This window comes from Apium graveolens, chromosome 10 (genome assembly GCF_009905375.1).
Source record: "Apium graveolens cultivar Ventura chromosome 10, ASM990537v1, whole genome shotgun sequence".
In the NCBI taxonomy this organism is placed as follows: domain Eukaryota; kingdom Viridiplantae; phylum Streptophyta; class Magnoliopsida; order Apiales; family Apiaceae; genus Apium; species Apium graveolens.
The window spans coordinates 148993294-149065382 of NC_133656.1; the positions used below are offsets into that span (position 1 = coordinate 148993294).

General features: G+C 34.8%; 1 protein-coding gene across 1 annotated transcript; it reads right to left on the minus strand.

Moving 5' to 3' along the window:
• Positions 1-37395: 37395 nt before the first annotated feature.
• Positions 37396-38968, minus strand: LOC141688958 (uncharacterized). Its single transcript, XM_074493107.1, has one exon. The coding sequence runs from the start codon at positions 38845-38847 to the stop codon at positions 37510-37512; it is 1338 nt and encodes a 445-aa protein (XP_074349208.1). The 5' UTR covers positions 38848-38968; the 3' UTR covers positions 37396-37509.
• Positions 38969-72089: the final 33121 nt, after the last annotated feature.

A 72089-nucleotide genomic window follows, 5' to 3' on the forward strand; every position in this document is an offset into this window, starting at 1 on the left:
CCATCAATCTTTTTATCATCAAACACAACATGTACAGATTCCATGACAATGTTGGTTCTTAGATTGTAGACCCTATATGATTTTCCAGCAGAATAACCAACAAATATTCCTTCATCAGCCTTTGCATCAAACTTCCCTTTGTGATCAGATTGATTCCTTAAGATGTAGCATTTGCAACCAAAGACATGTAGAAAGTTTAAAGTTGGTTTTCTTCTCTTGAATAATTGATAGGGAGTCATGCATTTTGCCTGATTGATTAGAGAAATATTCTGAGTGTAACATGCACAGTTGACAGCCTCAGCCCAAAAATAAGTTGGGAGTTTTGACTCTTCAAGCATTGTCCTTGCAGCTTCAATTAGTGATCTGTTCTTCCTTTCCACCACACCATTTTGTTGTGGAGTTCTTGGAGCTGAGAACTCATGCATGATCCCACTTTCTTCACAGAACAACTTCATGGTTGAATTCTTGAACTCAGTTCCATTGTCACTCCTAATATTCCTTACTTTGAAATCAGGATGATTGTTGACTTGCTTGATATGATTGATGATGATTTCACTAGCTTCATCCTTTGATTTAAGAAAATAAACCCATGAAAACTTTGAGAAATCATCTACAATCACTAGGCAGTATCTTTTCCTTGAAATTGACAATACATTGACTGGTCCAAAAAGATCCATGTGTAGAAGTTGTAGTGGTTCATCAATTGCAGATTCAAGCTTCTTACTGAATGATACTTTCTTTTGCTTTCCTTTCTGACAAGCATCACACAGCCCATCCCTTGTGAATTCCACTAGAGGCATTCCTCTAACTAAGTCCTTTTTGACTAGATCATTCATTGTCTTGAAATTCAAATGGGACAGCTTCTTGTGCCATAGCCAACTTTCAACTGGACTTGCTTTGCTGAGAAGACAAGTTATGGATTCTGCATCTGTAGAGTTGAAATCAGCTAAGTACACATTCCCTTTTCTAACTCCAGTTAGAACCACTTTATTGTCCTTTTTACTTGTGACAATACAGGCTTCAGAATTGAAGGAAACAGTATTCCCTCGGTCACATAGTTGACTGATGCTCAATAAATTGTGTTTGAGACCATCAACCAATGCAACTTCATCAATGATGACATTTTCTTTTGAAATCAAGCCATATCCCATAGTGAATCCTTTGTTGTCATCTCCAAAGGTTATGCTAGGGCCAGCTCTTTCCTTAAACTCTGTGAGTAGAGTGAAATCTCCTGTCATGTGTCTTGAACAACCACTGTCCAAGTACCATAGATTTCTTCTTTGTCCCTGCACACAACAAAATCAATCAAGTTGATTTTGGTACCCAAGTTTCCTTGGGTCCAGCCTTGTTAGTCTTTTCCTAGACTTCATTCCTCCTGCATCTTTTGACTTAGGTAACTTTGGGTCACCCTTGGTCTCAGATATGGTTGGTTGAAGTGTAGGGTTAGTCACAGAATCATTTAACACATTTGTTTGAATTTGATAAGGCATAGGTTGTGCAAACATGTTATTCCACATAGGCATATTGTATGGCATTTGAGGCATACTAAATGCAGTAAAATAAGGATTGTTAATATATGGCATGTTTGCAAAATGTGCATGGGGATTCTGGTGAGACATAACAGGCATAGCATGCAGAGGTGACATAGACATTTTAGGCATGGAGGGATTTGAAGGCATGGGAGCATTTTTAACAGATTTGCAATTATCAGATAGGTGATTAACACTTTTACAATGCACACAGCTTTTTCTAGGAGCATACCTATCAGGTGTGTAATTGTTATGTTTATTAATCCCTACCTTCCCATTTCTTTTAGATTTTCTTTTAGTTTCCTTCTTATCCTCAACCAACTTGAGCCTATCTTTTAGCTGATCTAAAGTCATGTGTCCTATATTCACCTTATTGACATCTCTGGATGTGCTAGCTCCTTCTTTGACAAAGTTCTTGAGAGTTGAATCATTCTTTTTATTGAGACTTTTATTTTTAAAAGAACTTGCCTATTTTAATTGATGAGCCTTCAACGGATGCTCCTTTTCTTCCTTCAACGGATAACTTTAATCATCCGTTGATTCCACATCCGTTGACAATCCATCAATTAATTCTAACTCCTTTTTGTTTTTCTTCCAGGCATCCTCACAGAATGATTCCATTCCCTGAACCTTTGCAATCTGAACACTAACATCCCTAGATGTTTTCCAGGCCTTGATTACCTCTTGCTCACTTTCTAACTGTGTAGAAAGAATTTCTACTTTCTTAACAGCTTCTGCTAGTTCACTCTCAACAGTCAAGCATTTAAGTTTTATCTTTTCAAGCTCAATTACCTGATCCTCTAACACAGCATTCCTATCACTTAAAAACACATTATTCTCCTTGATCCTAGTGTTTTCTTTTGCTAGTGATTTAAGGGAAACACGCAAATGATATAATTCATTGGTCATATCATTTATGGCTTCATTGCATTCATGTTTAGAAAGCTGAGAGAGATCAGTAGTAATTACCTGGTTGCTTGATGAACTAGTTTCATTTTCATCAGAATTAGCCATCAGGGCTAGGTTGACATATTCCACATCATCATCTTCATTTACCCCATCTGCTGCCCAATCATCTTGAGTGAAAAAAGCTCTTTCCTTTTGTTTGAGCAAATCAAAATACTTCTTTTTTGTAATCAACTTGCTCAAATTTCTTTTTCTCAGAATTTGGCTTCCTACACTCACTTGCAAAGTGTCCACTAATGCCACAATTGTAACATTTGAACTTTGATTTGTCCACCATGTTTTTGTTTGGCTTAGTGAACTTTGTGTTTTTCCTGAACTTCATTTTTGCAAACCTCCTGGACAGAAAGGCCAAATGTTCTTCAATATCATCAGATTCATCCTGACTAGAACTGTCTTCATCCTCAGCAACTTGCTTTTGACCCTTGCTTGATTCTGATTTGCTTGTACCAATTTTGAGACTTGGCATTGTCTTCTCCTCATTCCTGGCTTCCATCTTCTCACTGTCAGCTACAAGAGCAACTGTTCCTCCTTTTCTCTTTCCCTTTTCCAACAGCTCATCCTGCTCCATTTCAAGTTCATAAGTCTTCAGAATTCCATATAATCTTTCAAGTGTGAAGTTCTTATAATCTTGAGAATTTCTCAAAGAGACAGTCATGGGCTTCCACTCCTTTGGCAGAGACCTAAGAAATTTTAAGTTGGAATCCTTGACTTGGTACACTCTACCATACAGCTTCAATCCATTCAACAATTTCTGAAACCTGTTGAAGGTATCATTTAGTGATTCACCTTCTTCAAAGTGAAAATATTCATACTGTTGAATAAGAAGCTGCATCTTGTTTTCTCTGACCTGCTCAGTACCTTCACAGATGATTTGTACAGTATCACAAACTTCCTTTGCAGTTTGGCTATTGATGACATTGTCAAACATATCTTGATCTAAGCCATTAAACAAAATGTTCATGGCTCTCTTATCCTTGCGGATTTCTTCCATGTCTTCAATAGTCCATTCTGCTTTTTGCTTGGGAATGGACTGTCCAACAGCAACTATTGCAGTAGCAGCTGTGGCTACTTTGTGAGGGATGTGAGGACCATTTTCAATACAGTTGATGTAGCTTTCATCTTGAGAAAGAAGATGTAAATGCATCTTCACTTTCCAGTGATGATAATTATCTTTTTCCAGGACTGGGATCTTTACAACAATATCCTTCCTATTCATGATGTTAGTAGGAGGATTCTTCTGTGCACTCATGATGTTAGCAGAATAGATCTTTAAACTCTTTGTATGTTAAGAGCTTGCTCTGATACCAATTGTTATTCCCAGTGGACTAACAATGAGATTTACAGAAGGGGGGTTGAATGTAAATCTCAAAACTTTTTCAAGTTTTGAGCAGTTTCTAAGGCTAAGTGTTTGAGTGATCAAATGTGTGTGAATTGCTTGAAGCTGATGCAGACAAATATATATTCAAACACAAATGTAATGAACACAAAGAACTTTAAAAAAAAACTTTTCTGGTGGATTTGTTGTTCCACCAGAGATGTGTTATTTCAGAAAATCTGTGATTCAAAGAATTAAATCACAGCTGCTTCCTAGTACAAACTAGATGATTTTCTCTTTTGATATTTCTAAACAGCTCAAGGAAAATTCATATCTAATTACTAGCTGCTACTTGGTTTATATATCACCAAGTTTACAAGTGAAGACAAACTGTAAAATACAATTGAAAAGATTCTTCACATGTTTCTTCTTCATTTCTCTATCCAATGCAATCTAGAGTAATCTGTAAATCTTTGAATACTTCCTTGTTTGCATCAGAATGGAAATGCTGCATTTTCTTGATTCCTCCTAGAGGCTTCCACATTCCAGTATGTCTCTGTCAATCCATGTGCCTCTGTTAGCTTGTGAATTGTCACTATCAACTGCTAATGAACTAAGCATCCGTTGAAGCTTTCATCCGTTGATGCCTTATCCGTTGAGGCTTTATCCGTTGAAGCTTTATCCGTTGATGCATTATCAGTTGAAGTCTTTATCCGTTGAAGCACTTATCCGTTGATGGATATTATCCGTTGAAGCATTTATCCGTTGATGGATATTATCCGTTGAAGCATTGTTTCTTATCCGTTGAAGGTCTTCAATATCCGTTGACACTTCTTCACTTATATAAAATTACAAGGCATGAAATATTTACAATTAGCCCTCCTATTTTTACATCCATTAGTAGTCAACATGACTGATTATTTCCTAACAACATCTAAGAATTACAGCTTGATACCAGAGAGTGAAATGTGCTACAATACTAAACTTATTGCTAAGTAAAGCTACTCCTTCAACGGATAGCCAAGATGGTCTTATCGTTGAGGCTACAAACACTAGATTTCTACTTAAGTGTTTTGCTTAACTTATCATCAAACTAATACACATATTCCTAACAGATATATAAGTGTAAATTCAGCATTAAATTTCAGAATATTTCAAAAATTATGAAACTTACATTTTCTTAAATTTTGAATATTTTGAGAATTTTAAAATTTTTTGGAAATTTTTCGGCTAATATTTACCCGCACATTTATTCGTTAAATTGTAAAATGCGGGTCGGATGCACAATTCAAAAATGTTTTAAAAATTATGAAAATTTTATTTTATTAGTTTTTAAATATTTCGAGAATTTTAGAAGTATTTCGGTAATTTTTTGAGTTAGTTTCACCCGCACATTTGTTCGTTAAATCGTAAAATGCGAGTCTGATGTTAAATTCAAAAATATTTTAAAAATTATGAAAATTTTATTTTACTAGTTTTTAATTATTCTGGAATTTTTAAAATTATTTTGATAATTTGTGGTTATTTTTACACGCAAGTTGGTTCGTTAAACAACGTAATACGGAACAGAATTGGGGCTTGCAGATGAAAATAAGGATGCGTGTCATTATCGTTAGTACGTGTCAAAATTTTGTGCTTCCTGTCTATGCGTGGAAGCAGCTTATTTATTAAAAAAAATAAAAAAAGACAAAACGTATCTGATAATTAATCTACCCACCCCACCCCCTTACCCCGTCGCCCATTAGTGTTGGTCTGAATTATTGTTTAGGTGGCCGTGTTTTTCGTTTATGGCGTGTTTATACGTGCAAATATAAATTATTGTGTATTTTAAATATATTAATTTTATTAGAATATATTTCGATTGTATTATTTGGGATTGATTTTTAGGGGTTATGATCCCGGAAAAAGTCCGTTTTATAAAGACGTTTTTTCGAAAAAAAATTCTAAAATATTTATTTCAATTTCAAATTATTATCTTTTATTATTTTCTAAAATCATAAGTTGATTCAATTATTTATAATTTGTTTTGATTAATTATTTATTCATTTAATTAATTGATTAATCTATTTCATCAATTAATTTTATTTATAAATAGTTGAATGAACTGTAATTATTTATAATTGAGCAAAATAATATTCTAAAATTATTTTGACCTTTTAAAATTATATAGAGGTATTGTTATTGATTTATTCTCATTTTATTCATAATAAATAGACCGTTTGTCCGTTTAATACGAAACGAATGCGTCTACACTCAGAAAAATATTATGCTTTCATTAAAAATACTTTAAAAGCACGTATCCTTTTGTTTCGAAAGTTCTCTTGAATTGCAAGTCAGTTCTGAGTCGCGTATGTATTAAAAATTCGAATTTTGACTCAAATTCAGTCTTAAACATACCGAGTCGACTGTTTTGACGAACCGAGTCATGTGTGATATGAATTATGTGATACGTGAGTTATGTGTTTACGTGTAATATGAATTACGTGCGTACGTGGGTCAAAAGTCTTGTGTTTAGCTGTTTTCTTTATATGTGAGTTATCGTTTGGGTAGACGATAGAGTTTTAACGTGCAGTTTATCGATTAATTATCGTTTATACGATTAAGAGTGTATCTTTTAATTATAGATGCGGATCATTCGAGTTGATCAGGACCAAACATTGGAAAGAATGAAATGGAATGGTATTGCATATCGGGCTTCTAGCAATCGTAGGAGCAGCATATCAGTGAATTGTGGAAATAGAAAGACAACGATGTTATGAGACGTCAAAACAAAATAGTCGTGTTATTGCGAGAGTGCTTAACTGCTAAAAACCAAAGGCAAGTTCTCTACACTATTCTAATTCCAGAATAGTTCAATATCTTTCATATCCAACTGCTTATGATTATGCAAGTATTGTTTTTCTATTCTCAGTTCAGAATAGATAAATGTTTTACATATCGTTGAGTTAAATATTTATTATGCAATTACTCTTCTGCTATTCTAAGTTCAGAATAGTTAAAGTGTTTTTACTTATCCAAATACCGGATTTATGAATGTATTATACTTTGAGAATAAAATGGTTTTGTTACGAGTATTCCTGCCAAGAAAAAGGGGGAATAAAATTTATAAGGGTGTCGATTATTATGACCTCTTTCAATAAAAAGTTTTAAGATTGGATGGTTACTGGTTGCATAAGAGGCCGTGGTGACGGTCCAGTGTGAGCCATGTATTATACTTGATTATAATACCTCGCTAGGCCAATATGTGCCTTGGGTACCCCTTTTGTTTAGTTGGCTATGCTTCGACATACCGGTGTTGCTCTGCGGCTGATCACCGGCGGCAACACATCGTCGTTCGAGGATTCCAATCAAAATTATCATATTGCTTTTGATAATCATATAATAAATGATTTATCAAGTATTTTGGTTTTGGATAAAATGTGAAATACAGTTTTGATTCAGTGTCTGATTGATGTTGATATTTAGTTTGTTGTTAAATATTAAAGGTGGTACTGATATAAATGATTGATGTTGACTTTAGTATGAGATGTTGTGAGCATCAAAGTTCGTATTGATATATAATTTGACATGACATCAAAATAAGTATTAATATCAAGAGTTGGGTTTTGAATGAGTTTATGATTCAGTCCATAATCACTCTTTCATATTGTTGTTTACAATAGTTCTGTAAACACTGTTTTACGAGTTTTATTCTCGTCGAGATTCAAAGTATTGATTAAATATTTTCGCTCAAAAATATCAAAAGGATTTTAAATACATTTAAGGAACCAATTTTGGGGTTCCTTAACTAAAATTTTCAGATTCAGCAATTATGATTTTAAATGTTCTGCTCTAGTGCAGATGTCGGTTTTATATCAAAAAGACCATATATATGCTATAATGAACTTGCTGAGCATATCTTCCGCTCATACTTGCCTACTTTTTTTTATCGTAGTTAACCCGCAGCCGCTACCCTTCGGGTGCGTACTGGATAAACCCTACAGGCTCACGTAATAGCCTGCAAACCACGTGAACCAAGGTAAACCACATTTAAGGGACAAGGTCTGACTCAGGAGGCATAATCATAAATTCTCCTTCCGTGGGATTTGAACCTGTGACCAAGAGGATAGTTATCCCCTCTTTAACCAACTGAGCCAACCCTTGCGGGCGCCTGCTTTTAAATTTTACCTTCCAGTGAGGATTAACTTGCGCTTTTTAGCCGTGAAATTCAAGAAAGCAAAGAAGAAGCTTTTGGAAGGTGGTTGGTCCAGGGTTTGCGGACTAGTGTAAGTTTTATTATGTAAAGTTGGTTATATTATATTATATTATAGTTGTGTATTATATAATTGGGACTAGTATACTTCTTTTCGAAGTTATACTAGTGGGTTTAGTTTTGAGTTTGGGAATTTGTGAAAAGAGTTTGAAAAGAAAGTTAAAAAAAAATTATTTATGGAATTTGAAATTCTTGTTTCTAGAACTGTAACCTGAAAAGATCTTGGTGTAGTTTGGGGTCGTAAATGCTATATTTCAACTATTGGTATTTGATTATTGATTTAACAGATTAATTTGGATTGAGGTTTCATCGTGATGACCAAATCCTCTGACTGCGGATTTGGGGGCGTTACAGGTTGGTATCAGAGCTGAGGTTATATTAAACTAGAAACGAGAGTGTGTAGGAGTGCGTATAGTTATGTAAGAACGCTTGAGCTCATATCGAGTTCCTGTTGGACTATTGGATATAGTACCAATGAGTAAGCTAAGATAGGCGCATTCGTTTGAAATGGTTGTGTTGAGCTGGACAAAACTCCTGATAGTTGCAAAGTTCTATTGTGGAATCTTCCGAAGCTACTACGATTTGACGATGATGAAGATTATCGATATCCTTGGAACGTGAAGAAGCGTCTAGAATTCAATGATGAGTCAACAGAAGAGCTCAGATAGAAGATATGTATTAAGACCTTGGAAATACCTTCTCTTTCTGTAACTTCTTTTGACATCTCTCAAAAGAGGTATCTGTTAGAGTATATATTTCCGAACACCCGTTTTCAATCACCTAATGTGTCAGAGGCTGTCATGAAGCCTATTTTTCAGGCTTTGATAGCTTTATCTAGTTGTAAAATTGAAATTTCCACCTTTCTTATAAGGTGGATAGTTTATTGGTGATATGACACCACTAGGCCATTTTATGCGAAAATCTTATTTTTGGATTTCATTTTCTCCGGAAATATTAGCTTTGAAACCTTTTCAGTTTTTTCCGAGGATTACCCTAACAAGTCATTTATTAAAAATCCTTTATTATCCATTTGATTTTGAATTCATTTCATATTCTTTTATTCTGACTGAGATGAACAACCCTAACTATAGGGGACACAAGGTATATCTGTTTGTGTGATAGGAGTTGGATGGGACGCCATTACTTGTGTGTGTTGTGACTACAAGAAGGTTAGCAACCTTTAGTAGTTTCTTAATTTGGGCACGCAATACTAAGTTCATTTGATTATATTGATCTCTCAGTTATTCTTTCAATTCAACAATACTTTCTCTCAAATTCAGATTTTTAATAACCACAATGGTAGGACACCTGTTATGATATGAAATTCATTTCTCTTTGGAATTCCATGATTTTATCATCTCAAATATTCGAAGGTATGTCAATCAAGTTGGGTTGGGCTATCTTGGTCAAGTCAAAATAAGGTTATATGATGGGATTACCAATAGCAACCGTGGATTACAATGCGATTAAAATATCAGTGGCGTATAATGAAGTTAGTATGTTTCTTTATTTCCCTCTCTATTTTTCTCTGTCACTCTTTCTTATTCTTTCTCTTTATCTTCCACTCTATTCTTCTTTTTCACTATTAGTAAAAGTGATTCTATTGAGAAGTTCGTCAAATGGTATGTAAAAGAAACAATGTTGCAGAGTGAAGCTCCCGTGATAACTGTGTGGTATAAGGAATTTCAGTGTTATTTGAAATTTTGAGAAAAGTTACATATGTAGGATTGGAAAGTTGGCCAAAAGATTCCTAGTGCTCTCTTCTGCTGATTCCTAGGACGAAATCCTTATAAGGGGGTAGATTGTAATATCCCGTATTTTTAGAATTATTATAATTATTATTTGAATATATATATATATAAGTGCTTTTATGATTTAGAAGGAATAAAATGGTGGATATTTTATTCATGTTTGACGAGTTGGTGTTATTAAATGGTAATGTGCTAATTGTTAAGTGTTATATCGATCCTTGTTAATTTCTTAAAATATTTACTTAAATATATTATTTTCAAAAGTTCTTAGAAAGCTGGTCTTATTGATATCGGTAAATTAAAATTGTTTTGTAATATTTGGGAAATATCGTGTAATTATTTTTATCAATAAATAATTATTATGTGACTATTATGAAAATTTTGGTGAATTATCTGTTGATTGATATTATATTCGGGTGTTTATATGTGATAAAATGTAAGTATTTTGATTTTTAATATGTCCAAAATAAAGTATAAATAAGTATGGTATTTTTCTGGTAATTTTTGGATTGTTATATGATTTTATAAGGATTTATAGATTTAATAATTATTTTTAAGTAATTATAAAACTATTTTATAAAGTCAGGAATCATCCAACTTCAACCGTTTTTGCGTTTTTACAACCCGGAACTCTTCGGAAAACTTTTTGCTAACCTAATTTGATTATTCTGAACATTTTTCGTGTTTTGACTTTTTCGATCCGGAGTACGGTTTGACCCTTACGAGTCCCGACGTAAAATTTTCGATACGATAATCATTTCGGTAGATCAATAAAACCCGTATTCTCGAGAGACGAGATATTTTTATATTATTTTCTCATAGGGTGTTTTATAAGAATCCCGGTTTTGATAATTATCCAAATCTGTATTAAATTGTATCATTTTTATAGTTATTTAGCGGCTAAGTAATCTATTTTTGGATCCGATATATAAGTGTAAATTCAGTATTAAATTTCATAATATTTCAAAAATTATGAAATTCATATTTTCTTAAGTTTTGAATATTTTGAGAATTTTAAAAAAATTCGGAAATTTTTCAGGTAATATTTACCCGCATATTTGTTAGTTAAATTTTAAAATGCGGGCCGGATGCACAATTCGAAATTGTTTTAAAAATGAAAATTTTATTTTCTTAGTTTTTAAATATTCCGAGAATTTTAGAAGTATTTTGGTAATTTTTTGATTTGGTTTCACCCGCACATTTGTTTGTTAAATCGTAAAATGCGAGTCCGATGTTAAATTCAAAAATATTTTAAAATTTATAAAATTTTTATTTTTATTAGTTTTTAATTATTCTGGAATTTTTAAAATTATTTTGATAATTTGTGGGTTACTTTTACACGCAAGTTGGTTCGTTAAACAGCGCCATGCAGGGACAGAAATGAGACTTGCAGATGAAAATAATGATGCGTGGCATTATGGTTAGTACGTGTCAAAACTTTGTGCTTCCTGTCTATGCATGGCAGCAACTTATTTATTAAAAAAATCATTGATTAAGTCTCTAATCATCAATAGGTTCTGATTTGTTGGATCTTTTTCTAATGCAGACTTCAGATCCGTATTAAACAAAATATTTGATTCAATTTAAATCATTTGCTCTCTCTCGCAATTTTTCAACTTCATCCTGTATACACAATATATTTTAGGAGACATTGTATAAGATACGATACAAGTTATAATTAGTGATTAAAAAGCAAAAAATGTTGATAAAACCATCTAAGTATTAGTGATTTTATAACAGTGAATTAGTGATTAAAGTTCCAGAACTAGTGATTAAAATTTCAAATTTTAGTGATTATACATTTTCCTCATGTGTTTTTCCTTGATCATTTTGTGTAAGTTCCATTTGTTCTTCACCATCCTTGTCACCTGTATTTTTTTAATTGTTTGTAGTTTTTATATGTAAACAGTAATAAGAGCATTGATTTTTTAAAGTACTTGATTTATTTTTCGACAACATCATCTGTGTTTCGTCCATCCTGATTCTGTTTCCAACCGTCATTACCCGCTTACCATTTATCATATCCAGTATATTCATGGTCATTTAAGTTTTTTTCCTTGGAATTTAAACCATAAAGAATTAATCAGTTTAAGCAAGTATGAAAAAAATACATAGATGTTAATGATTGTAAATTATACCTTTTTGGTCATTTTTTCCTTTTGTGATTATTGTTTCAAATAATCCCTCAATGGTGGCATAACAACACCAACCCCAAAACTCCATTGAACACTTCAATTTCCTACCTTTATTTTAACAGTTCTCATGCCTACCTTTGTATGAAGAAAAAGTGTCTCTCTATAAAGTTGATTTTTCTGTGGCGTACTCGGTCTACATAGAATAGCTATATAACAACAGATTTTTATAAATACATTTATTTCTAAAAAAAATAATAATGTACATAACATAAATAAATACAATTATTGCCATTGATCCCCTGAAGAGGACAAAATTGTTTTTGTTCCAACTATCCGTTTCTTTGACCAGGTAGAAAATTAGGTATTATGCCCAGTTAAACTTGTACAAATCGTCAAGATCGCTATACAATTTAAGAAGTTGTTTGTCAATGTATGCATGTGTTGGTGTTCAAAACATGACATTTGACAAAATTATAAGAAAGTTCAGTTTGAAATTCCCAGTCAGCCCTTGGCCATTCATTAGTTCGACCACCATTCCAGTAGTAATTTGCTCCCTTTTGTCCGCAGGAAATTGTTCTAAATATTGTTCAGTCCTCTTTTGGTACTTGTCTCCTGATGCTAGCATGATAAGTTGTCCTCCATATTGGGCTTCCCAACACATCAAAAAATCTTCCTCAGTGATTTGTGTTGCCCAGTAAAGTAATTGTTTAAGGGGGTTGGATACAATTACTAAAAAAATTGATTTATCATAAAAGTAAAGTAAGCACAAATAAATCAAATAACAGTTTATATTGATCTTTAATAAACTGTTACAAAACTCTCTCAAGAACAGTATTCTTAAGAGCTGATAGGTTATAGAATGCTCGAATTGTGCTCACTACAAACTGATAACCTATTCTGTATTTATATACTACATAGCTACAATCAAACTATATCAATTATAGGATATGTTGCAGTAGAACTCATTTACTTTATATACATATCTAAATAAACTACGATCCAATAAATCAGCACATTCTGATTTATCTCGCAGCTCTGACTTGTCTCTCAAGACATCTTCAACGGATATATGTTAGAGCTTCAACAGATATTCATATGTAAGCACGTTATTCCCTAACAATACAACAAGAATTACAGGATGGGGGGTTGAATGTAATTCTGGCTTCTTTTTGAGATTTATGAAAAATGTTCTAACTCGATAATATATAAGTGTTTGATTTGTAAAGTGCGGAATGAAAGAATTACATATATCAAAACACAAGTAATAAAAACACAGGTCTTTAAAACTTTCTGGTGGATTTGAATATATCCACCAGAGATATATATATATATATATAGAGTAAAGTTCTATGGAGTCCACCTTTAATTGGAGTCCTCGGAGTCCATATATGTTCTGCAAGTAAAATATAGCTTAAAATATTGCAAAACATATTATTTTTCGACAAACATCACTATTCTATCAAAAATCTTGTAGATTGCATACATTTTACAAGCAGAACATTGCAAAAATATATATTCTACAAAACATGTTTAGTTTGCAGAACATAAATGTTCATGTTGCAGAACATATTGCAGAACATACATATTGTACCGTAAATATATGAGATTTGCATGATTTTGTTGAAGTTATGCTATTTGTGTAACATGTTTTGCAAAATAACACGTTTTACAATATATTTTATTTGCAGAACGTAGATGGACTCCAAGGACTCCGATAAAAAGGTGGACTCCATAGAACTCAGCCCTATATATATATATATATATATATATATATATATATCGAGAGAACCCTGTGAAGCTTGAATAGCTCACAGCTGCAGTTACAAATATGAACAACTAAACTTGCAGAGAAATGCTACATGATACAGCTTATAAATGGTTCTCTGAGAATGTATTTTTTTAGTCTAGTTGTTAGTTGTTCTACTTGCTACACTTGGTTTATATATCACCAAGTTTACATGGTAATAAGACAAGATAATAAGATAAAACCTATCAAGTCTAACTCCATGCTACTTCACTACTCTATTCCAGCATCTTTGAATATCTTCATAATAGCATGGAAATGGAAATGCTTCTTTGTTCTCAAAAACCCTGTTAAACAGGTTGCCACATTCCTTTTACAAATACTCAACGCATGTGACTGTGTGTCACTGTCAACAGATATTTGAATTGATCATCCGTCGGGTACATGCTTGTTATCCGTCGGGTAGCCTTGTTGATCATTCGTCGGGTAGCCTTGTTGATCATCCGTCGGGTAGCCATTTATCACTTGACTCCATTTTATTTGTGCATAATTACAAGACATCTTATATTTACATTTAATCAACCTATTCTGCACATCTACTAGCAGTCTACATGATTCATAAGCTACTACAGAATCTATATAAAGTTGTTTGCAGAAATGTGCTACAGTACTTATTGTTACATAAGCTACTCACCCGATGGATATCAGTTAGTCATCCGCCAGGACTATATTGAATCATCCGTCAGGACTATAATTGATCATCCGTCGGGTGCTACAAAATTCACTAAGTTAAATCTACTAAGGTATTTTGTTTAGCTTATCATCAAGTACACAACATATTCCTAACAATCTCCCCCAATTTATGTCTACTGGAATTGTAGCCATAAATTAAGAGAAACTTGATGATAACAAAACATCCTAAAGATACAGTTTGAAAAATAGTAGATAAAACTAATAAGTGCTGCAATTTTTACTGAAAATTGAACAAAGCAAAGTGTACAAAGAGTTCTCATAATCAATTTTCAAGGTGCTCCTCTAGTCTGAGCAGATAAGTCTATCTCCTTGAATGTCTGGATTTCTTCCCAAGTCTTCTGTTGTTTTCCTCTATTTGATTCTGGAGTTGTCTGTGGAATTCAAGTTCTTCAGCTTCTGAGAGATTTAGCATTTCTTACATTTCCAAAAGAGTCTCATTGCTAGAGATACTCAACTGGACCTCCAATATGAAGAATCTTCTAACTCCTTTGTTGTCCATGAATTCCATCAGCCAATAAGGCCTCATATGCACTCTCTTTCCTGTGAAGGGAATTGATAGAGTTTTTAAAAGTGCATCTTTGGCTCTATCACTCCTCAGCTCCTTAATCTTCTTAAGAACTATTCTCCTTATAGTCACATTATATCCAAAGTTCTTTTTGAAGGATGAGTAGAGTTTAATCAGAATAGACTAGCTTTTTTGGAGAATCCTGTGAAGAGGCCATGTTATCTCTTTCCCTCCCTTTTATTTAAATACCAGTCTTTCAGGAAGGTGTCTGTAAGCATCAATTCCTCTTACTTCTTCCGATTCATCCAAGTAGAGATTCAATTATGAAAACTCTTTAATATCACAAATGTACATGAGATCTCTCTTGTTGACTGTAGGTTGGGATTTGGTTAAGATCTTGGATTTGAGAAACACTGGTTTTACTTTCTTGATTGCTCTTGACTTTGTCTTCTTTTCCTTGAAGATAGGAAAGTTCAGCTCAGGAATTGGCAAACTATCCCAGTCTATTGGTTCATCCTTAGAAATTATGGGCTCACCATGAATATTCCTTGTTGGATCCACCACTTTGAATTCTTCAAATACCATAGAGAGTTTTGATGTTTGAGTTATAGTTGTAGGCTTTCTGGGAATATAGTCTTCCTTTTCCTCATCACTGAAGTCCAATTTTCTCTTGATTCTTTGCTTGTATCTTGGTTTCTTTGTCTGTTGAGGTTCAGCTTGCACTTTTAGATCTTGAGATTCAACAATTTTAGATGGTTGTGCAGAAGTTTCTGTTGTGGTTTTTACAGCTTGAAGCTTGGCCAAGATAGCAGCTTGCTCCTTCTTTTGTTTATGCTTCCTAGCATCCAAGGCAACTTGCTTCTTTTCTAGCCTGATTCTTTCTTTATCTTCCTTCTTAGCTTCCACAAACATTGGGTGTCCAACCACCACACAAATCTCCTTACTATTTCTGTAAATTTTAGCAATTCTCTTTTTAGGTGTTGAATCTGCTGGATCCTTGTAAAATGCAATTGACCTTGCCAACAGCTTCTTCTCATCTGGCCTAGGCGTCTCATACATAGTATCCATAGTATTCTTGTCTGAAAACTTTGGATAGTTTCTTTTAGGCTTCATGATTAAATTTGCTATTGGAGATTTGATTCAGGAAGTTTGACCCTTTTCCAGATAGTTCATACTTATGTCATTCACAGAGATTTTCATGACTTAAGAGTGATGACTAAAGACTTTATCTGGTTTCTGAATTGGCCCAAACTTTTGTTGAATGTCTGCATCTATCTTTCTCCACTTTTCTTTCAATTTCTTCTCAACTGTTGCTATATCAATCTTTAGCAGTTTGTCATCTATGTTCAGTTTTGCTGCTGCCAGATTTATGAAATCAATGCTGTCCAGGGCTGGTGGCTTTGTGAAAGCAATTGTTGGCACAATCACTTTGCTGACTTGTATGTTTAGCTATGGCTCCCTCTCACTTGCACCTTTCTCCCTCTTACTTGAGCTTTTCTCCCCCTTTTTGTTAGCATCAAGTTGTTGAGTGGAGGGGAGTTGAGCAACCACCAGCTGTTGGAGTAGAGCAGTTTGAGTTTCTTGATTGGTAAGTATCTTGGCCATTGACTTCTCTACATCAGATAATCTTGAGTCCATGGCTTCAACTTTTCTATTGAGATTAGTTTCCTTCCTTTGCTTATGAGCTATTTCGGTCATGGTAGTTCCAGGTATTCTAGAATCCAACCTTGCTATGAAATCCTGTTTTACTTCAGAAATTTCTTGTTTGATTTCATCTACACTCTGACTGTGATGAAGAGCTTGGATTTTGTATAGTTGAAGTGCTTCAAGTTGAGCTGTAAGTAGCTTCTTTGTGCTAGCATTATGATATGATTGAATTGTTGTTTGGGTGTCATGGATCAGCCTGAATAGTGTTGATTGGAGATGGGAGTAGGAACACTCTTTTGTTAGCATCCAGGCTAGAGTGTCTGCATCTCCCCCTATGCTCATGCTATCTTCCTCATCATCTTCTCCAAATGAATCTTCAGCCAATTCAAAATCACTGCCAGTATTGGAAGGCATATCAGTGATTGCATCTTTTACTCTTTGTAGAGATTGTATAGTGTGCACCAATTGTAACATCCTTTCAGCCTCCTCATTGCCCTGTACAGCTAGAGTTTGGTAAGTTATAGCAGGGTGAGTAAATGTCTCAGCATCTAGGGAAATAGGGAGCTTGATAGTCTTGCCGAAATAGTCTTTTCCTTTCTGCTTCATTGACACTCATTGACTCACTTGTAATGATTTCCATCCTTATCACTCCTGTACCTGCTTTTCTCTAATGATCTCTCTATTTTTGCATCAAGGGCTCCTCTTGGCTTCCCACCCTCACACCCTCACCTTCACCATCTAAGGTGGGACTCCTCTCACTCACTTTTTCCAGTCCTGAAGAAATGGACTACATTTGTTCACTCTTTTTCGCTCCTTTTTCCTGGGAGCAACCCAGACTCTCACTCAATTCACTCCCTTCCCTCATTCCTAAGAGTGATTGCACTACTACTAAGTCCTCTGCACTTGTAAGAATTTAATGAAATTTGAAGTTGTGTAGAGACACCCGACGGATGAGGAATATCCATCAGGTTAGCAGTTTGACTATCCGACGGATGACTGCTGTTAAGCTTATCTGTCGGGATACAATCACTACTCGACGGATGATGAATATCCATTGGGATAGTAGAAATGAAATAGTTTGGAGTGGATAATATTGTGGACTCTGTTTAGATTGATGAAAATTTTGGCACAGATGTCTCAACAGTCTCAGAAAGGAATGGTAAATGAGCCAACAAATCATTTAAAACATGATGCTCACTTACTTGGATTTTTGGCTTCTCCAAGAGAGTTAAATATGGAGAATTTGGAAGTGATGTATTGATCATGTCAACATCCAGTGAGTGTGTGGGAGAATTTGGTGTGTCAGGTGCTTCAATTATGAGAGATTTTGGTTATGACTCTACATTTATTGGAGCCACATCAACCTGACTTTGAGAAGGTGCAGTGACTATGTCTTTAGCACCAGTTTACACAGTGTGCGGGCCCTGTGTATCTCCAAGGGTTTTTTTGATCTTTTCTTTCTAGCATAAGTTTGTGGTGAGCTAGCGTCCCTACCCCTCTTGGCCTGTGCTCCTGGTTGGGAGCTTGTTTCAATGGTAACATCCATTTGGGAGGATGAAACCAGTGATGAGCTAATTTCCTTATTAACAACCACAGTTTGTTGAGAAACTGTGGTGTGGCTAGGTTTGGGTACACTTTTCTCACCAGCCTTATTCTTAGGGCTTCTTTGATTTTCACCCTGTCCCTCACCTTTCTTACCCTCCTTCACACTCCCCTCTTTAGGTTTAGTAGATTTTACAACTGATTTCTTTTGAAAGAAATCAGAGGGGGCTTTCTTAGATTTGGATTTAGAAACTTTTGTTGGTTTGATAGCTTGGGTAGGCATCTGTTTGGTCATTGGCACAAATATCATAGCTACAATAGAAGGCAAAGAAATATGTGAGGTTGGAAGAGTAGAGACAGTAGAATTTACCTGACTTACCTGAGGTCCCTCCATTACTGGAATATAGTACAGGGGCACCTCCTTGTGATGATTTGCTCTATTTAAATATGCAATAATCCTTTTCTTGAACCCAACAATTCAGCTTGTTGGTTGGGTTCTCAATCTCAATATTCTCAATAAGATGGTTAGCAAGCATCATAAAGAATCTAGCATAATCGACACTTTTACCTCTCTTATTGAGTTCTCCTAACTTAAAGCCTAACTCAAACAAAACCAAGTCACTGAAATTAAAATACCTATCAGTAACTAGCATGTAAAGCATGTTGAGCATGGATATATTGATAGAATCAAAGTTGCTGATCTTACCAGAAAACACTTTAGTTATCACATCACACAGATAACTACATTCTTTCCTAAGACCCAACCTCCTAATTTCACTTAACTTAGAGGTAGTGAGTGCATAGCCTATACAATTAAGCATGTTAACAATGTCAGTGTCTGTGTGTGGAGCAGTTTCAGTATTTTCAGTAATCCTATAGCATACTTTGATAATATCACTCTTTATGCAAAACTCCTTACCTTTTATAGTGAAAGTGATGGTCTTGCCTGTTGAGTTATATACTGCAGTTGTCCACATCTCCTCTACAATCTCACAGTAAATGGTGGGTGATTCCAGCATGGCATAGTTGAGTTTGCAGTTCTTCATAAAATCCATCATTTTGTGATAGTCACCAGATTGCTGAATCTCCTTTTTTACTAAAGCTGAGAAGTTGTTTTTCTCATAGATGTAACCGGTTTGAGACATGATTTTCACTACAGGTGCCATTGTTAGAGATTTGGATTGTGCAGAGAGAGAGTTTGCTTTTGAGAAGAAAGAAGTTAGAGCAATTGAATCTTAAGAATGATAAAAGAAAAGAATGAAAAATAATTTAGCTTTTATACTATCTCAGAGATAAACTGACAAAAATAATAAAGTGAAATAAAGGACCAATAAAAATTGCCCAAAATAGCCGTTTAAAAAAAATAAACTGTAAAAATTCTGTCACTTATCTGTCATGTCATGCTCACAAACTGTAAGTATACTCGATGGATAATGTTCAGAGAATTAACGGCTAGGATTGAGACAATTCGACGGATGAAGATAAAACAGTTATCCATCGAGTCATAAAATATTCGAGAAAAATAATTGATTTTTATAGACAAATTGTATTCCGACGGATGAGCAAACTCAATGGATAATGATCATCTGTCGGGATGTAAGTTTTGACTTAGCCAAAATTTCATCCAAAACAGAAAAATCAATTAAATTTCTGGCTGCATAACAACTTGCAAAATATCTGAAAATGATTCAAGAAAAATTGAACATACCTAATTCACTTACTAACCTTGAAAAGGTGGATTCATCAAGTGGCTTGGTAAATATACTGCAAGCTTCTTTTCACTTGGAACAAAATGCAGTTCCACAATACCATTCATCACATGTTCCCTTATGAAGTGGTACTTGATGTCTATGTGCTTTGTTGTATTGGATTTTCAGTGATGGCAATTGCACTTGTATTATCACAGAAAATAGGAAACATATCCACTTGTAGACCATAGTCCAACAATTGATTTTTCATCCACAAAATCTATGCACAGCAACTACCAGCAGCAATATATTCAGCTTCAGCTGTAGAAGTAGAAACTGAATTTTGCTTTTTTTTTTCTAGAACCAGGACACAAGCTTGTTTCCCAGAAATTGACAGGTTCCTTTTGTACTTTTTCTGTCTATTTTACAACCTGCATAATCTGCATCTGAATAACCAGTTAGATTAAAACCAGAATCTCTAGGGTACCAAATGCCAAGTTTTGGTGTTCCCTTGAGATATCTGAAAATTCTCTTAATAGCTACTAAATGAGATTCTCTAGGATCAGCCTGAAATCTAGCACAAAGACAAGTAGCAAACATTATATCTGGCCTACTAGCTGTTAAGTACAGAAGTGAATCAACCATGCCCCTATAACTTGAAATATCCACAGACTTTTCAGTAGTGTTTAATTCAAGCTTAGCTGTAGTGGCCATGAGAGTTTTTGCATATGTGCAATCCATTAGATCAAACTTCTTTAAAAGATCATGAATATATTTAGTTTGACTAATGAATATTCCATCACTAACTTACTTCACTTGCAAACCAAGAAAGTAAGTTAGTTCTCCCATCATGCTCATTTCATACTTACTTTGCATCAATTTGACATATTTTTTGCAAAGTTTTTCATCTGTAGAGCCAAATATAATATCATCTACATAAATTTGAACAAGTATACTAGAGCCATTAACATTTCTAAAGAATAAAGTTTTATCAACAGTACCTCTTATGAAGTGATTTTCCAAAAGAAACTTTGATAAAGTGTCATACCAGGCTCTAGGTGCTTGTTTTAGTCCATAAAGTGCTTTCAAAAGATAGTAGACATGATTTGGGAAATTTGGATCTTCAAAACAAGGAGGCTGACTAACATAGATTTCCTCCTCCAAATCTCCATTCAGAAATGTACTTTTGACATCCATTTGATAGACCTTGAAATTGGCATGAGTTGCATAGGCTAAGAAAATTCTGATGGCTTCAAGTCTTGCAACATGAGCAAAAGTTTTATCAAAATCTATTCCTTCTTGTTGACAATAGCCCTTAGAAACCAATCTAGCTTTGTTCCTGACCACTATGCCATTTTCATCCATCTTGTTTCTGAATACCCATTTGGTGTTAATTGGATTCTTTCCTTTAGGCTTGGGTACCAGCTTCCATACTTTATTCCTTTCAAACTGGTTTAGCTCCTCCTACATAGCTAAAATCCAATCAGGATCCAATAAAGCTTCTTCTACCTTCTTTGGTTCTTCCATAGATAGGAAGCTGCTATATAGACATTCTTCTTGAGTTACTCTCCTTGTTTAAACTCTAGAAGACACATCACCAATGATGAGCTCAAAGGGGTGATCTTTTGTCCATTTTCTTTGTTGAGGTAGATTAGCTCTAGATGAAGAGGCCTCATTGTTGTCTTGATGTGTAACTGAGTTTTGATTATTAGAAACTCCCCCTGAGTTTATGGATCTTTGATTTGAGAAAGGGGAACTTTCTATAAGTGATCTCTTCTAATTTTCAGCTTCTTTTGATGAGCCGAAGGATGGTGCATTTTGCAGCCAAAGACATGAAGAAAATTTAGAGTTGGTTTCTTGTTCTTGAACAATTGATATGGTGTCATGCACTTTGCTTGATTAACCAAAGAAATATTCTGAGTGTAGCAGGCAGTATTTACAGCTTCAGCCCAGAAATATGTTGGTAACTTTGATTCTTCAAGCATTGTCCTTGCAGTTTCAATAAGAGATCTGTTTTTTCTTTCTACCACTCCATTTTGTTGTGGAGTTCTTGCTGCAAAAAACTCATGCATTATCCCATTTTCTTCACAAAATGATCTTATCACAGAATTCTTGAACACAGTTCTATTGTCACTCCTGATTCTTCTTACTTTGATATCAGGATGATTATTGACTTGCCTTATTTGATTGATGATGATTTCACTGGCCTCATCTTTAGACTTTAGGAAATATGTCCAAGAGAACTTTGAGAAATCATCTACAATTACTAGGAAAAATCTTTTCCTTGAGATGGACAACACATTGACTGGTCCAAATAGATCCATGTGTAACAATTGTAAGGGTTCTTCAATTGTTGAATCAAGCTTCTTTCTGAATGATGCTTTGATCTGCTTCCCTTCTTGGCAGGCATCACACAGTCCATCCTTAGAAAACTCCACTTGAGGAATGCCTCTAACCAGTTCTTTCTTGACAAGCTCATTCATGGTCTTGAAGTTTAGATGGGATAGCTTCTTGTGCCACAGCCAACTTTCATCTTGACTTGCTTTACTGAGAAGGAAAGTAACAGATTCTATATTTGATGATTTGAAGTCAGCTAGATACACATTTCCTCTTCTCACACCAGTGAGAACCACTTTGTTGCTTCTTTTGTTAGACACAACACAGGTTTCTGAATTGAAGGTTACTGAATTGCCCTTATCACAAAGCTGGCTGATACTCAGCAAATTATGCTTGAGACCATCGACTAGGGCAACCTCCTCAATGATGAAATTGTCTTTTGAAATAAAGCCATATCCCACAGTATAACCCTTGCTGTCATCTCCAAAAGTAATACTTGGGCCAGCTCTCTCCTTGAACTCTGTGAGCAGGGTAGAATCTCCAGTCATGTGCCTTGAACAACCACTATCCAGGTACCAAATATTCTTTATGTTTCCCTACATACATCAAAACCAAATCAAGTTGATTTTGGTACCCAAGTTTCCTTGGGTCCTGCCTTGTTAGCTTTCTTCTTTTGTTTCTTAGGTTTGATCTCATTTGACTTGGGGATATCTGATTCATCCTTAGTCATCTGAGTTGGACCTTTGAAACCAGTCATTAAAACAAAATTATCATGCATAATTTAATTAACAGGAAAAGGCATTCTATTTGCAAACATGTTATTCCAGTAAGGCATGCTAAATGGCATTTGAGGCATACTAAATGCAGCATAATAAGGATTAAGTGAAAATGGCATATTAGCAAATTGTGCATTCATATTCTGAGCAGACATAGCATTCAAAGGCATAGAAGGCATGGCATTCATGTTGGGAAAAGAAGATAGTACATATATAGGAGTAGGCATGGCAAGTTTGCAATTAATGGACAAATGATTATACCACACTTAACACAGATTTTTATTGGAGCATACTTATCAGGTGTGTAGTTGTTATGTTTGTTAATCCCTACTTTCCCATTTCTATTGTTTTTCTTTTTAGTTTATGTTTTAACCTCAATCTTTTCTAATTTGTCATTCAATTGCTTGGACAAATGACCAACATTCACTTTCTTCTCCTTCTTCACTTGACTTGATTCTTCTGAAACAAAATTTTTGGAAATTGATCCATATTTTTCATTTAACTTAGCAAGTTTGGCTTTGCTCACAGGTTTGCTCACAGCCGACGGATGAGGATTTATGTCACTCGACGGATAATCCTTTTAATTATCCAACGGATGACTTTCATCATCCATCGAGTCTACATCTGTTAGCATCCTTCAACAAATTGGATTCCAGCTTTTCCTTACTCTTTTTCCAGGCTGCATCACAAAAGGACTCAATACCTTGAACTTTAGTGATTTGAGCATGAACATCTCTGGATGATTTCCATGCCTTAATCACCTCTTGTTCTCATTCAAGTTGCTTCTTTAAAATCTCTTCTTTCTTCAAGGACTTAGTTAATTCATCCTTAGCAATCTTACACTCAATTTATCAAATTCAATAAACTGAGATTCTAGCACATTGTTCCTTTCACTTAAAAACAAATTATTTTCTTTGATTTTAGCATTTTCCTTAGTGAGGGACTTAAGTGTAACACGCAAATGATATAATTCTGTAGACATGTCATTAATTGCATCATTACACTCAGCTTTAGATAAATGTGCTAGGTTAGTGGTGATTACCTGATTACCTGATTACTTGAAGAGCTTGTTTCTGTTTCATCAGACTTGGCCATTTGGGCTAGACTGACATACCTGACATCTTCATCCTCATCCAGTCTATCTGATGCCCAGTCATTTTCTTGTGTAATGAAAGCCCTTTCCTTTTACTTGAGCAACTCAAAATACTTCTGTTTATAATCCACAAGCTCAAACTTCTTTTTGCTAGAACCTGACTTTTACACTCACTGAAAAAATGCCCTGCCAAGCCATATTTGAAACATTTGAATTTTGATTTATCCACCATATTTCTACTTGGCTTAACTGCTCCAAAGTTCTTCTTGAACTTGAGCTTGGCAAATCTTCTGGAAAGAAATACAAGATGTTCATCAATATCATCCATATCATCTTGGCTCAAATGATCTTCAGTTTCAGCTACCAGCCCCTTGCCCTTGTTTTCATAGACCACTGAAGCAGACTTAACAGCTTCTACCTTCACCTCCTTCTCCTTTTCCAACTCAACTATCAGTGCTATGGACCCTCCTTTCTTCCTTCCTTTCTCCATCCTCTCATCTTGCTCTATTTCAAGTTCATAAGTTTTCAGGATGCCATACAGTCTCTCCAAGGTAAACTCCTTGTAATCCTGAGAATTTCTCAGTGAGACTGTCATTGGTTTCCACTCCTTTGGAAGAGATCTAAGGAACTTGAGATTGGAGTCTTTTGTCTGATAGACTCTTCCATGCAACTTCAGAGCATTTAGTAGTTTTTGAAATCTACTAAAAATATTAGTGAGAGACTCACTATCTTCACAATGAAAGTGCTCATATTGCTGAATTAGCAGCTGCATCTTATTCTCCCTTACTTGCTCAGTACCATCACAAATAATCTGAATTGTGTCCCAAACCTCCTTGGCTATTTTGCAGTTGATGATGTTATCAAACATATCACCATCAACTCCATTTAATAATATATTCATGGCCTTCTTGTCTTTCCTGACTTGCACAATATCAGGATCTGACCATTCATGCCTAGGCTTGGGAACAGATGGTTCATTGCCTGTTGCAGCTGTAATTGGCACATGAGGACCTCTCTCTATACAATCCACATAGGCTTCATCTTGAGAAAGAAGATGTAGGTGCATCTTCACCTTCCAGTGGTGATAATTGTCTTTGTCCATAAATAGAATTTTCACTCCAACATCCTTCTTGTTCATCTTGCTGTTTTGTTGTGATCTTTAAACTCTTTGTTCTTCAAGAGCTTGCTCTGATACCAATTGTTATTCCCTAACAATACAACAAGAATTATAGAAGGGGGGGGGGTTGAATGTAATTCTGGCTTCTTTTTGAGATTTATGAAAAATGTTCTAACTCGATATATATAAGTGTTTGATTTGTAAAGTGTGGAATGAAAGAATTATATATTTCAAAACACAAGTAACAAAAATACAGGTCTTTAAAACTTTTTGGTGGATTTGAATGTATCCACCAGAGATATATATATATATATATATATATATATATATATATATATATATATATCGAGAGAACCCTGTGAAGCTTGAATAGCTCACAGCTGCAGTTACAAATATGAACAACTAAACTTGCAGAGAAATGCTACATGATACAGCTTATAAATGGTTCTCTGAGAATGTATTTTTTTAGTCTATTTGTTAGTTGTTCTACTTGCTACACTTGGTTTATATATCACCAAGTTTACATGGTAATAAGACAAGATAATAAGACAAAACCTATCAAGTCTAACTCCATGCTGCTTCACTACACTATTCCAACATCTTTGAATATTTTCATAATAGCATGGAAATGGCAATGCTTCTTTGTTCTCAAAAACCCTGTTAAACAGGCTACCACATTCCTTTTATAAACACTCGATGCATGTGACTATGTTGTCACTATCAACATATATTTGAATTAATCATCTGTCGGGTACATGCTTGTTATCCGTCGGGTAGCCTTGTTGATCATCCGTCGGGTAGCCTTGTTGATCATCCGTCGGGTAGCCATATATCACTTGACTCCATTTCATTTGTGCAGAATTACAAGACGTCTTATATTTATATGTAATCAACCTATTATACACATCTACTAGCAGTCTACATGATTCATAAGCTACTACATAATCTATACAAAGTTGTTTGCAAAAATGTGCTACAGTACTTATTGTTACATAAGCTACTCACCCGATGGATATCAGTTAGTCATCCGTTGGGACTATATTGAATCATCCATCAGGACTATAATTGATCATCCATCGGGTGCTACAAAATTCACTAAGTTAAATCTACTAAGGTATTTTGTTTAGCTTATCATCAAGTACATAACATACTCCTAACAAAGCATCAACGGATGACTGAATAGATTGTCAATACATGATAATGAAGCTTTCAACGAATAATCATATCCTGATGGTTGATAATATCCTGATTGTCAGATAGATCCTGATTCTTGACAGCCAATTCCTAAAAATATCTCCCAATCTATGCTTTGCAGAATAAGCATAAATTCTAAGAGGATTGTCTAGTGCCAAAAACTAGAGAGATAAAATATAGAGTGTAAAACATACTTTGTTTCAAATTTTGATCTTCATATTTCTTGATGAACTCTGCAGTATCTATGAACAAAAGCTTTAACTCTAGCATCAATCTTTTTCAACAGAATCTCTTCTAGCTTGATCTTCAAATTCTTCTCATACTCAGTTTCAATATATAACTGATAGATAATAGCTCTTAGATTTCTGATTGGATTTCTTTCTATCATCATTTCTTCTAGTGACACATAACAAGTTCTTTTACCATCAAGATTCATGGTTATATACCTCCAAGTAAGAATATTTTCAATAACAACTTCTCCCTTCTTCATGTTGACTTCTTGCCCTTTAAAATTTATGTATGTAGGAATGTATGATCCCAAGTAATGTGGGCCATTATCAAGTATCCTTTTTATGATATTGGCAAGAATCATATTTGATCATTCTCTGGAAGTTTCATCTTCAACTCTTTGCAAATAATGAATATATTTCAGTTGCTTTGTTGACATGATCAATAGTTCAACATGTGAGAGAACTAGGACTTGATCATTTTGCAATAAGAGTAAGATCTTCTGCTTGGGTTCAGAACCATCATGTTTTTCAAGTATAATCTTCACAGCTTCAAGTCTGTCCAAGTGATCAGCAATAACTTCATGACCAGGACTATCACCAAGATTGAAGTTTAACAACTTTAAATTGACAAGTTAAGCTTCATGACGTCCTATTCTAGCTCTTGTAAATGGTTCAATCAACTTGAAATTCTTGGATTGTATTAACCAAGAATTTTTATCACCCATGGTATTAGAACCAGGTAAACCATCCACCCTTATACCTCCAGGAATAAAGCTCATTTCATCATTACAAATAAGATCATCAACTTTTCTCCATTTGTATTTGTTATTAATCTTTGAAAACATTTACACTTTCCTTTTTGCTCTTTCATATAACATCTTCATATCTGTACTCCTCAATCTATTCCTTTCAGATCTCGTAAGCATGTATCTGTATGCTTGATCTGTTCTGTCAACAACAATCCTAATTTTACCTTCCCGAGCCCTTTCTTCTCTGTCAAAAGCCATTTCTTCTTTCTTGAAGTTTTCAGCATTAACAGCTTCAACATATGCAGAAATAATCTGTAGATTCATCCGAAATAGAATTTCTTCTTCTTCAGTTTTAATAGAATCATGGATAATTATCACTCTGTCAGTATTAGGAACAGAATCAAAATTTGTATCTTTGTTGTCAGGAATTGAACTTAGAGTAACAAGAGCAACTTCTATATTATATCTATCCTTGGAGACTTGAGTTGATTATGTAGTTTGATTTTGAATTCCAGATCTAGTTGGAACTACCACAACATCAGAGGTCTTCTTTGCTTGCTTATCACCATCATCATCAGGATTGGCATTATTTCTCAATACTGATTCATGTTTATATTTTATCTTTGGTACTATCTCCCCCTTTTTGGCATCTAGACTTTGTAGAAGAGAGAGAATAACATCCAACTTAGAATTTGTAGCATTCTGACCAGCTTCCAGAGCTGTCAATTTTTTCAACATTTGATCCTGTTTAGCTTCCATGCTGAACATCCTCTTTATCAAGCCATTATGTTTATTTGTACCTTTAATAGTCATAGAAAGGTTAGCAAGCTCCTCTCTAAGATCAACATTATCTTACTTGAGTGCAGAGACAGAAGAATGCAGGCCTTTGACTAGTACTGTTGTGGTCTTGATAGAGGCCTTCATGTCAGGATTAGAAACCAAATGAACAGCGTGATCAGCTATTGACTGTGTAGCTTCCAAATAAATCATCTCACTTGGTAATCTCCAAGAATGATTCCATTCACGAGTTATGTGTGCATCAAGAATAGGATCATGACTAGATGATGAGCTAAAACTAGACAATTTAGATGCTTCTATTCCAGCTTTCAGAGTAAGATCATCAGGATTGTCATCATCATCAAAATCTCCAAACTCATCATCAGTATCAGAAAATTTATCAGGAACATCAGAAATAGGGTCAGGAACTTTGCCTTTGAGCTTTAAATCATGATTTGACTTAGAAGGCTTAGTCGCCTGTGATGAACCTTGAGTGTTAGAAGCCATTGATATTGCTTTGAGTGGTTATACCAAGATAGATGCAGTGCTGTCTTTAGAAGTGATCACTTGTCCTTAGAAGTGATCAGTACATCAGGATGTGTAGAGTCAGGAACAGCTTCATCAGGAATTGACCTTGTGTCAGAGATTTGCTGCTTGTCAGGAATGACCCCATGTCAGGATGTGATACTAAGTCTGCAATAGTACTTTGAATTGTTAGTTCTTGTGGGACTTGATGTGTAGAAGATTCTTCAATCCTTTAAACTGAAGGTTCTTGTGTGCTTCCCTCAAAATTAGGATCATTGACAATAGCATGCAATTTAGCAATGTGCTTCTGATGAGCCTTCCTTTCTTGTACTGTCTTCTGAATATCAGCATCCATAAATATATGACTCTCTTGAGCAATGTCAGGAATAGTCTGTTGAATTTCAGTTCTTGCACCCACACTTTGAGCAAATGGGGTTCTTGTATAGTAGGGGCATTAAAAGTTACATCTTCGCATTGAAAAGATGATTCTTGTGTACTGTACCCCTTTTGTGGAGACTGCTGCTTTGATTTCTTTATGACATACACTGTGGTGTCTGCAGCTTTTCTTTTTGTTTTATCAGGATTTGACTTTACTGGATCAGAAACTGATGAAAACTTGTTAGGATTTGCAGTTTCCTGACCAAGAGCAACTTGAGCTAATACTTCCAAGCCAGCTTTCTGTTGCTTAGCCTGTACTTGTCAGCTGCTTTAACTAGCCTTCTTTTCTTTTACACATGACTAGCTGCTACTGCTTCAACTCTTGCTTCTTCTGTTCTAGCACCAGTAACCTCCACTGGTCTAACATATAGTTTAAAAATAATTGGACCATCACTATTAGTATCAGTATCTGATGGCTCATCTACCAGCTGAACACAAGTTGTACTCTTCCTTTTCTTTCCACTTATACTCTCCTTGATGCTTGTTAGTGGTGGTACACTTTTCTTCCTTCCTCCACCTTGTTTCTCCATTGATTTAGGTGAGGGTGAACCAACCTTTGAACCTAATTGTCTCTGAGACACATGTAACGGCTAAGAAATTATGACTGTTTTGTAAGATATTAAGTGAGTATTCTGTGTTTTATTATATTATAAATAAGTGACGATCATAAAGTATTAGTTGTTATGTGTTGTATGTGTTTCGTGTGGTTCATGATATTTTTCGGGTATTTTATTACATGTTAAATGCTTTTATGTCAAAAGTTATACTGTCTAGGCTTAGTTTAAATAGTTGTTATTTCATATAGTGCAATTTGCATTATTTTGCCTAATATTGTGTATACCATATTGATTTTCTGAACATCCAGTTAATTTAGAAAATATTTTGTTTCGTGAAAAATAATTTTTCTGGGCCCCTACGGGTGCTCAAAACCCCACAAAAAATCATATTTTTATTTTTATAAAATCTCGGGACTTTCAAATATTTCGTATCTTTGCATTTTTGGATTATTCATAATTTTTTTGGAAATTTTGGCATATATTTTATAATTATATGAAATTAAAAATTTAGAATTTATTCCCCATAAATTATTAATTAAAGGCCAATTAATTTTATTAAGAGATATAATTAAGGACTAAATTATAATTAGGGTTATTATTTTGTAATTATAAATAATTTAATTTTTATTAATTAATTTTATTAAAATCATAAAAATTCAAGAAAAAAAATCAGAAAAAGTCTCTGAAATTCGGGTTGGGTTTTTGAATTCGGGTCAAAAATCAATCAGTGATTTTGGGAGATTCTGATCATCAAATCCTATCATGTAAGTACTCAAATTGAAGGTGTTCATTTGTTCTATCAGTTTATGGTATCAATTTCATGCTTAGATTAATATATTTTCAATTTTAATTTTTAAGGTTCTTGACTGAATTTGGGGTTTTTTGATTCTAGGGTTATTTGATTGATTTGATTGTTGGTATAGCTTTATAAGAGTATAAGCCAAAAGTATAAGTCAAAACTTAATACATACAAAAGTATAGCTTTATAAGAGTATAAGTCAAAACTTAATAGAAGCATAAGACATGTATAAGTATAAGCCCAAAGTTTTAGTAGAATTAAAATACATACAAAAGCAGAATTATAAGATATACATGAATGAATAAGTGAAAACAAAAGTTGGTGGTACCAAAATTTGGTGAAACCAAAATTAATACATGTGTACCACTTAAAAAGGGTTTCGCTTATTAATAAAGGTTATTAATGTCCCAGGTTCCTTCCACAACATCTGCTGCACTCCCTGACACTAACCAATCAAAAAAGCCTAGCTTTCTTTTGTAGATAGCTATATCTCGAAGGACCTCCTCCATGCTCCTTAGTCACCTACTCCCTGCTCCTTAGTCACCTACTCCCTGCAGCTTTGACACAACAATTGAAGATGGCCCATCAGATAGGTGCATGAACAAAGGATTTTGCAAATATGTGAACGATAGTTTAATTGTAGCCATGAGCTAGTCTAGTGAATAATTATGTATGAAAAAATCACAGAAAAATACAGACTTTGATGTAAACAGCTCGACCATAAAAAATATTTAAAACAGTGGTTAAACGTCTCACTACCAAAGTTAGTCTCACTATTCTAGTAATCCAATGCTAGCTCTGATACCATAAAGATTTGTATGAAAAGAAAATAATAACTATGTAGGAGAAGATAATGAGAGAATGTAAGTGATTCAAGATCCAGAAAATGCTGGTAACATTATATTGAGGACCACACTACTGTTGTGTCCATGTTTGTTCCCTAACAAACTAGGCAACGACTCGTAAACCCTTGACAATTCATACTAATCTGGACTAGACTAGGTAGCAATTCTACCAACATGTAAGAGGCCATAACTGCAGGTAACACTACCAAAAGACAAACGATCAATGCACCTGCATGGTACATTGATTACATTTATTCAAATACTAGTAAAGGCAACAATGTCAAGAGGTTTTACTAGTATAATGTGGTTTCGATGAAAGAATATGTCAAGGACTTGGAACAAGAATATTTCATAAATAAATGGAGTTTTATAGCATTTTTGGTTGCATCCGTTGTCATCGTTCTAGCCCTCGTGCAGACTTTCTGATGTTGTTCGCACGTACTATCCTCCGTGCCACTAAAACTGCCTATCATGTGGTTAAGTTGTTTTACTTGTGGCGCCCCAAAACCCGGGGTTAGGAGTCTCGGAAGCCACGTCATATAAACTCACACAACTCGCACTACAATATATAAATACCCACACTTCACGACCCCACACTTATCACACACACTTACAGGTTATTGTCTTGGAAATGAACCATCATAACTCGAGTAATTCTATTATAACCCAAATATCATTAGTCTTACCGGGGAGTGACCTTTAGGTAAGGTTAGTCCGCCGGCCAAATATACGTTTCTTGTTTCTTACCTTACATAAATCATACTTATAAATAAGCCGAACTATAAACAACTGAAAACTAATTTAGCTTATTCTGACTACCTGTGGTACGGCACCAAATAATCTACGAAACAGCTGGCCATTTCCTACCCGTTTCCTGGCTGTGGTTCTCATGGCAGGCATCTTGATTCACTGTTGTGTTATGTCAATTTATGAAAACAAGTGTGAGCTACAATGCCCAGCATAATAATGTACAGTATGGAAATGACTGTATGATAACATCATATATGATATTTATGTTTTATTTGAAAATAGTTTTCCTTGGTGATACACACCTGTTTATGAAAATAATTCATTAAGGGGGTGTTAATAACCTGCGAATACCTTAATTGTAATCCCAGCACCTAGGCTTGGGTTACGGTATTCCATCTCAATTCCAATTGGAAAAATAGGACATTCACTAGAGCCACCGCATACGATGATCAGTCGTACTACGGAAATAGTATCCTTTTCTACTAGTAGAAGGACGAAACCGTCATCTCTCGGGTATCACCCTTGCCGCATACGAGCTATGTGTCCATAATTCGGGTATACACACACTTCGCAGGTCCATAGGTACATATTGTACCGTCTCCTACGGTACCAGTTGCCTATCCAATACACGAAGTACTTGGATTTTACCCCTCCCTTGTCCTTTAGGAAATCCTATCATGCCTCGAGAACTCGAACCACATCGAAGTTCCTCCAAGCGTTTTGCTTGTTGATAGGCATAGCTTTACTGTATATATATGTATATATGTACTTCCGAAAGTTTCGGAGGAAGTACTAAGGATGGAGTTGACCGTTGTCAATAGATAATCAATAAGGGGGAAAAGTTTATCCTGGAAACTATATTCAAAATATTAATAAGTCGGGATAATTTTCACCGACGATCTGAAATTATTCGAATGATACTCCTAAATCAGAAAGTATGTTTTATATCAGGATCTATGATTTTTAAATCAATAATAAACCATTTAATAAATAATAATTAATTAAATAATAGTCTATAAATAATTAAATGATAATTGATATTAATCATACCTCGAATGAGTTTACTCTCTAAAAGATTTATTTAAAATAATATTCCTCAACTAGTTTGTGTCTACATAATTAATAATCTATAATGATTAATTGGGTTTGAAATAAATAAACGTTGGAGTATACTACTCCCATAATAAAGGAATACGTATATAATATTTATTATCCGAACAATAAAATATAGTTGAGGGAATATGACCGTTGGAAAATCGTTTTAATAAAAGTTCGAGGTGTTTTAATGTTTCGTAAATGGACGATGAGTCCCTTTAAAACGTACTACTATGGACTTATACCCGTCCTATAATATCTCCGGAATGATTCCCGGGTTTTATCTTAAATCCCAACCGATTCTCGGTCTTATATAATACGTCATGCTTAAAGCGAAATAAACATTTCACGATATATACTTACCGTACAACATTGCTACATTATGCGAAAATTCAACAACTACATATCATGGCAAACATGGTATTTAAGCGATGATAGTAAACCAATAATTTCACAACACAACAGTAAAAATGGAGTTGGGTTTGTAAACTTGCCTGGGTATCTCGAGGTGGAGGATGCTCTAGGTTCCGCTCGAAAATCTATTACCATAAACACATTTCCTTTTGTTAGGTTCCGTTCTAATTTACGGCAACTCGCACTCATGCGCTACTTATTATGCACCCTCTCAACTCATACTACCCTTAACATTCCTTTAGTTCATATTCACGTTATGGTCACTTCATTTTCCTAAGTATCTTGGGTTCATTCTCATTATCGTCGTCGGCTCCGCTTAAGGATTCTTACGGTTTCTACTCGCGCGGTCTCGGCTCCGACATTTTTATAAAATTAAGAAATCATTATTTTTACTTGAAATTTTTATGACAGTTAGAAAGCTCAATATGTTACTCTCTGTAAAAATTTCATGATTTATGAACATATTTAAATCTATCCTTTATATTTTAAAAGTTCGTAATTCGTAGCAGTTTTTGTCGCGTAAATCACTTTTACTAAAACGACCATAACTTTTGATCCGTAAATTGGAATCAAGCGATTCAAGCGCCTAAATGATCCTTATAACATTGTCTATCCTAAAAAAGGTATTTTTCAAGAATCTACAGTTTACAACTTCGGGACCTTCTGCAGAAACTTAAAGTTACGATTTATTGGTTTTAACGAAGTTACGGTTACGATCGGGGTTTCGTTTACGCCCTAACTATCAACACAACCACCAAAAATCATCATATCATCATCAACACACAAACTCCTTTCAATAAAATCATGTTCTTGAGGCAACAACAATCAACTTTAATCTACTTAACTTAAACACCAAGATTTCATCAATACTACTTAGTAAGCTAGGTTTACTACCACATACTAAATGGATCTTAAAAGTGAACCTTAAATAAAGTTGGGCCAAAGATTTTTACCTTTCTTAAAATCTTGAGATGTGTTCTTGAGGATGGTGGAGGCTTGAAAGTGCTTGGTATGATGTTTAGAACCTAAAACCACCATTGAAATCAAGAAACCAAAGAGAGGTTACTATTCACATTATTCACTAGTGAGTTTCTTGAATTTATTCCACCCATCAAACCTTGATAAAAAGAGATGAAAGAATTTTGTTACCTTAGTTTAGTTGCTAGGAGGCTTGAAAATTAATTGGGTGATTTTACAAGAGCTTGAACTTGGAGTTTGGAATTTGAATTCCTCCTTTTCTTTAATAGGGCCGAATGGAAGCTTGGGAATTGGGGGGGGGGGTATTTATACTACTTGGTTGCTTCTCTTGGATGCTTTGGATAGGTTGCTTCTTGGAAGGTGACTTGATATCTTGTAACTTGATTTTATTCTTCCTAGTATAGCATTCTAGGTTTATTATTTGTTGCCAAATCCATGGACATATCTTTGTAGCTTGCTAGCTTACAAGCTAACTACAAGGTTAGCTTCCTTAGCACACTATTTGCTAGATAACTTGGTCATCCTATGGTTGGCTCACTATTTGATGAAGTAACCATGGTTACTTCCTTACCATGGTTTAGTTAGTGCGTTACGTTTATTTAATCGTTTACGCGTTCGCTCGGTTACTTAACGTTCTCCGTAATACTTACTCGTAATTGGTTCGCGATGTAATTCATTTCGTATTTATTCCTTATATTTTTATTTATCCTACTTGAATATAAATCCGTAGGATTTTAATCTCGTAATTATATTGTAATTCCCGTAATCCTTGATAAGTCGTAAATACGGTCATTTTTCAAAGTTCGTTTTCTTCGAAAACTAATAGCGTTTACATACACTCATTTGGTACGTATAATCGTAATATCAATTCCGAAACTCATTTTCTCATGCACTATATAGTGTGGGCTCAAAAGTTTTTCCCGTCTGTCAGGGTTACTATTCATTAAACGTTTTACAAGGTCTCTGAAATTCGAGTTATTACATTACTAAAATAAAGCATTTAAGTAGGTTTACAGTGTTAGAATATTTTATAATATTCACAATATATGGGCTTACAAATTAAAGACAATTATATTTAATGTTTATTCTATATTTGGACTAATTAAATGATCTAAAATAAAAGGTCCAATAACATCTTATTCGATATGAGTTTTGTAATGTGTAATACTTAATAACATTCTAATCGGGGTTAATCGGGTCTCATTGGACATTCTAATTAGGGTTAATCGAGTCTAATTGAACTACTCTATACTGAACAAAACAGGGTTTTGGTCCCGACACCATTCACAGCCTCTACTACTTTATTCTCATGGTGATATACAGCTATATAGGCCGAATCAAGTATGCGGAAGATCATGTCCCATTATCCGTATTCATATATATCATCATGCAATCAGGTACGCTTCCTTTTTACAGCTTTATTATTTAATGTTGATAGTATCGCATGATATGATCCTAATTATATATTTAGATCTAACATATAATTATTCTATTTATCAATGCCGAGACATTTGTATACGGGTCTTAAAATGTTCAAGACATATTTTTTTGTTAAAAACATCTATTTTCTAGCTAATTAGTCAAGGAAAATTTTGTTATTTGAGATATATTTGCAACATGTTGATAGGGTTAAACCATCTTCAACCCAACTTCAAATTTACACTTTTACACCATTTCAGTGTATTATTCTCCTCCCAACCCCAACTTCAAATCTTATACCATTTTGGTGTTGCACCAAAAATTACATCAAATTTTATAAAGTTTTTGTTTATTCCAACAATACTCTTATGCTAGTCACCTAGAACAAAATTATTTTATTTGTATCCGGTCAATTTTATTACTTTATACTATTAATAATAAAATAATATATATATATTACTTTATACTATTAGTAATAAAATAATATATATATTACAAGAATGATGTAAAATTTGGTAAATGTGGGTTGTAATTGAATGTTAAATTAGTGTACTTTTTACATCAATTTAGTGTTAAAATCACAAAAAATAGTGTTACGAATGGAAGATGCTCCTTGTCACACAGAATACATCAGACCATCTGATAGATGTTGAAGCATGATCTTTAATTTTTAACATCATTTCTCTGCTAATATATTTATAGATCTGCTTTCTTGTGCTAAAATTTAGTCCTCGACACATTTCTAGTACTTCCAAATTAATTTAATGCCTTCATTTCATCAATGTATGAACCAGAAACGCTGTTGCCAACATAATCAAGAGTGTGACTAAAAGAAGGAAGATTGGACAAATTATGACATTCTAGAAATCTCTGTACTTTTCATCAGAGGATCTTAATCTTACTATTCAATAGCTTCTTTGTGTTCTATTCACCTGCCTCTTTGTCCACCATTAACAGTATTTCAGGCTTCTAGAAAGGAAAAGATAAATCTTTGTTTGGTTATTTACTTATTTGATGTGAAGTATTCTAGTTTAGTAGTTCGGAAACTCCTTTAAAAGAGTGCATTGGCTAACCTATCGCAAAAACTACTTTTTATAGGGCAGTGATGCAGACGCTAGAATATACAATGTTCACTGGACAACATGTATGAAAGTTGCAGTTGTTATTCTGCACCTAGATCATTTGGATCGCCAATATTGCAGTTTTTTCGATAGACATGTTGCCTACCAAAACAAATTACAGAAAATTGTATAAGCACAGACTGAACAGAAAACCATTAACGAGATTGCAGAGATCTTTTCAAGGAGAGGTTTCAGATTCAGATTAATGTTGAGATTCATACATGTATGGTCTATGTAGAACATATTGAGACAAGCATACTTTGTTCAACTCACTTAGAGACAATAATGATACAAACAGAGAGAAAAGAATTATAATAACTAGAGTACTTACCAGCAACATTATTTTTATGAACAGATGTCGAAGGGACTATTATAGATCTGTATAAAAGAATTAAAAAAAGAAAAAAGAATCAAGATGATCATAAGCTTAACAAGCAAAAGTTGTACTAGCCTATGATGCTGCAATCTTTAAGAACTAAATACATGATTGCAGATTATACAATGTTCCGAAATTAAATTCCCCATGATGCTTCCTTCTTCAATTCTTAGTCTCCTACTTTGCCTGTTCCACAAGTGCACACCATAAGTCTCACCTCTTAACTGCAACACCTTGGCATCAACCCATTTCGATGTAGCTCGATCAAGTGGCTTCCTGAAGAACCCTTCAATCCTGGTCCAGTATATTGGATAAAAAGCCTTAGGAGGCAAGATAGTAAAGTTCAAATCTTCACTTGTTGAAAATCTAGAAGCAACTCTAGAAACAAGGTATGGTCCATTATGTCCCCATCTGTTTCCATTAAAAGTTGATGCAAATTCCTCAATGAACTTGTACAGCAGTGGATGATTCTTGTCAAAAACTAGTACTGCATTATTTAATCTTGTCCAATTTCCCAAAGCATCACTACTTTGTGCTCCGATTGAATTCCTCAACCCCGAAAAGTCTCTCAATACTATAAAATCTGTGTCCAAGTAGACTCCACCATACTTGTACAGAACTGCTAATCTGATCAAATTGGAAAGATTTTGTGCCAACGAAATTTCGCCTGGGTCCTTGTCTCCAGTCTTAAGATCATCAAACCATGATTCAGCTGGTGTGTTCTGGAACAGAAAAGACAAGTCAGGAGTTACTGCAACAGCCTTAAAACCATGTTTCATAATAGGATCGAGTAACTTTGAACCTTGGAAAGAATCCATGCTTCTTGATAATATCATCAAACATCCATTCGGATTGGATTTAAAAAGTGACTCCATGACTAGAACCTCCCTTTCTCCGAATAAACTAGCTGGAGATATCCATGTCATAAAGAACTTAACTTTGCAGTGATCATCGTCGTGGCTACCAAAAAAGTCGTTAACCCTGTGTTCGAATTGCAACGATTTTGGAGTTGACTTCAATATCTCAAAATCAGGTAATGTTTTCTTGAACCAAGCAATTCTTTCTTCTACAGACACATTCATTGGAGGCACCATACTAATATAATCTTGACTGCAATTTTCAGTTTTTTCGACGACTTCTTTAGGGGACTCTCTTCGTGGTACAAATATTGACAGAGACTCTAGTACTTTCCTAGTACTTTTAGTACCCTGCAGCTCCAGCTGATCATTCTTAAGGACAAAACTTTCTGCAAAAAAGACAAGAATACATATTGCTACACATGAAACAGTCGAAATTATTCGGACTTTGACACGATCAAGTCGTCTGAGAATCCTGGAATCAAACATCTGATGCTGGTGATGCAGAGTAGACCTCCTCCTTAGGACAAGAACTGTAAGAGATTGGATTAAATGATAATGCATGTGCAACATGAGTACTTAAACTTACCACAACTAATGAGACACTGAAGAAAAAAAAAATCAGAGATATGGTGGAGATTGACAAGTCAATAATTGCATGTCTTGATAATCTTTTGTTTTAGTCTACATTCTTTTGAAATTTTAATCAGCTTATATTATTGTTCATGTTGGCAACGTGTTTGTACAAATATGGAACGAGTCTTCGTTTTCTTAATTATGGCAATCAATTTTAACAATCAATTATCATCGCAACTAAATTCTATTGAATCTTTACTTCAACTAAGTCCATCCATTTAAATTTGTATACAACTACAAAAAAATTGTATATAACTACACTCTATCATAAAAACATCAATGAAAAGAAAAAAAAATCATTTTTTAATAATATTTAACATTTTATATATAATTTATAGTCCGGTTCTTGTACAAATTATTTAGGAAAAGAAATAAACGTGTACAATATTATATGAACATATAAGTTTGGGTGATAGTTCATAAATATCCTAAAATTATTTATGCACCCTCAAACATTATTTTGAACCAAAATACCCATGCTACTACTTGTATCTATACTAATCTGAAATTAAAAATAATAAAATCACATTATTATTTGTATAAAATTGAAACTCATAATCCCTGCAAAATATATATATAAATATAATATATAAAATGTTCATAAAATATGTAGTTAAAAAAGTCGAAGTTAAGTCTAAAATTTCACCGTATAGTTCTAGTTAGGCATGCACCTAATTATTTACCTATATAAATCTGACATGTTAACTTACTAATACAATTATTTTAAAGTAAATCGACGGTTCAACAACAAATAAAAATTTAAGGAAAATAAAATTTACAGAGAGTAGAAGTTAATTTTTTTCAGTTCAGATTTTATTACATAAAATTTTTAAAATAGTTCGTATAATTTTCTAGCGATTACCAAGATTTAGGACCTTATTAGTATAAATAGTAGATACCCGTGCTAAACACGGGTCCGAAATTAAAAATATAGAATTAATATTTGTAGAAAATTATTCATAATCTGTGTAAAACACGAATTAAAATTAATATATTAATATTAAATTGGTACTTGCAAAAAATAGTTATGTGGTTAAAAAGAATCGAATTAGTTTTGAAATTTTCCACTATAATTCTAATTTTGCATTGTTTTACTTGATATAGAAATCTAACATATTAGTTTTATTTTTATAAAACGAATTGTATCTCTAACTTATAACCCAAATATATGTTCTTTAGATAATTTAATATTAAATAATATAATTTGACAATTATCTTATAATTACCATTTTCAATATAGTTTATTTAATATTACTGAATTATCGATAAAAATTAATTTACAAATTAAAAGTAAATAGATGTTATTAAACTTAATTTAATATTACTTAATATAATCTAAATACAACTCATAAATTTGTTACTGTTAAAATATATTTTTTAATTTAAAGTAAATAAACGCTGTGATGGATAGTAACAAATACAATCGTTAAATAAATAATTTTCAGTTTAAAAATTAATAAAATGTTACTAAAGTCATTTTCTATTACTTAATTATTTTTAAAATAAAACTATAGAAAATAAAGTTTGTCGAGAATAGAAATCAATTCGTATTAATAGTTTACTTTGTAGTTAGTAATTTTTCAAAATAAAAGTAAATATATGTTATTTTACTTAATTTAACGTAACTTAATAAATTTTTAATATAATTTCTAAATAAATAAATTTTACAGAGAATATAAGTCAATTCGTGTTAGTGTTTTACTTAGTAGTTTGTAGTTTTTCTAAAATTAAAAATAAATATAAGTTATTTTACTTAATTGAATGTAACTTAATAAATTTTTAATTTAATTTACAAATCGTTTAAAAAAAAATTTATTTTATAAAGTAAATAGACAATTGGATGAACACTAACTAAAATGAAAATATAAAATTTACAAAGAATAGAAGTCGATTTGTATTTAAAATAAAGTTTATTGAGAATAGAAGTCAACCTATGTCAGGTAAATACCAAAATTTGGTACCTTGCTATTTGGTACTTTTAACACCAAATTATACATGGTTTGACTTATTAATAAAGAGTATAGATTTAATTTTTCATTAAATTGCCTTTTTAGTCTTTTTTCAATTTAATATATTACTTAAGTATTTTTGTGATACATCATATTTATTCATTAATTTATTATAATTTATCTGTTAAATTTAGATGATAAATTCAAATTTAGATACTTTTATTTTAAATGTGCCGAAGTACGTTTTTCAAATATGAGAAAAGGGTAAAAATATGTCAGTTTTATTAAAATTGATTTTCTGTACCACCTTTCGTTTTAATAAGATATAGTTAGGATTATATTTCATAATAAGTCAATGAATAAAATCTCGTATATTATAAAAGTTATGATCAATAATCATTATCTCTTCCAACAAATTTCTTATATATACTATCCTTTTTAAAAAGAATTAAAAATCATACGGAACTCAAAAGTGAGAAGTATATTACAACAAAACGATAATCCCTTTCTCAAGTTCTTTTAATTTGTTTCACAAGAACATAATCCTTCCTTTCTATTTTATTTAATTTAAAAGAAACTGAAAACTAATTTCTCAAGTCCTCAAAATGACTATCATTTGGACCAGGAGTAAACAGCATTTTCAAATCGTCTACAATGAGATAATTGACTTAATAATATTAAATTTAAACCCATTTCTTTATTTTAATGTTAGCTGGCATCATAATCTATAGTTAAAGTGATAAGGGCATGTAGTTCCGGCTCACCTTCCTTGATGTCTATTTGCTAAGTTTGACTATTAAACAAACAAAGAAAATTCACGCCAATTTTTTATCTTTTACTCCCTCCGTCCCTCTCAATTATTATCGTTTCTGGGAGAGTGTCCGACACGCATTTTAAGATGAAGAGAAATTATAGTTCTTTAACTTTTTTTAAAAAAATTATTTTTCTGAATAAAAGTTTAAACATTCTATTTTTATTTAGAAAAAGAAATTTTTTTAAAAAAGTTATAGAACTATATTTTCTATTCATCTTGTCGGACACTCTTCCAAAAACGATAGTAATTGGGAGGGACGGAGGGAGTAGTTTGAAGTAGAGTTTAGAAACTTACTAATAGTTTTTATTCACTGGTAAATAACTCTCAAGTATCACACTCAAATTGATCAACAAACCATAAATTTTACCAAATTTGCTGTCTTATCGGCCCTGAAAACAGGGTTTTAAGTTGTAGACATGGTGAAGTAATCACCGTAGAAGAAGTCAGCTACATTGCAAATAAACGTCAAAACTTTGACCCATAAACACACCATATTAAAACCTTATTGTGTTCAAGAGTCACATCGAACCTGCACTATTTAATGTATGTACAGTATGTGCAAGTTTTGCTCGGAGGCGGCCGCGCGCCAATTACTTGAGTTTTAAGAAGCTTCAAACCAGACACATGGCTTGCATTGTTTTTTTTGACGAAAAATGAGAAACTTTTATTAACTCAAATTAGCTGCAATACAATTTTTCACCACAATAGGAACAGACCCCCTATTGAAACTACGATCAGAATAAATATGAGAAGCCCTAGCAAGCTCATGGCCAGCTATATTGGCGGACCGTTTAATAAAATACAACTCCAAGTTGTTTGACTGATTAAACTGTTTACGACACTCTATAATAATCTCTCCAAACTGTGATCTCATGGGAGCTTTACTCCGAATCGCCTGTATAACTACCAGACAATCCGATTCTATCACCATCTTCGACTCTCCCCATCGCATGGTCCAACTGAGGGCCTCTTTAATCGCCATTGCCTCAGCAAGTTCTGGCCTAACACAACCTTGAAAAAGCTTCGATCTTGCTTCAATCAGATCGCCTGTATAGTCCCTTGCGATTAAATCAACTCCATAAGCATTCTGGTCATCAAAAGTAGCCGCATCAACTGTAATCTTAACTGTATTCAGTTGAGGTTTCACCCAATTCTCAGCTCCATCACCATCTGCCATAGGCTGGAGACGAGCCTTTGTAGACCTTCCTTGGGCAGCTGTCCATTGTGTAAGATATTCCTTTGCTGTTGCAACTACACTATTAACCATCCATGCTTTATTATTCCACACCTTGTCATTACGAGCTCGCCAGATCGCTCAACAAACTGTGACTATCAGAGCTCGATCTTTGTTATCACGCCTCATTAACACACCTTTCAGCCAATCTGAGAAACTCTGATCCTGGTCAATATGAATGTGAATATTAATTACCTTCCAACACTGACTAGCAAATTGACACCCAACTAAAGCATGAAAACAGGACTCGACATCGTTTACACAGACTGGACATAACGTCGAAACTGGAACATGTCTTTGTTGTAGAAGTGTTAGCGTAGGAAGACAATTAGATAGAGCACGCCACACTAGATTTAGCACTTTCGGGGGAGCTTTAATTCTCCACAGAAGCTTCCAAATGCTGTCCGAAAAATGATCACCCCAAACTCCTTTTTGCAATTACAGCATTTTATACGCGCTCCTGACTGAATAATCACCTGAGTTTTTAGACTTCCAATACAAACAGTCTGTGTTAATCTCTTCTTCAAGGTGAGTATCAAGAATGCATTGTTGATCCCGATCATTGAAAATATCTCGAATTACATCAACATCCCACTCCTTCCTATCAATGCACAAAAGAGCAGAAACATTATTATTTTCAATAGCTGGAGACACCGTAGTAATACATGGGTTCTCCTCACACTGAAGCCAAGGATGACCTATGATTTTGATCTCCTTTCCCGTCCCTATTTTCTAACGACTCCCCTTCAAAATTACTTCCTTTGCTGCCAAAACGCTCCTCCATATAAAACTAGGGCTGCTCCCTAAACTCGACTCCAAAAAATCAGAATCCACAAAATATCGCGCTTTATAAAATCTTGACACCAAACTATCTGGGTTTGTCAAGAACCTCCAACATTGTTTTCCAAGCATGGCTAGGTTGAAGTCCATAAAATTTCTGAATCCCAAACCACCCGCATCTTTGTGAATGGTCAGACGATCCCATCACATTCATGAGATTTTCGAGTCTTGACTTGTGCTCCACCAGAATTTTGACAAACTTCTCTCAATATCTTTTGAGATCTCCAAGGGCAACAAAAATACATTCATTGCATACGTCGGTAAAGCCTGAACCACTGACTTTATTAATGTTTCTTTCCCTGATTTCGACATCCATTTACCATCCCAACTATGGATCTTCGATTTCACTTTCTCCTTCAAGTAGCCAAGAAGCACAGATTTGTTTCTCCCCAATAAATTTGGCAAACCAAGGTACTTACTATGAACATCAGCTTCTCCCATTTGAAACACTCGGCAAACCTCTTCTCTATTATACTGAATCACGTTCGAACTAAAGAAGATTGAAGACTTATGACTATTAATTTTCTGACCTGAAGCTTGCTCATACAAGGCTAATAACTCCAGAACTTTCCTTGCTTCATTTGTATCCGCCTTACAGTAAAAATAACTGTCATCCGCGAACAACATATGAGATATTACAGGAGATTTACGACAGATTCTGACACCATGAATCCACTTATTACTTTCATATTTACTAATCAGAGCAGACAAACCCTCTGCACAAATAATGAATAAGTAGGGAGATAAAGGATCTCCTTGGCGAATTCCCCTGCTAGGAACAATCGGGCCCATGTCAAATTCCCTATGAACAATATTGTAAGACACAGAAGTGACATATTTAAGAACTAGCTGCACCCATTTCTCACTAAATCCCATCTTCTTCAAAATTGCCTCTAGAAAAGACCATTCAATACGGTCGTAAGCTTTACTCATGTCAAGCTTCAAAGCCATAAACCCTTCCTTACCATGTCTTTTGCACTTCAGATAATGCATAACCTCAAATGAAATCATGATATTATCCGAAATAAGCCGTCCTGGAATAAATGCACTTTGAATGTCTGAAACAACCGTATTCAACATCTCCTTCAACCTGTTTGCAATAACTTTCGTAATAATCTTCATCAGTACATTACACAAAGCAATTGGTCGTAGTTCTGTGACAGTGCTCAGGTTTTTATTCTTTGGAATTAAAACTATGTTTGTATCATTCAGACCATGCAATAACTCACCCGTCTCAAAAAATGACTTTGTTACCTCCACTATGTGTTTACCCACAATAGCCCAATGCCTTTGAAAAAAGGCAGGAGACATACCATCAGGACCCGGGGCTTTGTCCGGGTGCATTTCAAACAAGGCACACTTGACCTCTTTCTCCGTTACAGGCATTAACAGCATCCTATTCTGGCTCTCCGAAATTGATGTCGGGACACAGTTGATCACTTCTAATGTCTCTGTCTGCGAGGAAGTGAATAAACTCTGGTAGTAATCCATAATATGATCAGCTAGACCACTACTCCATTCTTTCCAAACCCCCTTATCGTCCCTCAACTTAAGAATCTGATTAGTTCTCCTTCGCGTACTACACGATTTGTGAAAGTATTTGGTGTTCTTATCCCCAGATTCAAGCCACAGTTGCTTGGATCTTTGACGCCAAAATATCTCTTTCTGATCTAAAATTAAGAACAACTGTTGTTTAGTAGCCTTATAAGTCTCCAACGACTCAGCATCTCTCCTATCCCTGTACAACTTCAATCTTTCCTTGCATTCCTTGATTCTTCTATTAAAACAGCCCGTAATTTCTTTACCCCAAATCTCCAAATTTCAGCTGCATTGTGCTATTCGCTGCAATATATCAACACAAGAATCATCCTGCCAACTGTCTTTTACGATTTGAAAACATAATGGCTCTGTTAACCATGCGTTTTCGAACCGAAACCGCTTCTTCCTATAGGGCATACTTCTTTGATTTGGTTCAAGCAAGAGTGGACTATGATCTGATGGCGACCCCACTAAATTGTAGAGTTTAGCCACAGAAAAAAGATTAAAACAAAGAGTACTGGCCAGAGCACGATCTAACCTTATTTCAATCCAATTGGCAGTATTTCTTCCCTTTTCCTATGTGTACTGGTGACCACAAAGTTCAATATCTTGAAGACCTGTGTCAGCTAACACTTCAGTAAACCCTTCAATTAACCATCTCGGATACACATCACCTCCTTTTTTCTCAACTTGAGAGACAATATTGTTCAAGTCTCCAATCACGCACCACGTTAAATTGGAGTCTCTTGATAAATTACGAAGCAAATCCCATGTTTTCCTTCGTTGAGAGTGATCTGGCTCACCATATAAACCTGTTAACCTCCACGTACCACGATCACTTGTTCTTATCTCCATATCAATATGATTATGGGAGAGACTAATCAGACTTGCTTTTTCAGCATCTTTCCACAACATAGCCAACCCACCGCTTCTTCCTCTAACATCAACAACTATCATCCCTTCGAATCCCAGCTTTACCCAAACCTCTTCCATTTTCTTCTGATTACTTAACGTCTCACATAAAAAGACACAACTAGGGTTCTCTTGACGGATTACGTCTTTAAGAAACTGAATTTTTCCAGGTGAACCCAAGCCCTGGCAGTTCCAACTTAACGAACTCATTGGATATGGCGGGCCTGCATTGCAGTACCCGCCATCAAATCGTTTTTTGGGCTGGTGTCATCTTCTTTTGAAATTATCATTGCATCCTCTTTCTGGGTTATTAACTCACTAGGCCCATCCTCTTGGTCCACTCTTTGTCTTTTTAAGTTCATAATTACCAACTCATTATTATCCACGTCATAATTTTCAAAATAATTCCCACCCATCAGGATAGTTTGAGACTCCTGATTTTTTACAGATATGGCTCCTTTATTTTCTCCAATAATTATCCTCCTATCATGTACCACACTTTCTGTTGAGATCCCTGATTTCTCGTTATGCTGAGATTTGTGAGCTACCATCTCGGTAACAGACTTGCTACTGCCACCTCCATCTTCTTCCCTTACAACAGCTGTCGGAGATATCCCTCCCGGACGTAACCATTTAGCTCCCGTTGTATGCATTCTTCTACGGGGTTCTGCACGCATCCACGCCCCATACGGTTTTTCAATCTTGTCAAGAGGTGTATCAAATAATCTTTCGCAAAATCTCTCAGCATGACCTATCATTCCACAAATGAAACAAAATGTTGGCATCCCTTCGTACATGAAATTTACCCAGCACCAATTACTATCACTTTTCTTCAGCTTCATTCTGCGTTTGAGTGGTATATCCAGAGCAATCGACACCCTAACTCGAAGATATTCTCTCCAAACCCCCACAAAATTATTGGCGTCTCCTTCAATATAAGTACCAATATAATTGCCAATGTCCGTGACTACTCTTTGAGACATGAAACCTGAATTCATACCATGCAATTGCACCCACCGATCCAGCTTGTTTATTACCATGGTTCTAGGATTATCTCCCTCCCTTAGGCGTACAAAAACCAACTGGAACCTGCCAAACGTCCAAGGGCTGCCTTCCATTACCCTTTTAATATCAAGTTCATGATAAAACTGAAAGATGAACCTATTAACATCCAATTGCTTCACATACATACCTCGACCCGATTTCCACAAAGTTGCCATTCTATGTTTCATGGCTTGGAAATTAATCGAGGAATCCGTAAGAAAACGACCCACCAAACACCACCTAGTATCAATCTCCCCCAGATCCTCAGTGTTATCCCCATACATTAGCCCACCTTGTTCTTCCTCTTCCATCCGTATCTTCGAGAATACCTCTTCCATTTCTTGCATCGCAGTCCTTTGGCCATCCATACTGAACAAAGAGAATAAAAAGAGACGAAAGAATCTAGCACCAAACTGAGACTAATAAACAAAATAACTCACCGAAACAGAGAAACCTCTGAAACAGAAAGAACGACTTTATAAAAACATTCTCACCATGTCATATAGACAAGACCACTACTCAACATAGATTTTTGATTTGGCTTGCATTGTTTTTATTTATTAATAAATAGAACATTCCTTAATCAATAGTTCCGAAAATCAGTAGTTCCGAAAATAGAACATTTCATTTATTAATTTAGACCAGATATTCCAAAGAAAATAAAACTATGAATTATTCATGTATTAATTCTTCAAACAAATTTAATAAGTTTTAAGGATAGTGTAGACTTTTCCTAATTAGGTACTTCTTTTTTCTAATGTTCAATAAGTTAGAATTTGTTTTGAATCGGTGTTTTGGTTCTATTTTCTAAACTTCTGGGTAACTGCCCAAGGGTGCTATATAAACTCTCTAGATCATAAGCTAAAAATTACGATATAATATGTATTCTCAAGATTAATAAAATTTTTCTATTTTTCCTATTTATGTTCTTTTTTTACATTTATTTTAAAATTTCTTCATTCCGTTATAACAAACTAGTATAAAGTGCTGCAAATTTGTTCGGAAAAAAATTGTCTTCTTTAAACTTGAAGATTGATAAGTTTACTAGAATAAAAAGTTTTGGTCTATGGCAGATCAGGATGCGAGCCTTGCTAAAATAGTATCATCTGCAGTTTAGAAGGAGGATATGATTAAGTTATGGCATATAAGCCTTGATCATATGGGCGAAAAAGGAATGCAAGTTTTGAAAAAAAAACGTGATCTTCTTTGTGTGCACAAGTTGCAGAGTCTTGAATTTTGCGAGCATTGTGTATTTAAAAAACTTCATCGCATTAAGTTTCCAATTAAGGGTGTTCATAGAAAAAAGGGGACACTTGATTATATCTACTCTGATTGTTGGGGTACTTGTCGGGTTAAATCTATTAGAGGTATTTTGTGTTGATGATCGATGACTACTCAAAAATGACTTGGGTAATTATGATGAACCATAAAAATGAGGCCTTCAAACACATTAAGCAGTGGAAGGCATCGGTGAAAAATTAGACTGGGAAGAAAAGTAAAAATTTGCGAACTGACAATGATCTGGATTTTGTTGGCATGAGTTTATCGTGTTAGATATATTTGTGATGTCATGTCTAATCTGTTGTGTTTAGCTTTCAGAACTTAATATCAGGACTTACTGGAAATCAGAACTTACTGAAGTCAGAACTTATATCAGAACTTAAGGCCGTCAGGATTTATATCAGGACTTAAGTGCAGATACTTCAGATAAGGGAAGCAACTGATTTACAGGAAAGGATCATGACTAAAACAATAGAAGATATGCATGAAGAGTTAGAAGACTAGAAGACTTGTAGAAGATAATATCTGATTGATATATTTTAGGAGACAAAATTATATTCCATATCAATTAGAAGATATCTTGTAACTGTGTACCATATAAACACAGCTTAGGGTTTACACTATATGTGTTATTTATTCATGAGGAAGATTATACATTATAACCTAACAGCTCTTAGTGATATTGTTCATCACTGAGAGAGAACAACTATTATATTGTAACAGAGTTAATTATATTGAATATATTTGATTACTGTTACATACTTGTGTTCAAAATTGATTTGATTGTATAAACACTATATTCAACCCCCTTCTATAGTGTTGTGTGACCTAACAAGTGGTATCAGAGCATCTCTATTGATTTACAAACAGTGAGATCCAGTTTACAATCATGTCTGAAGAAACACAAACCCTACCTAAGCCCATCAAAACTCAAGATACTCAAAACAATCAAACTCACAGTCAATATGAGAGTATTAAGTTTCCCTTACTAAGAGCATATGAGTATCCTATATGGAAAGTAAAGATGGCTATGTTTCTGGAAGCCACAAATCCAGAATACCTTGATATAATTAATGATGGACCATATAAGCCTACCAAGCTCTCTGTTGTAGTTGTTGATCAACCTGCAAAGATGATACCAAAGGAGAAAAGTGAGTACACAACTGAATACATCTCATCTATTGCCAAGGATGCAAGGGTAAGGCATCTGCTGTATAGTGCAATTGACAATGTCATGTCAAACAGGGTAATTGGATGCAAGACTGCAAAGGAGATATAGGATGCTTTGGAGACAAGATGCCAGGGAACTGATGCAATCAAAAAGAACGGGGAAGACTATACTCACACAAGAGTATGAGCACTTTGACTCAAAAGCTGATGAGTCATTAACTGATTTATATGACAGGTTTGTCAAACTCTTGAATGATCTGTCACTGGTGGATAAGGAATATGATCTTGAAGATTCAAATCTAAAGTTCCTTTTAGCTCTTCCCTGAAAATTGGGATTTGAAGTCTACTACCATAAGAGATAATTATGACCTTGCTGAAACTACTCTTGATGAAATCTATGGTATGCTCAAGACTCATGAACTTGAGATGGATCAAAGGAGCAAAAGGCATGGAAGAAAGTCAAAGACAGTTGCTCTTAAAGCTGAGGAGGAATCTCTTAAAGTGGTTGTCTCAAAGAGGGGCAAAGGAAAGGCTCTCATCATACAGTCTGATTCAGAGTCATCAAATTCTGATGATGACTCAGAATCTGAAAATTTATCTGAAATTGATGTTGATGCAGAGATGATACAACTGTGTGCTCTTATGGTAAAGGGTATCACAAAGATTGCCTACAAGAAATTCAGAAAGGGCAAGAAGTTTTCCAGGAAAGGTGGAAGTTCTGAAAAGAAAGGGTTCAGAAAGTCTGAAGGCAAAGGAGGAAAGTCTGACAGAGGAGACAACTCAAATGTCAAATGATACAATTGTGGTGAAATAGGCCACATCTCTCCTGACTGCAAGAAAGGAAAAGGTGATAAAGGACAGGCGCTTATCACAAAGAAGAAAAATTGGGCAGACACTTCAGATTCTGAAGATGAAGTGAACTATGCCTTGATGGCAAATGCTGATAGTAGTAATGATGCTGCTGAATTAAAGGTATCTCAATCAACTCTTTCTTTTCATACTGATGATATTTCTGAGCTAATATTATATCTGAAAACCATGTTCATTAGTTTTAGAGATCAGACTTTAACAAATGAAAGATTAACTTCTGAAAGTCTTGCTCTTAGAAACATAAATGACTATTTAGAAAAAGTGTTAGTTATGTTCCATCAAACTCAAAAAGAAAGAGATGAGGCTTTGTATGTTAGAGATGAAGTGCTAAAATTAAATAAATATCTTAAACCTGAATTGGAAAAGGAAAAGGAGATAATCAAAACTTGGACTAACTCTGGAAGAACAACTCAAAAAATCTTAGAAAATAGAAATTGGAAAGAAGGTCTAGGTTACCTAGATGATAAGGAAGAAAAGGAAACTGTGTCATCTAAACCAAATTTTACCAAGAAAGCTGAAAAGCCTAAAGTCAATCATGTTAAATTTGTAGTAAAAACTGATGTGTCAAAGTCTGAAAAGATGAATGATTCTAAAACAGAAGTCAAAGAAAAGTCAACTTCTGACAAATTGAAACAGGACCAACCAACTTCAGTTAACATAGGTTTAATGACAAAGAAGCAGCTTAAGCATAAGCTGAAAGAGATTAGAAATGTGAACAAGGTAAAAGAAGCTAGGAAAAATAGGAATGGAAAGGAAGGTGTGAATAAAAGCAATAATTATATGCCTGTTCCTAATGCTCCTAGAAAGAAATGCTATAACTGTGGAAACTCTAACCATCTTGCCTCTTTTTGCAGGAAAAATAAAGATATAAACTCTTTACCTCCTAGATCAGGAGTTAAGAGTCATTCTGTTAGGTTTAAATCGCAAAATCCTTGTTTTCATTGTGGTAGTTTATGGCATTCTATTTATACTTGTAAGGAATATCATAGTTTGTACTATGATTATTATCAAATAAAACCTTCTTTGAAGAAAGTTAGTGTAATTCCTTCTAGTGTAAATTCGGATGCAAAGTCTGACATAAAGTCTGATAAGAAGTAAGTTAGCATAAACTCTGAAATTAAATCCGCTGCAAATGCTAACAAACTTAAAAAGGCCAAAGGATCCAAGCAAGTATGGGTCCTTAAAACTAACCAATAGTGGTCTTTATGATTGCAGGACAACAGGAAAAATATCCTAGTTCTGGACAATGGATGTTCAGGACATATGACTGGAAATTAAGCCCTGCTATCAGACTTTATGGAGAAAGCTGGCCCTAGAGTTTCTTACGGAGATGGCAACATGGGAAAGACTCTGGGATATGGCAATATCAATCTTGGAAATGTCATAATTAAAATAGTAGCTCTTGTCTCAGAACTTAAACACAATCTGCTAAGTTTGAGTTAAATCTGTGATCGAGGTTATCATGTGGATTTCTTTGAAGAACACTGTGAAGTTGTAAGTAATTCTACAGAAAAAGTGGTTCTGAAAGGTTACATACATGGTAACATATATGAAGCCAGACTTTCAACAAACTCTGATGGTTCTGCAATCTGTCTGTTGAGTAGAGCATCAATTGAAGAAAGCTGGAATTGGCACAAGAGACTCTCTCATTTAAATTTCAACAACATAAATGAGTTAGTAAAGAAAGATCTTGTGAGAGGACTTCCAAAATCAGTATTTGCTCCTGATGGCCTTTGTGATTCATATCAAAAGGCAAAACAAAGAAAATCTTCATTCAAGATCAAAATTGAATCCTCAATTCTTGAGCCTTATCACTTACTACATGTTGATCTATTTGGTCCATTCAATGTCATGTCTATTGTAAAGAAGAAATATGCTATGGTTAGAGTGGATGAGTTCACAAGATACACTTGGGTGTATTTCTTGCACAAGAAGAATGAAACTGCATCTACTCTAACTGATCATATCATACACCTGGATAAGTTGGTCAAAGATTCTGTTAAAATAATAAGAAGTGATAATGGCACTGAGTTCAAGAATTCAATCATGGAAGAGTTCTGCAAAGAGCATGGAATAAAGCAGTAATTTTCTGCACCTGGAACTCCACAGCAGAATGAAGTTGTAGAAAGAAAGAACATGACTCTAATTGAAGCTGCACGGACTATGCTTGATGAAGCAAAGCTACCAACCTACTTGAGTCTACTTGAATTTAATGACTCATCAGCTTTTGAGTCAAAGTGCTCATACTCTTGAGTGAGTATAGTTCTCATATTCTTCTTGATTGCATCAGTTCCCTGACATCTTATCTCCAAGCATCCCATATCTCATTTGCAGTCATGCAATGAATTACCCTATTTGACATGAAATTATCAATGGCACTATACAATAAATGCCTTACCTTTGCATCCTTGGCAATGGATGAGATATCTTCAGCTGTATACTCACTTTTCTCCTTTGGTATGGTCTTTGCTGGCTGATCTGCAACTACAACAGAGAGCTTGGTTGGCTTATGTGGTCCTTTATTAATTCTGTCAAGGTATTCAGGATCTGTAGATTCCAAAAATATAGCCATCTTCACTTTCCATATGGGATACTCAGAAGGTCTCAGTATGGGAACCCTAATAGTCTCATATCGACTGTGGGTTTGAGTCTTTTGAGTTTCTTCAGTTTTAGTGGGCTTGGTTGGAGTTTGTTTTTCTTCAGACATGATTGTTTGGATCTTTACTGTATGTGTGTTTACAAATAAGCTCTGATATCAATTGTTAGGTCACACAACACTGTAGAAGGGGGTTGAATACAGTGTTATTACAATTAAATCGATTTCGAACACAAGTAACAGTAAACAGATATATTCAATATAATAAACTCTGTTACAATGGAACTGTTCTCTCTTAGTGATGAACAAATATAGTGTAAACCTATGCCTGTGTTTATATACTACACAGTTACAAGATAAATTCTAATTGATATGGAATATAATTATGTCTCCTAAAATATATCAATCAGATATCTTATACAAGTCTTCTTATCTTCTAACTCTTTCCATGCATATCTTCTATTATTTTAGTCTCGATCTTCTATCCTGTAAATCAGCTTCCTTCCTTAACTGTAAGTCCTCCCATACTTAAGTTCTGATATGACCTTAAGTTCTGATATCTATCTTCTGACTTCCATTAAGTACTAATTCCAGTAAGTCCTGATATTTCCTGTTTGTTAAGATCTGAAAACTAAACATGAAACATATTAGATATGACATCTCAAATATATCTAACAATCTCCCCGAACTTGTAAATTATGCAAAAATATACAAGTTAATAGATTTTATGATGTCAAAAACATTTAAGTTCTAATGCAATGAAAGTTTAATAAGACTATTAACTATAACTTACATAACATGCAGCTTTACCAACATCACTGGATCAATCTGAATCCATAATGATTCTTAACAAAATCTTTTACCAGCTTATCTTCAGCTTTTCTCAGAACTTCAACTAACTGTGCTTTGACCTGCATCAGTTCTTCATCTTCATTATAACATAAGCATCTTCCTTTCAGAATAACTTCCACCTTAGCAGAGTTCTTCAGCATAGGAATTTCTCTTCCATCATCTTCAGTAATAATTGGAATGTACTGAGAAGCCTTTGTATTAGAGATTCTGAGAAGATCTCTTATAGCCTTCAAAATATACTCTGTCCATCTTCTTGTGACATCAAATTTTACTTCTAGAAGATAGTGAATATGTTGAAGCTCTCTGACAGACTTCTTTAGCACATCAGTATCAGCTAGTCTATAAGTTCTTCCATCATTGAGAAATAAGATCAATTTCTCTTTTGGATTTTCTTTATCATGAGCATATATCACAATTTGAGCAGACAACACTTTGTCAAGGTTCTTTTGTTTGATTTGTTCATATGGTTTGTCTGTCAACATGAAAGGATCTCTTAGAGTAAATTCTACTCTTGTTTGTATATTTTCTTCATCAGAACCTAATCCAGCTCTATCTCTAGGTTGCTTGGCTCTCAACCCAAGCGTTGCGAGTTGATTAATCATAAGATTGGACTTTGGTTCAACTGGAGTAGCTTTCTTCCATAACAGCTTCTTCTTATTAGCAATTGTCATCTTTTTCAAATCAACTTGAGCATTGTCAGTAGTTGATGTCTTGATAGCTTGATCGGAATTTGTTGTTTCTTCTATAGCTTGCTGTTCTTCATTCTGAACAACTTGAGCAATATCAGAGGTTGTTTTAGATTCTTCAATTATCTTTCTTCTATTCAGAGTTTGAACAGTTTCATCTTCTATCAAATCATCATCATGCATTGTAGCTTGATAGACTGAAACGGAAGAACTTATCTTTTTCTGAATCTTTAAAGGTTCACCAACCTTTTCTTTTCCCTTTGACTTAGGATCAATCTCAATTTGTGATCTAGTCTTGGACTTTGAAGCCTCAGAATTTGACTTTTCCTTGATAAAAATACCTTTTTCCTTAGGCCTTGGAGGTTTCTTTGCATCAGAAGTTTTAGACTTTAGAATTATCTTCTCAGCTGCAAATCTAGCTTCTTCCTCCTTGAGAGTTTCCAAATCCATTCCTGGATTTTGTTTCAGAAATAATCTTCTAGCTATCTCCTCATCAATTATCTGGATTTTAGGATCTTTGTAATAAACAGTAGCATGCTTCCCCTTTAGCTTCAGAGTTTGTAAAAACTTCTGAGAGTCTTTAGATCCTGACTGAATCAGGATATCAGAACTTGACATCAGACTTTGCTTATCAGAACTTGACTTCAGACTTTTAGCATTCACAGCATCAGAACTTGACTTCTTCTATGTAGAAGATTTTCCTTGAACTTTTCCTTGACCTCTGCTCTTATCAAAGTTTCCCTGGTCATCACCTTTGTCATCCTTCTTCTTCAATATTTGAGTAGGTGAGCATTTGGACTTAACTACCTTCTCCCCCTTTTTGGCATCATCAGGAAGTAAGAGAGAGAGAAGAAGTTCAACTGAAGATTGGATCTAATCCAATTGAGCTTTCTGAGAAGCTTGATTTTGTAGGACCTCAGTAATTTGGGCCTGTTGCTTCTCTTGAATCTTCTCAATGGCTTCAATTTTCTCAAGAGTAGGTCTGATATATCTGTTCTTGTCAAGCTTGATCTGTAGATCTAGCTTATCAGCATTTTCCTTTAGTGTATCAACCTTATCATGAGTAATGGAATGTAGACCATGAAGACTTCTTATACTCATAGCTGTAACCTTGAGTAGAGTCTTGAAATCAGAATTTGACAATAACTCATCAGCTTTTGACACATGTTCTTTCAGAATTTTGGTGCTTGGAATAAAATATGATACATTCCACTTCTTGGTCCACTCAACTCCCCTGTGAGTTTCTTCCCAAGGTACAGGAGCATCCTGTTCAACAAATTTCTTGACCAATTCTTCCTTTCCCAGAATAGGAGCTGAAGTCTCAATAGAAACACTGTCTTCAGAACTTGAGGAAGATTCATTATGTTCTGACAGCACAAGAGTATGTGATGCAACTGGAGAGTCAGGAATAACATCATCTAAATTCTGAGCATCAGAATTTATCTCCAGAGCTGGTGTAGATTGTATCTCAGCATCTAAGATTGGAGAGTTGACTGTAGATAGCTGAGCTGCTGTAGATGGAGCTTCCAAAAAAAAACAGTTGGTATTATCAGCCTTTGAAGATCAATTTCAGGACTTAATCATGAACCTTTAACTGTTGTCTCTCTGACTGGAGAAATAATAGGAGTGATCACTGTATCAGGAACAGTGTCTTGGGCTTTAGCTGGAAGGGCTCCAATGATAATTGGCTCTTTTAAGATTAGAGATTCCTGATCCCCTTTCTCAGCTTCTTCAATATCTTCTGATGGAGATTTAGCATTATACCTCTTTGCCCTCATTTTCTTCAATCTCCTTGCCAATGAAGGAGTTGTTGTTGCAGCATCAGAGCTTACAGATTTCCTCTTCAAAGTATCAGAACTTTGAGCTGCAGTTTCTTTCTGATAAGTAACATTCTCAGCTTCAACTATCACAGGTTCTGAAACATGAACCTCTGCTTCCTCTTCACTATCAGATTCATCTCTGAGAATCATCTTCCTTTTCTTTTGTGAAGGTTGAGGAAAAGACTTTGCCCTCTTAGAAGGTTTGGAAGATAAAGGTCTGATGGTGTGTGCTGATGGTTGAGATGATTGTGTTGGTTTGAAATATGTTCTGATAGTTGGTTATGGTTGTGGTTGAGAAATGTGAGGTGTTTGGGTAGTGGTGGCGGGTGCTGATTGTTCAGGTTCAGATGGTTGAATATCAGGATATAGTGCAGTGTATGTAACTGGATCATAGGTTATTAATGTGGCGCCCTCCAAACCCGGGTCAGAAGTTTGGGGTCCACACACACACACACACCTTATTTATAACTTCTTATAACAATAATAAAGATAATAATAATATGCAGTGACCCTACTTACGAACTACCACGGACCGCAATAGGTTAAAGTATGTACACAAGCCACACACACACACTTATATTACAAACGTACAAATCCTAACTATTCAAACTCAAATCTGAATACTAAACATTAATACAAACTTTTACAAACTTAAACTATCTCAAAAGCTGCCAGCTAGTTTAACTCGATTAACCTGGACCCCTAGCTCTTGCACGGGATTGGGGATCCTCGCTACCAACTGGTTCCTTCTTTACTGGAAAAGAATATAAACATCGCACAAATGAGCTAACTAGCTCAGCAAGTCACAATGACAAGACTGAGAATAATGATCATCAAGTGAAAAGGATTAAGATATCAAGTGAACAATGATTAATGATTTAGAATTGGATATTATATTTTCATTTTAAAAACCAAGGTTAGGCTGCTGATCAGTCACGCACTAACCCCGAGCAAGGCACACAGATCTGCTCTAATTACTGGATCTAGGGGGCACACATTGGCCTAACTTGACCACCAATATGGTCTGACCATGAATCTGGTCCACAATTTTATAAAACAATCCAATTCTATCCTATCGTAATAACAGAATAATCAATGTAAAGCAATAAACAAAATCATAATCAACATTGGATGTTCAATAACGAGATGGTTTCAATCTTCACAAAGGGACAATATGGCAATTTCAAAGAATGGCTGTTAAGAAATGAAAGAATTGGATTACAAAGGAATCAACGTTTCAAGGTTACAAAGATTTGGTTTTTCTTTAAAACATAGGGTACAATGGTTTGAATATGTAAGTCATTTGATTCTGTGGTTGGTATTTAGTTTATATGTATTTGTGGAGTAGTATCGTATATTTGTGGTTGGTACTCGGGTATTCAGCAACCAATGGTTCAGAAAGAATAAGGTTTACGGCTCAAAGATCAACAACTAGAATTAAAGTTTAGGGTTCAGTGCTTCAAAGCACTTGCAATATAAAACAAGACTATCAATCAATTACAATATATCTCGAGAAAGTTCAGAACACTTGCCTGGTACTAGCTTGCTATACTGTACTAACATCCAATCACAACTGTCTTACTCCTCGGCTATCTGTTTCCTTTCCTACGCCTTGCCTCTTCTACTCACATAACATTAGTATCTATCAATACTCAACTCATATGATTCTATTCGGTATATACTCCTATCTACCCTTCGTTTCACCTAAATCCGACTAACGGATCAAAAGTTATGCTATAAACAAGTAAACACCGAACATATAGACTGACAGTTAAACAACAAGTCACATATAACATGTAACACGTCAAACAATCAATGATATATCATTTATAAATGAGTCTCGGGTCATAAACAAGCTTTCAGGTATTTAATATGATTTTTAAAATATTTTTCGAAATTAAAACGGGTTGTTGGATCAATTTTAAAGCAATAAACTGGGTTCGGTTGGCCACATCTGGCTTTAAAATAATTTCTAATAATAATCGAACCTTGAAAACAATTTAAAGTAATATTTTAAAGCTCAAAACTATTTTTCAGAATTTTTAAATCAATTTAAAATAATTAAATCTAATTAAATATTTAATTAAAATGAATTAATAAATAATTAAAATAATTAATCAATTAATATTTAAATTAATTGGTCAATTAATTAATTAATTATTAATTAAAATTAATTAATTAAGTAATTTAGATTTATTTTTGAATTAAAATCAAATTTTGGAATTAAAATAAATGATTTTTTTGATTTAAAATAATTAAACCTAATTATTAAAATCATTTTATAAAAAGAAATCCTGTTTTTGAAAAGTTTATAAACAGAAATCTGAATTTTGAAAGAATTCAAAACAGAAATCCAGAAATTGCAAAGTTCTGGAACTTGTAGGTACTAATTTGTAAAAATGCCAAAAACAACTTTGGTTTAGGAGTAATTTGGATCAAAACCGGGTTTTTAATAAAAAAACGGGTCAGGAAACCGGGTCGCCGGGTCGGGATGAACCGCCGGACGAACCCATAATCCGGTGACCCCTCCCGGATTCCGGTGACCTAGATTGGGGTTCAAAACAATTTCGTTTTTCAGGGATTTTAATGTAAAACGATTCTAAATTGGTATAGAAACACAGACATACACAAATCAACTATGAACAACAGCTCTGGGACAAACTCCTGCCAAAATCGATATGAACTCCGGCGAGCTCGATTAAAAACCGGCAGAAACTTCAAATCACAACTCACTTCTCAACAGGCCTCGTCGATTTGCAAGACTTATACGAATCGATTGCAAATTCCATAAGGAACACAACCCACCCCTCTAGAACATCTAACGATCCCGAAATAAGAAACCCCTTAATTCAATCAAGAATATTCAAACGGACTATAAACCCTAATTTCTAATTCCGAGAATAAAACCCAAAATTAAACATGTTATTGAACTCCAAATCAAGAGTATAATATACAAAAATGATCAGGAAAATAAGCTCTACAATATACAATCATCAAATCATACAAACAATCTCTCGAACAAAAATTCATAATTTAATTATCAAGAAATTCGAATATAAATAATTAAATCAGAAAATACCTTTGAAATCTGCAGTGAAACGGATGAAAGATTTGGATTCTAGATTTCAGTAGATTCATTTTGAGTATATGTACGCCACAATCGGATATCGATAACGCCTCCGAATTTGTGTTTGATTACGAAGAACAAAATATAATTATAGTATTTTCTCTGTAAAAACTCTGTAAATACTGTTTGCAAATGATTTCTGGTACAAAATAAAATACGGTAAAGGCTATTTATAATTACGGAAAATTGGTTTTCCATTTGGATCATTCCATATACAAAATGGTACGTTTATTTATAAAGACTGATCCAAACAGTACTGGTTTTCGGGATAATTATCCAAATCAGTACAATTTGTACTGCGGTCTTGGTCTCAGCGCCTGGTTACACGTATTACGAGGTGATAATTGTAATAGTTTAATAAAAAGATCTCGTTTTCAAAAATACGAGTTTTATTGATTTACCGAAACGAATATTGTATCGAAAATATTATGCCGGGACCCGCGCAGGACAAACCGTACGCCAGATCGAAAAAGTCGAAACATGGAAAATGCTCGGAATATTGCAATTTGGTTTGGAAGGAGTTCTTGGAAAAGTTTCGGGTTATAAAAAGTAAAAACGGGTGACGCCGGTTGGTTCCCGATTGTATAAAATAGTTCATAAATACTCGGAAAAAGAATTATAAAATTCATATATTTCCTATAAAATCATAAATCAACATAAAAATAAATAGGAAGATATGACAATTATCTATATTTTATTTTGGACATATAAAAATTAAAATATTCAATTGATATTAGTTTTGAAAATCCAAATACATATACCACTTAACAGTTAATTCAAAGAATATATACTGGACATGCATAATATTTATTTATTAGCAAAAATAATTACACGATATATCCCAGATATTACATCCTTCCCCCTTAAAAGGATTCTGTCCTCAGAATCTCCTAAGAAAACAAATGAGGGTACTTTTCTCTAATGTCACTTTCTAACTCCCAGGTTGACTCTTCAACCTTTGGGTTTCTCCACAGTACTCTTACTAACTTTACCACTTTATTTCTTAACACTTTCTTTCTTTCTTCTAGAATCTCTATCAGACTCTCTACATATGACAAATCTGCTTGAAGTTCTATTGGCTCATATTCGATTACATGTCTGGAGTCTGGATTATACTTCTTAAGCATTGATACGTGAAAAACATTATGAATGTGCTCCATGTGCGGAGGTAACGCCAACTCGTAAGCTACTTTGCCAACGCGCTTTAAAATCTCAAAAGGTCCGACATATCTTGAGCTCAGTTTTCCTTTCTTTCCAAATCTTGTCAATCCTTTCCATGGCGATACTTTCAGTAATACTAGATTTCCTTCTTCAAATTCCTTCCATATCTTTCCTTGATTGATCTGCATACTTTCTTTGACGGTCTTGTGCTGCTATCAATCTTTTCTGGATCACTTCAACAACTTCCTTCGTTTGTTGCACCAATTCAGGTCCAAGTATTTTGCGTTCTCCTACTTCGTCCCAATATACAGGAGATTGACATTTGCGTCCATAAAGAGCTTCATAGGGTGGCATCCCAATACTGGCATGATAACTGTTATTGTAAGCAAATTCTACCAAGGGAAAATGCTCGTCCCAACTTCCTTTGAAATCAATGGCACAAACACGTAATATGTGTTCAATTGTCTGGATTGTTCTTTCACTCTAGCCATCCGTCTATGGATGGTAAGCCATGCTCATATTTAGTCTCGTTCCCAAACATTCTTGAAAACTCTTCCAAAATCTTGAATTAAATCTTGGATCTCGATCGGATACGATAGACACAGGGACTCCATGACGAACTACGATCTCTTTCAAGTATATAATATACGGGATATATCGTGTAATTATTTTTGCTAATAGACAATTAGTATATGTGTTCAGTATCTATTCTGTGAATATTTGTTAAGTGTTAAATGTGTTTGGATGTTTAAAAATAATATTAATTGAGTATTTTAATTTTTATATATCCAAAATAAAATATAGATAATTGTCATATCTTCCTAATTATTTTTATGTTGATTTATGATTTTATAGGAAATATATGGATTGTTTTATAAAATTGTGGACCAGATTCGTGGTCAGACCATATAAATGGTCAAGTTAGGCCAATGTGTGCCTTGGAACTAGTAGCTAGAGCAGTGCTGTGTGCTTTGCTCGGGGTTAGTGCGTGACTGATCAACAGCCTAACCTTGGTTTTTAAAATGAAAATGTAATATCCAATTCTAAATCATAATTCATTGTTCACTTGATATCATAACCCTTTTCATTTAATGAACATTATTCTCAGTTTTGTCATTATGACTTGCTGAGCTAGTTAGCTCATTTGTGCGATATTGTTTATGTTCTTTTCCACTTAAGAAGGAACCGGTTGGTAACGAGAATCCCCAGTCTAGCGCGAGAGCTAGGGGTTCAGGTTGATCGAGTTAAGCTAGTAGGCACCTTTTGGAGTAGTTTAAGTTTGTAAAAGTTTGTAATAATGTATAATACTCAGTTCTGAGTTTGAATAGTTGGGATTTGAACGGTTTATAATATAAGTAAGTGTGTGTTTGGCTTGTGTGCATACTTTAACCTGTTGTGGTCCGTGGTAGTTGGTAAGTAGGGTCACTGCATATTTTTATTATCTTTATTATTGTTAAGCAGGATATAAATAAGGTGTGTGTGTGGACCCCAAACTTCTGACCCGAGTTTGGAGGGCGACACAAGGTACATATAGACTAACTTGTCTAGTGAAAATCTTTCATTTATAGGCAGAAAATGAGCTGACTTGGTAAGTCCGTCCACTATAACCCAAATGGCATCATGATTAGCTTTCGTTCTTGGTAATCCAATTATGAAATCTATGGCAATATGCTCCCACTTCCATTCTAGAATCTCTAATGGCTGCAACAATCCACTTGGTCTCTCATGCTCTGCTTTAACTCTCTGACATGTGTAACATCTACTAACCCATTCCGCAATTTCCCTCTTCATATCCGGCCACCAAAAATTTTCCTTTAAATCTCTGTACATCTTGATACTTCCTGGATGGATTGAATACCTTGAATTATGAGCTTCCTTTAAAATTTCATTCTTCAACTCTGTCACTGGTGGAATCCAAATTCTAGAAGAAAACCTAAGAATACCTTGATCGTCCTTTTGCGTGCACAATTCTTCACCTACCAAATGATTAATGTCCTGATTTATTATTTCCTCTTGACACTTCCTTATCTTCTCTAATAACTCCGGTTGGAAAGTCATACTATACACTTTTGCTTCATTAGGCTTGCAAATTCTAATCTCCAATTCCAGTTTCTGAAATTCCTTGTATATCTCTTCTGGTACTGATAACACATTCAACTTTTCTTTCCGACTTAACGCGTCCGCCACAATGTTTGCTTTACCGGGATGATAGTTAATCGTGCAGTCGTAATCCTTGATTAACTCTAACCATCTCCTCTGTCTCATATTAAGCTCCTTCTGCGCGAATATGTACTTCAAGCTTTTGTGATCCGTATAAATCTCACATTTTTCTCCATATAAATAATGTCTCCAAATCTTCAAAGTGAACACTATGGCTGCTAACTCCAAATCATGGGTAGGATACTTCTGTTCGTGTGGTTTCAATTGCCTTGACACATATGCAATAACCTTATCGTGCTGCATCAGAACGCATCTGAGTCCTTAATGAGAAACATCACTATAGATTACAAAATTCCCTTGATCATCTGGAAGTGACAAAATAGTTGCCGTAATTAATCTTCGCTTCAATTCCTGAAAACTTTCTTCACATTTATCGTTCCATATAAATTTTCATTCTTTCGTGTAAGCTTCGTCAATGGTGTTGCAATCCTTGAAAATTTTTGAACAAATCTGCGATAATATACCGCCAACCCCAAGAAACTTCTTACCTCTGTTGGTGTTCTTGGTCTTTCCCAATTTGTAGTTGCTTCAATCTTCACTGGGTCGACTTTGATCCCTTCATTACTGACTATGTGTCCTAAGAACTGAACTTCCTGTAACCAAAACTCACACTTTGAAAATTTTGCGTATAACTTTTTCTTTCTCAAAATCTCCAAAGCTGTCCTCAAATGTTTTGTATGGTCCTCTTCTGTCTTTGAATAAATCAAAATATCGTCTATGAACATAATAACAAACTTATCCAAATATTCCTTGAAAATTCTGTACATCAGGTCCATGAATGCTGATGGTGCATTGGTCAATCCAAATGACATCACTAAGAATTCATAATGTCCATACCTTGTTCTGAAAGCTGTCTTTGGTATATCCTCTGGCTTAATCTTTAGTTGATGATATCCTGATCTCAAATCGATTTTGGAGAAGTACTTGGCTCCTTTCAATTGGTCAAACAAATCATCAATTCTGGGTAACGGATACTTGTTCTTAATTGTAAGCTTGTTGAGCTCCCGATAGTCGATGCACAGTCTCATGCTTCCATCCTTCTTCTTGACAAATAGTACCGGTGCACCCCACGGGGATACACTGGGTCTGATTACTCCTTTCTCTAACAGCTCTTGCAATTGCTTTGCTAGTTCCTTCATCTCAACGAGCGCCATTCTGTACGGGGCTTGGATACCGGTTCTGTTCCAGGTGCTAAGTCGACCACAAACTCAATTTCTCTGTCTGGAGGAAGTCCTGGTAACTCATTGGGAAACACGTCTGGAAATTCATTGACTACTGGAATATTTTCAAATTTTGCTGGCCCCTAACTTCTATCAATCACATAAGCAACAAAATGCTCGCATCCTTGCCGTAGTAACTTTTTAGCTTGAATCATTGTTAAAAACTTCTTTGCTTGCTTCTGACCCTTAAACGTTACTATTCTTTCATCTGGCGTCTTTACTATTACCTTCTTATTTCGACAATCTATCTGGGCATCGTGCTTAGATAACCAATCCATTCCTAAGATAACGTCAAACTCTCCTAGCTTAAATGGTATCAAATCTACACAAAACTTATTACCAGAAATCTCAATCTCACAATTCCCACAAACTTGATTCACAGATATACGTTCTTGATTTGCTAATTCCACAATCATTATTTCATTTAAATACTCAACCGGACAATTTAACTTACTAACAACATCTTGAGAAATAAATGATCGAGTTGCTCCCGAATCTATTAACAGTTTGGCACATAAGGAATTCATATTAAGCGTACCTGCCACGACATCTGCATCCTGGATAGCGTCTTTTACAGACATATCAAAAACTCTAGCCCTTGGAGCCTCATTCACCACTGGGGTAGATCCCATAATTCTCAATGCAATACTGACCGGGGCTGGTGTCTTGCAATCCCTGTCTATATGTCCTGGCTTCCCACATTTAAAGCATGTAAATCCAATAGCTGGAACCTTAACCGCTGGATTCTGGATAGGCTGATCCTTGTTTGCTGGATCTCTCGCTGGCTGATTGTGGCACTCCCTTAAATAGTGCCCTTTCTGATTACACTTGAAACAAACCACATTCAACTTGTTACAGACTCCTCCATGTTTCTTCCCACATACCTGACAATCTAGAAAAGTTAGCATCAACTGATTCGGATGATTCACGTTGACTGGACGGTTGCCCTGGCCTCTGTCGCCTGCATTTTGCCTCTTGAAGTTAAAATTTCACCCTGGATGAAACTTTCCCTTCTTAAAGTTTGGAAACTTCCCTGATTATGACTGACCTTCATTCCCTTCAAACTTCCTCTTTTTACTTTCCTTCTCTTTCTGGGACATCTCGCTCTCTGTCTCTGCAATCATGACCTTTTGTACAACTCCTGCATAGGTATCTAATTCAAAGATGGCTACCTTCACTCTGATCCATGGCTTCAGACCTTGCTGGAATCTCTTAGCCTTCTTCCTGTCAGTATCCACATATGACAGTACATACCTTGATAATTCCTCAAACTTACTCTCATAATCAGCTACCGACATATTTCCTTGCTTTAATTCTAAAAACTTCAGCTCCATTTGATCCTGAACAAACTGGGGAAAATATTTTTCTAAAAACAATTCCTTAAACCTCTCCCAAGTAATAACATATGTACCTTCCAATTTCTTCACAATCTCCCACCAATAGGTGGCCTCATTCTTCAAATAATAACTTGCAAACTCAACCTTTTGTTCTTCCTTCACTTTAACTAAAGAAAACGACTTCTCTATTTCCTTTATCCAAACATTTACTTCGATCGGATCTAGGGAACCCTTGAATTCTGGTGGGTTTATCGCCTGAAAAGTTTTGAAAGTTACCTGGGGATTGGTTTGTCTTTGTTGTTGTTGTATCAAGTGAACTGTTTGTTGAGCCAAGATTTGGAGAATCTGGGCTATTCCTGGGTCTATGGGTCCTGGGTTTACATTCTGGTTAGTATCATCTTGGTTGTTATTGTTGTTGTTGTTGGTTTCTTCATTCTGGGTGTTGGTGCGGGTATTTATTCTGGGAGGCATTTTCTGTAAAGAATCAAACAACTTATTTAGCTTTTAAATCAAATCTTTTACCTAAAGGAAAAGTTTTTTTAAAACAGAAATATCTCTTTTTGAAAATAGTTGTAACAGTTGAACTAAGTAAATTGCATGCTTCTTTACAGAATATAAACAGTTAAAGGAACATGGTACATGGTATCACAAGGGTATAACCGGTGCAATAGATAAAGTAAAGTAAAACAGGTGCAGTAAAGTAAATGACAATGCTAGAAAGTAAAAAGGTACTGATATATATAGATCAAAAGTTTTTGGTAGTACAAGCGTAAAGACGCTTCGGAAGATAAAGCAAAAAGGATACAACAAACCTACTTACTAGTCAGCAGATCTAGTTTATAAATATAACCCAAAAGTCTACTGATACATACTACACACTACTGTACATACTAAACAACCACAACAGCACTGCTCAGCATCTCCATCTCTGGATCTCTGGCTCATGGCAAGTCTGGACCTCCAATCTCCTCAAGCTCCTCTAGAACCCACTTAGCCCATTCCACAAGAAAATCAGGGGTGATATCCTCATGAGTAGCCTCATCAATCCTTACCGCAGCTGCTCTCCGAAACACCTAGAGCCTCTCTCTGAGTCGCTTCTCACCACTCTCAACCTCTCTGGTACGCATAATATGTAATAACTCCTGAATCTGACCCTGTAGGAATCGCTGCTCCATAAGGCAAGCCTCGAACTGATGATATGGGACAGGATAGGAAGAGAACTGGAAAGGTACACTTGTAACCAAATGACCAGTAAAGCCTGAATCAGCAGGTGAGGGTCCTCTGATAGGTGGTCTCATGCCTGGAGGTGAAATAGCCTGCAGTGGTACGGGTTGCAACACAGGTGGAGGTAAAATAGCCAACACTGGTGAAACAACAGGACGTGGATCTGAAGATGATCCTCCAACTAAGGGCTCTGAGTGATCAGCTGGTACGGAGATGAAAGAGTCGGCCATCGTTGCTATCTAAAATTATATCGTAATATAAGAATCTCGAACCATAACGCGAATTATACTAATACCTGTTATACCATCGCACTTATCCTCTCGACGTTCTATCTTTCTATTTCCTTACTTTTAATCCTAACCCTCTACCCATTCCCGTCAACCTAGACTTGTGTCAGTGACTTATAACCTGTAGCTCTGATACCAAACCTGTGGCACCCTCCAAACCCGGGTCAGAAGTTTGGGGTCCACACACAAATACACCTTATTTATAACCTGTTTATAACAATAATAAAGATAATAATAATATGCAGTGACCCTACTTACCAACTACCACGGACCGCAACAGGTTAAAGTATGTACACAAGCCACACACACACACTTATATTACAAACGTACAAATCCCAACTATTCAAACTCAAATCTGAATACTAAACATTAATACAAACTTTTGCAAAGTTAAATTATCTCAAAAGCTGCCAGCTAGTTTAACTCGATCAACCTGGACCCCTAGCTCTTGCACTGGATTGGGGATCCTCGCTACCAACTGGTTCCTTCTTAACTGGAAAAGAATATAAACAACATCGCACAAATGAGCTAACTAGCTCAGCAAGTCACAATGACAAGATTGAGAATAATGATCATCAAGTGAAAAGGATTAAGGTATCAAGTGAACAATGATTAATGATTTAGAATTGGATATTATATTTTCATTTTAAAAACCAAGGTTAGGCTGCTGATCAGTCACGCACTAACCCCGAGCAAGGCACACAACTCTGCTCTAATTACTGGATCCAAGGCACACATTGGCCTAACTTGACCACCAATCTGGTCTGACCATGAATCTGGTCCACAATTTTATAAAACAATCCAGTTATATCGTAATAATAGAATAATCAATATAAAGCAATAAACAAAATCATAATCAACATTGGATGTTCAATAACGAGATGGTTTCAATCTTCAACAAGGGACAATATGGCAATTTCAAAGAATGGCTGTTAAGTAATGAAAGAATTGAATTACAAAGGAATCAACATTTCAAGGTTACAAGGATTTGTTTTTTCTTTAAAACATAGGGTACAATGGTTTGAATATGTAAGTCATTTGATTCTGTGGTTGGTATTTAGTTTGTATGTATTTGTAGAGTAGTATCGTATATCTGTGGTTGGTACTCGGGTATTTAGCAACCAATGGTTCAGAAAGAATAAGGTTTACGGATCAAAGATCAACAACTAGAATCAAAGTTTAGGGTTCAGTACTTCAAAACACTTGCAATATAAAACAGGACTATCAATTAATTACAATATATCTCGAGAAAGTTCAGAACACTTGCCTGGTACTAGCTTGCTATACTGTACTAACTTCCAATCACAACTGTCTTACTCCTCGGCTATCTGTTTCCCTTTCGTACGCCTTGCCTCTTCTGCTCACATAACATAAGTATCTATCAATACTCAACTCATACGATTCTATATGGTATACACTTCTATCTACCCTTCGTTTCACCCAAATCCGACTAACAGATCGAAAGTTACGCTATAAACAAGTAAACACCGAACATATAGACCGACAGTTAAACAACAAGTCACATATAACACGTAACACGTCAAACAATCAATGAAATATAATTTATAAAGGAGTCTCGGGTCATAAACAAGCTTTTAGGTATTTAATATGATTTTTAAAACATTTTTCGGAATTAAAACGGGTCATTGGATCAATTTTTAAGCAATAAACAGGGTTCAGTTGGCCACATCTGGCTTCAAAATAATTTCTAATAATTATCGAGCCTTGAAAACAATTTAAAGTAATATTTTAAAGCTCGAAACTATTTTTCAGAATTTTTAAATCAATTTAAAATATTTAAATCTAATTAAATATTTAATTAAAATTAATTAATAAATAATTAAACTAATTAATCAATTAATATTTAAATTAATTTGTCAATTAATCAATTAATTATTAATTAAAATTAATCAATTAAGTAATTTAGATTTATTTTTGAATTAAAAACAAATTTTGGAATTAAAATAAATAATTTTTGGGATTTAAAATAATTGAAACTAATTTTTAAAATCATTTTATAAAAAGAAATCCTGTTTTTGATAAGTTTATAAACAGAGATCTGAATTTTGAAAGAATTCAAAACAGAAATCCAGAATTTGCAAAGTTTTGGAACTTGTAGGTACTAATTTGTAAAAATGCCAAAAACAACTTTGGTTTAGGAGTAATTTGGATCAAAACCGGGTTTTTAATAATAAAAAAACGGGTCAGGAAACCGGGTCGCCCGGTCGGGATGAACCGCCGGAAGAACCCATAATCCAGTGACCCCTCCCGGATTCCGGTGACCTCGATTGGGGTTCAAAACGATTTCGTTTTTCAGGGATTTTAATGTAAAACAATTCTAAATCGGTATAGGAATACAGACATACACAAATCAACTACGAACAACAGCTCTGGGACAAACTCCGGCCAAAATCGATATGAACTCCGGGGAGCTCGATTAAAAACCGGCAGAAATTTCAAATCACAACTCACTTCTTTACTGGCCTCGTCGATTTGCAAGACTTATACGAATCGATTGCAAATTCCATAAGGAACACAACCCACCCCTCTAGAACATCTAACAATCCCGAAATAAGAAACCCCTCAATTCAATCAAGAATATTCAAACGGACTATAAACCCTAATTTCTAATTCCGAGAATCAAACCCAAAATTAAACATGTTATTGAACTCCAAATCAAGAGTATAATATACCAAAATGATCAGGAAAACAAGCTCTACAACATACAATGTTGTGCAAGATATGCCTGTATCATTAAAAGACTAAGTCATACTGACAACCCTGAGATTAGTTGTATTGTAACCTTAATCTGTAATTCATACTTGTAACACTTAATGTCTGTAAAATGTAAATGGAGCAGACTGGAGCATTTTTCTCTAAACAGTGTCAAGCCTAAGAATTCTATCTGGAAGATCAAGAAGATCATGCCTCAGAAGAATTATGAAGAAGCTTGGAGTTGAATAAATCTATTTGGTGTAAAACATTCTAAGTCAAGATCTCTACAAGTCACAGAATTAGTGTTATAGAGAAGTCATTCGAGAACTCAGGAACTGCCTATCGAGAACTCAGGAATTGCCTATCGAGAACTCAGGAATTGCCTATCGAGAACTCAAGAACTGTCTATCGAGAACTCAGGAAATGCTATTGGAGATATCGATAAGTCAGATACCCATTCGAGAACTCAGAGATATCGACAAGTATACATTCATTAGAGAACTCTGAGTTATCGATAATCCAAAGTCCATTAGAGAACTCTGAGTTATCGATAAACCAAAATTCACTAGAGAACTTAGAGTTGTCGATAAGTCAAGGCAACAATGAAGTTTCAGAGATATCGACAAGCCAACATGCCTATCGAGATGTCGAGTTTTCTACAGCTTAAATGGAGATCTCGAAGTGAAGAAATTTCTTTAAGTACAGAATTGCAGAACAGGTTAATATCTAAGGTTGTAGATCAACAAACAATTCACATAGATGGATTGACAAGTCTACAAAAAGCAGCTTGAGAGATGTGCAAGATCAATGACAAAGATTAACTGATAGAGGAGATTAAAGTAAACACGGGATGCTAAAGATATGCTAAGCTAGAAATGGAAGATTTACTTTTCTATAAATAGAAATGACAAGTGACAGTTTAGAAAACCTAATAGCATGTTTATTATCCACTGTGTAAACCAGCAGTTAACTGAGTTATAAAGTTAACACGGGTCCTCTAGTTAAGTAGAACAATCTAGATAGAAAATTGTGTGTTCTCTCTCTCAAGAAAGAAGCTAAGTTCTAAAACAAGAACTTAGAGGTTTTGTAGCAAAACACTGCTTGATTTTTAATATAAAATTAAGTGAGTTTTGAAGATCTTTGTTTTACATATTTGCACAGTTATTTATGTTTAACATCCATTCTACTAAATCATTGATAACAACCAACTACTAAAGCCTAAGTCGATCAAAAATCAAACATTTAAGCCAAAACACATTCACCCCCCCTCTGTGTTGTATTCATACCTAACAAGTGGTATCAGAGCACTATCTGAAAGTAAACAGATTAGATCTTGAAAAAATGAATACACAGAAAATTAGTAGTATCAAGATTCATCCCTTTGATAAGGCCAACTACACTTTATGGAAAAAGAAAATGTTGCTGTTTATAAGAATGGCCAATCATCTTTGCATTGGTATCCTCAAGAATGGGCCCTTCACTCATGTAGTTAGAGTTGAGGAAACCACAGATGGAGATATGGTTATTCCAGCTCATTATGCTCCCAAGGATCCTTCTGAGTACACTGAACCTGAAAGAGAGAAAGGTTCCCTAGACAGTGCTTTGCAACTGATACTAATTGAGTCACTTGACAATGTAATGTATAATAACATTGTCAACTGTGACACTGCTAAACAGATCTGGGAAAAGATTGAAATACTTTGTGAAGGAACTGAGGAGGTTAGGTCAAATCAAAGAAGGATATTGATTTCTCAGTATGAGGGTTTTATGGCTAAACCAAAGGAGGGTATTACTGATGTGTTTGAAAGGTTTAATAAGCTGATAAATGACTTGCAGCTTCATGATAAATTTTATGATGTTGAAGAAGTGAATTTGAAGTTCTTGCTTACTCTCCCTGACCAATTAGAACAAAAGATCTCTGCAATCAGAGAAGGAAGGGATTTGAGTAGAATCACACTGGAAGTGCTTATGGGGTTCTGAAAACTTATGAACTTGAAATGATTCAAAAAAAATCATTAAGGGCTGGTCAAGGATATGTACTGGACGGCTCAAGTGCACTAATTGTGAATGATGGCCAGACCTCCAATGATGAGCAAAGATCTCAAACTCCAGAAGTTTCTACAAGTGATAAAAGAGCCAATGACACTAAAGAGCAAGTCATACTGGAATTGGATGAAGAAGATGAATTCTACACTCTTGATGAACTTGATGAGCTAGACAAATCAATGGCTTACTTGGCTAGAAAATTCTCTAACATTAGAGTGAAGAAACCAAGATTTTT

Coding starts and splice junctions, on each gene's coding strand:
- LOC141688958 (XM_074493107.1), bottom strand. CDS start 38,847: ATGTTGCACATGCATTATCATTTAATCCAATCTCTTACAGTTCTTGTC.